Source organism: Tenrec ecaudatus, chromosome 16, assembly GCF_050624435.1.
Source record: "Tenrec ecaudatus isolate mTenEca1 chromosome 16, mTenEca1.hap1, whole genome shotgun sequence".
In the NCBI taxonomy this organism is placed as follows: Eukaryota; Metazoa; Chordata; class Mammalia; order Afrosoricida; family Tenrecidae; genus Tenrec; species Tenrec ecaudatus.
The window spans coordinates 73,724,014-73,796,102 of record NC_134545.1 but is presented as its reverse complement, the minus strand read 5'-3'; the positions used below and the strand labels follow the sequence as shown (position 1 = coordinate 73,796,102).

At 40.5% G+C, this 72,089-nt stretch overlaps 1 protein-coding gene and 1 pseudogene across 1 annotated transcript in view; one reads left to right on the top strand and one right to left on the bottom strand.

The window, feature by feature from the left end:
- Positions 1–19,743: 19,743 nt before the first annotated feature.
- LOC142428627 (lipase member K-like) lies at positions 19,744–41,382 on the bottom strand (annotated as a pseudogene).
- Positions 41,383–66,107: 24,725 nt separating this feature from the next.
- Positions 66,108–72,089, top strand: part of LOC142428804 (nucleoporin NDC1-like) — an 8,105-nt gene continuing 2,123 nt past the window's right edge. Inside the window, 1 exon segment of the mRNA XM_075533653.1 lies at positions 66,108–66,250. Within this exon segment, the coding sequence (XP_075389768.1) occupies positions 66,136–66,250 (115 nt within the window). The 5' untranslated portion in view covers positions 66,108–66,135.

The window sequence follows — 72,089 nt, the reverse complement described above, 5'->3', positions numbered from 1 at the left end:
ATAATAGATTAGAAAGAAATAAAACTGTCTTAATTAAAGGTGGGCTGACTATCTATTGCTACAAAAGTGGTCAAGCCGTGGCACACAAGTGCACACTAGCCTTTGAATTGCTTCAGAATAGTCCTTGTGCTATGGATGACTTTTACATTTTTAAGGTTGTACAACATTTTTTTTTCAAAAGAGATAATGTGTCATTACACCTGAAAATTTTGCTCTCTGTGTTTGTACACAACCCCTTTACAAAAAGTGAGCTATTTGCCACCCCAGCTTATGTAGGAACTGGAATCTTTAAGAAACTCAAAAAGTGAGAGAAACAAGATTTCAGAATATAAAGTCAATATTGAAAAATTCAAAATCAATTATACATATACTTATATTCAAGCATTCAAAAATCAATTGTGCTTATACATACAGGAAATGCACTGTCAGAAATTAAGTGTAAAAATCAAAATTATTTAAAATAACCATAATATATGAAATAACTAGGGAAGTATCTGACAAAAATGTAAAAGACTTGCACAATTAAAAGCATAAAACCTTAATGAGAGAATAAAGATATCTAAAGTAAGTGGAGTAATATACTGCATTTGTGCATTAGAACATTCACTATTTTTTAAGATGCCAAACAAAATATTTTAAATATACCGCTTAGACTTAAATGTGATCCAGGCAACTATAAAATTCATTAAGGAAAATGTTTTTGTTTTTTTTAAATTATGATCTTGAATTGTTCCAGGTCCCATCGCCCTGGTTGCTGCTCACAGCTACCCTGTGTACAACAGAAGGAGACACTTCCTGGTCCTGCCCCACCCTCACTGTCGTTCCTGTGTTTGAGCTCATTGTCACAGCCACTGTGCCAATCCATCTCATCAAAGGCCTTCCTTTTTCACTTCCCTCTACTTTACCAACTATGATGGCCCTGTCAAGGGACTGGCCTCTCCCAATAACATGTCCACATTACATGAGACCAAGTCTCACCATCCTTGTCTCTGAGAAGCACTCTGGCTATATTTCTTAAACGTTTTATTATGGGCTCATACAACTCTTATCACAAACCATACATACATCAAACTGTGTAAAGCACATCTGTACATTCATTCATTGCCCTCATCCTTTTCAAAGCATTTGCTCTCCACTTAAGCCCTTTGCATCAGGTCCTCTTTTTCCCCCCTCTCTCCCCGTTCCCCCCTCCCTCATGAGCCCTTAATAATGTATAAATTATTATTTTGTCATATCTTTCCCTGTCTGACATCTCCCTTCACCCCCTTTTCAGTTGTCCGTCCCCCAGGAAGGAGGTCACATGTAGATCCTTGTAATCCGTTCCCTCTTTCCAACCCACTCTCCCACTACCCTCTACCCTCTACCCCCTCAGTATCGCCACTCACACCCCTGGTCCTGAAGGGATCATTCGCCTGTGCCTCCAGCTCCTATCTGCACCAGTGTAAAACCTCTGCTCTATCCAGACTTGCAAGGTAGAATTGGGATCATGATAGTGGGGGAGTGGGGGGAGGGAGCATTTAGGAAATAGAGGAAAGCTGCATTCTTCATCGGTGCTACATCATCACACCCTGACTGATCCATCTCCTCCCCTAGACCCCTCTGCAAGAGGATCTCCAGTGGCTGTCAAATGGGCTTTGTGTCTCCACTCTGCACTTCCCCCTTCATTCACTATGGTAAGATTTTTTTGCTGTTGTTCTGATGATGCCTTATACCTGTTCCCTTCGACACCTCATGATCACACAGCCTGGTGTACTTTTTCGATGTGGGCTTTGTTGCTTCTGAGCTAGATGGCCACTTTTTTTACCTTCAAGCCTTTAAGACCTCAGATGCTATCTCTTTTGATAGCCGGGCACCATCAGTTTTCTTTACCACATTTGCTTATGCACACGTTTGTCCTCAGTGATTGTATCATGGAGGTGTGCACCCAATGATATGATTCTTGTTCTTTGATACCTGATAACTGATCCCTTCAACACCTCATGATCACACAGGCTGGTGTGTTCTTCCATGTGGGCTTTATTGCTTCTGAGCTGGATGGCTGCTTGTTTATCTTTGAGCCTTTAAGACCCAAGATGCTATATCTTTTGATAGCCGGGCACCATCAGCATTCTTCATCACATTTGCTTATTCACCAGCTTTGTCTTCAGCGGTTGTGTTGGGAGGGTGAGCATCATAGAATCAAAATTTAATAGAAGAAAGTATTCTTGCATTGAGGGAGTACTTGAGTGGAGGCCCAATGTCCTTCTGCAACCTTAATACTAAACCTATAAATATAGGCATATAGATCTATTTCCCCATCCTCATATATATATATTTGAATATGTACATGCCTTTGACTAGACCTCTACAAATGCCCTTTGCCTCCTAGTTCTTTCATCTATTTCCCTTGACTTTCCTTCTGTCCCACTATCATGCTCTGTCCCCACCTGGATTTCAGCAATACCTCTTCATTACATTACCCTTGATCATGCTCTACCAGGCCTGCCCCATGCACCTCATCACCAATTTGGATCCCTTGTTGTTCCCTTGTCCCTGGGTTTGTTAACACCACTTCCTAACCCCCCACCTCCCCCCATCCCATGTCCGCCCGGAACTGTCGGTCTAGTTGTTTTTCCTCCAGCTTGTTTAGCCTATTTTATTTAGACAGACCTGTGGAGATAATAACATGCACAAAAGCAAGACAAGATAATTTTTGTTGTTGTTGTTGTTGCTATTTTGGCAGTCCATGATACTGTCAATATTCTTCATCAGCACCTTAAGTAGAATGCATCAATTTCTTTTTTAAAAAATAAATCATTTCACTGGGGCTCATACAACTCTTGTCACAATCCATACATACATCAATTGAGTAAAGCACCCTTATATATTCGTTGCCCTCATCATTCTCAAAATTTTCCTTCCACTTGGGTTCAGCTAATTTTCCTTTTTTCCCTCCCCCTCCCTTCCCACTCCCCCTTCCTTCACTAACCCTTAATAACTTATAAATTCTTACTCTATCCTATCTTACACTGCCCAGTTTCTCCCCTCACCAACTTTCCTGTTGCCCATCCCCCAGAGAGAAGGTTACATGTAGATCCCCAAGATCGGTTCCTCCTTTCTGTACCCCCTTTCCTCCTGGTGTCGCCACTCTCACCGCTGTTCCTGAGGGGTTCATCCGTCCTATATTCCCTGTGTTTCCAGATGCCTACTGCAACCGCTGTGCATCCTCTGCTCTAACCAGGTCCACAAGATAGAATTGGGATCATGATAATTGGGGGTGGGGGTGGGGGGAGGAAGCATTCAAGAACTAGAGGAAGGTTTTGAGTTTCATTTTTGCTACACTGAACCCCGAGTGACCCATCTCCTCCCCACTACCCCTCTGCAAAGGATGTCCAGATGTCTACAGATGGGCACTGGGTCCCCATCACGCACTCCCCTCATTCACGGTGATATGATTTTTTCCCCTGCCTTTGTTGTTTGAAACTTGGTCCCCTCGGCCCATCATGATCATACATGTTGGTGTGCTGCTTCCATGTGGGCTTTGTTGCTTCTGGTCTAGATGGCCTCTTGTTTACTTTCAAGCCTTTAAGTCCCCAGACGCTATCTCTCAAGAGCCGGGCACCATCAGCCTTCTTCACCACACTTACTTATGCACAAATTCATCTTCAGCATTTATATGGGGAAGGTGATCACACAATGATGGTTTTTGTTCTTTGGTGTCTGCTACCTTGTACCTTCAACATCCTGTATTCACTTAGGCTGTGTGCTTCTTCTCTGTGGGCTTTGTTGCTTCTGAGCTAGATGGCCGCTTGTTTGCCTTCAAGCCTTTAAGACCCAGATACTATATCTTTTTAATAGTCGGGCACCATCAGCTTTCTTCACCACGTTTGCTGATGCACACGTCTGTCTTCAGTTATCATGTCAGGAAGGTGAGCAAGGTGCTATTGTATTGAGGGAGTGTGCATGAGGAGGCCCAATGTCCACCTGCTACCCTACTACTGAACCTATAAATATATGCATATAGGTCTATTTCCCCCATAATCATAAATATATTTACATATGCACATGTTTGTATTTAGGCTTCTATGTATGCCCTTTGCTTCCTACTCCTTTCTTCTATTTCCTTTATGCTTTCCTCCTGTCCCACTACCATGTTAAGCCTTCATTCTGGTTTCAGTAATTCCTCTGTTACCTTGCCCTTGGCCAATCCCTACCAGTCCTCCCATCCCGTCCCTGGCAGTGGTTTTGAACCACTCGCTTTTCCCTTGTCCCTGTGTTAGCCAACACCTCCTCCCTTCCCCTACCTCCCACTCTCTCATGTCCCTCCGGGACTGTTGGTCCCGTTATTTTCTTCTCACATTGTTTGTCCAGCCTATCTTATCTAGGTGGACCTGCAGATATAGTAATATGTGCATACAAATGCAAATGACTTTGACAGCACCCAAGTGGCACATAGGAATATGGCATCAACAGCAGCAACACCGACACGCTGATAAGCAGAAAAGCCACCAACATACAAAATTTAAAAGAGAAAAAACAAAACAAAAAGACAGCAAAAAGAAAAATTCTATTAGGAGTTCGAGGTCTGCTTTTTGGCCTTTGGGAGTGTTTTCCGGATGAATCTGGTGGGGTGCCACGTTCTGGCCCCAAAGTTCATCCTTTACACTCCCTTGGGATCTCCTTGCTCTGTTTCCTCAGCTGCTCCATTGCACGCCCCCAGTGTTTGCTTCAGTATGGTGGGGTCAGCTCAGTTGCACATCCCCCACTGTGTCTCAGGTGCTGTCCTGTGTAGGGCCATGGGTCAGTGCAGGATGTCGCATCTCGCCATGGGGCCGGTTGTATTGTCCTCTCTGTACAATGGACCCTTTGAACCGGGCTATCGTCCTCTGAGCTTGGTGGGCCCAGGTGTCCTACGCTCCATTCTTCCTCCTTCCTTTGCTTCAGTTTCCTTCTGGGTGTGGTGTGATAGGTCACTTCCTTTCCCACACTAGATGATCTATTTTCATTTTCTGTGGTAGTCCCTTCGATTGTGGGGGTCGTGCTAATTTTGGTTGGGGTTAGCATATGGTCCAGTCTCTTTGTGTATTCCTCCATACTTTACGTTGCCCTCCTAATTTGGTGTGTCATGGTGGGGTCCGTATGCATGTTCCAGTTCTGTGGGGACACAACCAATACTCTCCCCTGGGTGGGTTAATGCCCTGTCCCACCCCCCCCCATATAATCCACTCGGTTTCTCCCCATCCCGGTTCTCCCTCCCCCTGCCCCACTTCCCCTTTTTTATGCTGGGCTCTCATGGACCTCCCTAGGTGTGGCCTGCCCTCCCTCCAACGATCTATGCTTCCACCTATTTATTGTGAGATAGATGTTTATTCTTCTATTCCTGGCATGCTGGTTGTATTTACCTCAGGGGAATCATGTTATACCTGTCCTTTTGAGTCTGGCTTACCTTGCTTAACATAATTCCTTCCAGCTCTTCCCACGAAATAATGTGTTTCATGTGCTCGTCCGTGCTTTTCAGTGCTGCATAGTACTCCATTGTGTGTATGTGCCAACGTTTACTAATCCACTCATCTATCGATGGAATCTTAGGCTGTTTCCAAGTCTTTGTGATTGTGAATTGTGCCACAATAAACATTGGAGTGCATATGACTGGTCGTGTTTTATTTGCTGCTTCCACTGGCTGGGTCATAAGGTATATCAATTTCCATGTCTTTAAGTATCGCCAGATTGCTTTCCACAGTGGCTGTATAAATCTACACGACCCCCAGCAGTGGAGGAGGGTTCATACTTCACCACAGCCCCTCCAACACTTGTTGCTCTCTGATTTGCTGATTTGGGCTAGCCTCAAGGGTGTTAGATGGTATCTCATGGTTGTTTTGATTTGCATTTCTTTTATGGCTAAGAACTTCAAACACTTTCTCATATACTAATTGGCCATATGGGTCTCCTCCCTAGTAAAATTCTTTTCAGTTCTTTAGCCCACTTCCTTAGGGGGTTAACTGTTTTCCTCTTTTTGCTGGTCATGATGGTGTTGTAGATTTTAGTAATGAGCCCTTTGTCCAATGTGTTATTACTAAAACTCATCTCCAAGTTTGTGGGTTGTCTTGTCACCCTCTGGGTGAAGTCTTTCGAGGTGCACAGGTGCTTTATTCTTATTAGATCCCATTTGTCAATTTCTGGTTCACCGTGTGTGTACCCTGCCCTTTTGAAGTGAGCCTATGAGCTCCCTGGGCCAGTGCTCTCAGGTTAATCCCAATTCCCTCCTTGATGGTTTGGGGTTTAACTTCTAGGTCTGTGATCCACCTTGAGTTTATTCTTGTGCATGGGGTGAGGTAAACGTCTTATTTCATCTTTCTATATGTGAATATCCATTGTTTCCAGCACCACTTGTTAAAAAAGGGCATCCGCTTCCCACTTGATGTTTTTGGGACCCTTGTCAGAGATCAGTTGTCTATATGCTGGTGATTTTACTTTGGGGCTTTCTATTCTTTTCCACTGGTCTGAGTGTCTGTTGTTGTGCCAGTACCATGCTGTTTTGACCACTATAAATGGGTAATAGGCATTAAAATCTGGTAGGGCAAGGCCTCCAATTGTGTCCTTCTTCTTGAGGAGTTCTCTGATAATTATGAGTTTCTTTCCTCTCCATATGAAATTGGTAGTCGGTTTTTCCAATTTTTTGAAGAAGGTTGATGGTATTTGAATTGGCATAGCACTGAACTTGTAAAGTGCTTTAGGTAAGACTGTCATCTTTACTATGTTGAACCTTCCACTCCATGCACAGGGAAGGTTCTTCCATTTGTGGAGGTCGCTTTTGGTTTCCTGTAATAGGGTTTTAAAGTTTTCCTTATATAGGTCTTTCGTATTTTTTGTTGAATATATTCCTAGGTATTTCGGTTTGTTCTTAGCTACTGTGAAGGGTACTTCCCTCTTAATCCCCTCTTCCATGGCCCTGTCCGATGTGTATAGAAAACCTACCAACTTCTGTTTATTGATCTTGTATCCTGCTACTCTTCCATATTCCTCTATCGCTGTAAGTACTTCAGCTGTGGAGCTTTTGGGGTTTTCACTGTACAGGATCATGTTGTCTGCAAATAGCGATAGTTTCGCCTCCTCCTCTCCCATTTGGATCCCTTTGATGTCTTTCTGCTGTCTTATGTTGTTAGCCAGAACCTCCAAAACGATATTGAATAGAAGTTGGTACAGGGGTCATCCTTGTCTTGTACCCTTTTTCAGTGGTATTGTTCTGGTCTTTTCTCCATTGACTATGATGTTGGTCATTGATCTTTCATAGATAGCTTGTATAAGCTTGAGGAACTTACCTTCCAATCCTATCTTCATGAGTGTTTTGATTAGGAATAGGTACTGGATGTTGTCAAATGCTTTTTCTGCATCTATGGATATTATCATATGGTTTTTATCCTTTTTCTTCTTGATGTGATGTATGATATTGATGGATTTTCAGATTTTAAAACATCCCTGAATCCCTGGGAAGAATCCTACCTGGTCGTGGTGGATGATATGTTTTATATACCTTTGTATTCTATTGGCCACTATTTTAAGGATTTTTGCATCAATGTTCATTAGAGATATTGGTCTATAATTCTCTATACTTGTGGGGTCTTTGCCCTATTTGGGTATCAAAGTAATGCTGGCTTCATAACATGAGTTTGGGAGTTTGCCGTCCTCTTTTATGGTATGGAATACTTTGTGGAGGATTGGTGTCAACTCTTCCCTGAAGGCTTCGTAGAATACTGCTGTGAATCCATCTGGGTTCTTTTTCCTTGGTAGGTTTTTGATAACCCTCTCTATTTCTTCCTTTGCTATGGGTTTGTTGAGGTTCTTGATCTCTGCCTGAGATAATCTAGGGAGAGACTGTTTTTCTGAATATTTATCCATGTCTTCCAGGTTTCTGAATTCATTAGAAAACAAACCTTCATAGTACTTTGTGATTATCCTTTTTATCTTATTGGGGTCTGTTGTTATTGCCCCTGATTCATCCCTCATCCTGGCTATTGGTGTTTGCTCCTTTCTATCTTTGGTAAGCTTTGGTAATTTTGTTATTTCTTTCGTAGAAACAGCTTTTAGCTGCATTTATCTTTTACATTGTTCTCTTGTCTTCCAACTGGTTTAACTCCACCCTACTTTTTTATTATTTCTTTTCACACGCTATTTATTGGAGGGGTTGTTCTGCTGACTCTGTTCTAGTTGTTGGAAGTTTTGTGTTAACATATCTTTCATACACCTTTCTTCTTTTTCATGTATGCATTTAATGATATCAACCTACCTCTGATAACTGCCTTTTCAGTGTCCCATAAGTTTTGATACGTTGTATGCTCATTCTCATTAGTTTCTAGAAACTTCCTAGTATCCTCTCTGATCTGGGCCTGTACCCATTCATGTCGCAGGAGATCATTGTTCATTCTCCAATTGTTTGCCTTTGCTTTTCTGGACGTCTTCTTATTAATCTCCAGCTTTATGGCATGGTGATCTGGGAAAGATGTTTGCATAATATCTCTGTGTTTGAATTTACTCAGGCTAGACTTGTGTCCCAGCAGGTATGTGGTCTATTCTTGAAAAAGATCCATGTGGATTTGAAAAGAATGTGAAACCCTTTGCTTTGGGATGGAAAGCTCTATAGATGGCTATCAGACCCTGTTGCCTAATTAGATTGTTTAGCTCTCTGGCCTCTTCGCTGAGCTTCTTTCCCAGTGATCTGTCTTTCTCTGATGGTGGAGTGTTAAAGTCACCCACTATGATTGTTGATTCCGTGATTTCTTCTGTCATCTTTTTAATAGTTTGTTTGACAAAATTCACCGCACCATTATTAGGAGCGTAAATACTCAATATGCTAAGTGCTTCCTGGTTTACTGAACCTTTGAGCATTATGTAGGGTCCCTCCTTGTCACGTTTTATGGTTTGGATCATGAGGTCCATTTTGTTGGAGATTAAGATAGCCACTCCTGCCTTTTTGGAGTTACCATTCGTTAGTAAACTTTCAGCCAACCCTTTATTCTTAGTATATTCTTGTCTGTATGCTTAAGATGTGTCTCTTGCAGGCAACAGATTGATGGATTATGTTTTCTAAGCCAGGCCTCCAGCCTCTTTCTTTTAAGGTACTAATTGAGTCCATTGGAATTCAGAGTTATTATCACTACCTCTGGATTCATAGTTGCCCTACCCTGTTTTGTGTTTGGGTCTTTACCTATCTCCCTTCATATCAGTGTGCTGAGTATGAGTGGAGAGTTTCTATCATGTCATCTTTTCCATCTGAGACTCTGTTGTCCTGGTAATTGTTGCTGGCATGTTGGCTTCTCGATGGAGATGGGCTATATGTTGGTCTCCTGTTTGTTCTTGGTGGAGGTGGATCCTCTGGCCATAGTGAGTCAGCCAGTATCTTCCGCAGGGTTGGGTGACTTGCAGAATATTCTCTGAGTCTTTCCTTGTCCTGGAAGACCCTTATCTCACCATCTATCTTAATGGATTCACCATCTATCTTAATGGATAACTTGGCAGGGTACAGGATTCTGGGTGAGGCATATTTTTTCTTTTAGCTTTTGGAAGATGTTGCTCCATTCTCTCCTCCTCCTGATGATATCTGTTGATAGGTCTGAGCATATTCTTACCTGCACTCCAATGTATGTGACTGTCTTCCTTTCTCTTGCTGCTCATAAAATTTTCGTTTTCCTCCAAGTTAGATATTTTTACTATTATATATCTTGGCGTGTTCTTCTTGGGATTTTGAAAAGCTGGCATCCTTTCTGCTACCTATATGACTGTCGGGTTCTCCCTTGTTAGGATGGGAAAACTTTCTTCCAGAACTGCCTTTGCTATCTTGGCTGTCAACTTGTGTGTTGTGTTGTGCTCTGGTATACTGATTATTCAAATGTTATTTCTCTTCATAACATTTGTCATTGATCTCAGGCTGTCTTCTGTTTCTTCAATGTTCTTATCTGTCTTTCTCACTTGCTTAGGTCTGTTTGAGTGTCCTCGAGATCACTGATACGGTTCTCTGCCTCCTAAAGCCTAATCGTAGCTTCTGTGACCTTGTGTGTGGCTTCTGCTACCTCCTCTGTTAGCTCCTGCAGTTTCCTTTGGTGGGTAGTTTTAATCATCTCTATTGTGGACATCATCCCCTCTCTTGTGCATTTCATCTCCTCTATCATTGCATCCTTATTCTGGGTTGCTTCCCTTTGCTCCTGTATTACTGCAAGCAGACATCTGAAGATTTCCTTCTGTGGCTGATCTATATCTGTTTCTTCTATGAGAGACGTTAGGTCTGTTACTATGTCTCGTCTCTCTGGGGTTTTTTGTTGGGAGTGATGTGGTCTGTTGATTTTTCCTTGATTCTTTCATAGGTCCCATGCTTCTGGGAGGCCAGGGTAACCTTATCTGTATTACTGTTAAGGATTCTTTCAGGCGACTGCCTATGTCCTAATATAAGGTTGGGTCAGACTGCTATATGGGCTGAGTTCCCCAATGGCTTAGTGACCCGCAGTGGTGAGATGTTTCAACACTAGAGTGGGGGGCTTGAGCCTCTGTGTGTGCCCCCAGGCTGCTTTGAACTTTTTTGACAGCAGCCCTTTTTAGCAGCCCTTTTTTTGTTTAGTAATAAAAAATAATTTAATAGGTTAAAAATTAAAAAATAATTTTTAACAAAATTTTGGGCAGAAGATGAAAAATAGAAAAAGGAAGAAGGAGAATTTATAAAAGAGGAGAGAAAAACAGTGATAATAGTAGAAGTGTAAGGAGAAGAAAAAAAGAGATAGAAGGAAAACCTATAGAAAAGGGCCAGAAGAGAAGTATTAGTAATAATGAAAAAGGAGGAAGAAAGGAGAGAGAAAAGGCAACACTGAAAGTAAAAAAAATTAAAGAGAAAAACCAGCACGAGATAAAAGATGTATACATGTATACATCTAAATTTTCCCCGTTCTTTTCCCTCGAACGTGGAGGTGGGGTAGGCCTTGCTGTCACAGGATGTGGTGCTGATCTCGTCTCCGGAGCTGGGCTATGTGAGGGGGGAAATGCTCTTCTGATCAGCAGGTCCTCCCAAGTCCCTGCAACCCTCTAGAGTTGAGCCTGTGGGCGGAGGCTACACAAGCAGAAGCAGCTCCCCAAGGGCGGGCCTGCTGAACCTGCTGGAAAGTGCTAGGGCTGCTACTGATGCTGAGAGAGGCACAGGCCACAGAAACCGCCTCCTATGCCGGCTGGGAAGGGCTGGGACTGGGTTAGACGCGGCACTGGGGACCCCACAAGGCCCATCGGTGGTGAGAGCTGGCTGGAGTACACAGATGGCTCCAGCAGGGACTGCAAAGCCGTGTCTCAGGTTCCCCAGCAGGCGGGGACGTTTATTGCTTATTTCGCCAGCCCTGTGTGTGGTGCAGGCAGGCTCTGCAGCGACGTGGTCTGACGGGAAACTGCGGGCAGTGGCGCTTGTCCTACACTCAGGTTCAGAGCTCAGAGCCCCCAGCTGCTGGAATCCCCGCAGCAATGGGGGGACAATGCCACCCCCGCAGGAGTGCAGAGCTCTGTCACTCATGCTCCCAGTAGGCAGGGGCACCTACTCTTGCACCTGGCACAGTCCATGCTGTGAGGGGGGCCCTCAGCAGGCAGACTCAGTGCCGGGGCCAGAGGTCTCTCAGGCCAGCCTACAGTGTCTCCAACGGAAACGCAATGTCGGGGTTAGCAGCAGCTGGGCTATGGCTCTCAGCGGCAGGAAGTACTCAGCACAGCTTCTGGGCCAGGAGTGGAGCGGGCGCTAAGTTGACAGGGGTGGGCGGTTGGGCAAACGGAGTCCTGGTGGAAATGCAGCGGTGGGGATGGATGGTTCCCTGTGGGGGTCGCCAGGCAGCCCGCAGGTCAATTACCTGGGCATTGGATGAATAGAGAGAGGGACGTGGGCCCAAGGGCATATCACTGCCACGTGAGGAGAAGAGAACCGCGGGAAAGGGAAGCTTGTCCCCTAGTGGGGTCCCATGAGTGGGTAGCTGCTGTAGGGGGTCCTGTGACCACTGTGCATGTCTTGGCAGGCAGGAAAGTGACTCTGGGCTTGGGGTCCCTGTCTGGGCATGGAATAGGGCTGAAGCCAGTTGCAGCCATGATGGCGGCAGCCTAGTGACCGGAGATGTCCCACAAATTGGATCCTGTATCGCCCAGGCCTCTGCTCAGGACAAATGCATGGGGTGGGGCTGGGTTGATGTCCCAGGGGGATATTTCACTCACCAGACTCCTACCACTCCACTACCTGGACACCAAACCCGCTTTATTCGGAAGATCTCTCAGATTATGCGGGTCCCCTGGTTGACCATCACATCAATTTCTTTTTGGTCTTCTTTATTCAGTGTCCAATGCTTTCAGTGTCCATATATTTACACCTACATGTGAGGTAATAGATAATTCCACGACTTAGGTTAAGGTGTATTTTAGCCCTCAAAGTAACTTCCTTGCTTTTCAACATTTTAAAGATATCTTGTGCAGCAGATTTACCCAATGCAATGCTGCTTCTCTAAGTAATGATTGTGGAACCAAGACAAAATCCTTGACAATTTCAATCCTTCCTTAATTTATCACGATGCGGTCTATTGGATCAGTTGTGAGGATTTTGCTATTCTTTCTATTGAGTTTTAATCCAGACAGTAGGCAGCAGTCCATACTAAAAGCTGCAAAGTTTGCTTAGATACAGCAATAATATAATATTCTATGAAAAGTAATATTGATGAATTTTACTCTCTCAAACATAATTCTGCTTCTTGAAAGCAGTCCAGAAAAGGAAAACTAAGTTGCAGATTGGGGAAAATATTTGCCCAACTGTTTGCACACAATAAATCTATCATAAAGCTCCTTAGAAGCAAGAATGTAATACATGCTATAAGCAGGGACGTGTTTCTGGAAAAGTACATCGTGCTGGGGAAAGTAGAGGGATAGAGAAACTGAAGATTTGCAGTGCAGTGGATTGATACACTAATTGCAACAATGCAACAACAATGCTTGCAAGAATGGAACAAGACGGGGAAATTTATTGTTCTGTTGTTGCTACGAATCAGAACCAACCCCATAAATAAGAAAAACAACAATAACACACTTATTCCAGAATGTTTAAAAAGCTCTGAAAACTTAGTGATAAGAAAACAATCAACTTATTAGGGAAAAAGGCAAAATTATTAGTAAAGGCATTCCATTCAAGATGTGCATGTGCGAAAAATGACATGACAAGATTCACAGAATTATTAATTATTGTTGTTGGGTGCCATCAAGTTGATTCCAACTCATGTACAACAAAATGAAACATTGCCCCGTTCTGTGCCATCCTTACAATTGTTGCTCTGCTGTAGCCCATTGTTACAACCCCTGCGTCAATCCATCTTGTCAAGGATCTTCCTTTTTTTCCCATTGCTCTAATACTTTACCAAGCATGATATCCTTTACCAGGAAGTGATCTCACCTGATAACATGTTTAAAATATGTGAGACAAGGTCTTGCCATTCTCCACTGTAAGGAATATTATAGCTGTTATTCTTTCCTTTCTATTTTATTAGGGCCTATTACAACTCTTGTTACAAACCATACACCAATTGTATCTGACATTTTCATACATATATTCCATTGTTCTTTTCTAGACATTTAATTTCCATTGGGTCCTTGGCATCAGCTCCTCTTCTCCCCACAACCCTCGTGGCTCCCTGATAGATTGTAGATTGTTAACTATTTTCAAATCTCACAATGTCTCCCTTCCCCTCTGGTTTCTGGTGTTCTTCCCCCTAGCTAGGGTTGTGTGGTTGTGTGCCATTCATTGCAATCGGTGCCCCACTCCTTCCCCCTACCCTTTTGGTATCTCTATTCCCATTCCTGTTCCTCGGTTCCATGTGCTGTGAGTTTTATCTCTTGCCTATATCTATGTACATGTTCCCATCTAGTCTAGGTTGGGAGGAAGCACTGAGGTCGTGATAGCAGGAGGTGAGGAGGCTTCCAGGGAACAAAGGTAGATTGAACATGAGATTGTATCTCATGTTTGTTTTAATTTGCAATTATCTTATGGCTAATGAATGGGAATAATTTCTCATGTGTTTGTTGACCATCCGGGTCTCCTCCCTAGTAAAAATTCTTTTCAGTTATTTTGCCCACTCCATAAGGGGTTAAATGTTTTCCTCTTTTTGCAGGCCATGAAGGTGTTGTAGATTTTAGTAATAAGCCCTTCGATGTGTCATTACTAAAATCCTCTCCCAGTCTGTGGGTTGCCTTATTACCTTTGGTGAAGTTTTTCAAGGCGCACAGGTATTTTATTCTTATTAAATCCCATTTGTCTGGGTGCATAAGCAAATATAGTGAAGAAAGCTGATGGTGCCCGACTCTCAAAAGGTATAGCGCCTGGAGCTTTAAAGGCTCGAAGATAAACAAGCGGCCATCTAGCTCAGAAGCAACAAAGCCCACATGGAAGAAGCACACCAGCCTGTGCGATCACGTGGTGTCAAAGGGATCAGGTATAAGGCATCATCAGAAAAAAAAAATCTTACCATAGTGAATGAGTGCAGAGCGGAGACCCAAAGCCCATTTGTAGGTCACTGGATATCCTGTTGCAGAGGGGTCTAGGGGAGGAGATGAGTCAGTCAAGGTACAATGTAGCAATGATGAAAAAATACAACTTTCAAAAAAAAGAGAGAAATACAACTTTCCTATAGTTCCTAAATGCTTCCCGCCCCCCCCCTACCCCCCGACTATCATGATCCAAATTCTACCTTGCAAGTCTGGTTAGACCAGAGGATGTACACTGGTACAGGAAGGAACTGGAAACACAGGGAATCCAGGGAGGATGATCCCTTCAGGACCAGTGGTATGAGTGGCAATACTGGGAGGGTAGAGGGAGAGTGGGTTGGAAAGAGGGAACCAATTACAACAGTCAACATGTGACCTCCTTCCTGGGGGGTGGACAACAGAAAAGTGGGTGAAGGGAGACGTCAGACAGGGCAAGATATGACAAAATAATAATTTATAAATTATCAAGGCTTCATGAGGGAGGGGAGAGCAGGGAGGGTGGGTAAATACAAGGAGCTGATGCCAGGGGCTTAAGTGGAGAGCAAATGTTTTGAGAATGATGAGGGCAATGAATGTACAGATGTGCTTTACACAACTGATATATGCATGGGTTGTGATAAGAGTTGTATGAGCCCCTAATAAAATTATTTTCAAAATAAATTAATAAAATAAATTCCATTTGTTGATTTTCAGTTCACCTGTGTGTGTACCCTTCCCTGTTGCAGTGAGCCTATGGATTCCCTGGGCCAATGATCTTAGGTTTGTAATGATTCCTTCCTTGATGGTTCTATTGTTTGTGATTTTCCTACTGGGTCTGTGATCCACCTTGAGTTTGTTCATGTGCATGGGGTGAGGTAAACACCTTATTTCATGTTTCTACATGTGGATATCCATTGTTTCCAGCACCACTTGTTAAAAAGGACATCTTTTTCCCACTTGATGTTTTTGGGACCCTTATTGAAGATCAGTTGTCTATATGCTGATGGTTTTACTTCTGGGCTTTCTATTCTTTTCCCTTGGTCTGAGTATCTGTCACGCCTCTCTTCTTTTTTCATATATGCATTTATTGATATCAAGCTTCCTCTGATAACTGCCTTCACACTATCCCATAAGTTTTGCTAAGTTGTATTCTCTTTCTCATTAGTTTCTAGAAACTTCCTAACATCCTCTCTAATCTGGGCCTGTGCCCATTCATATCGCATATCGTTGTTCATCCTCCAATTGATTGCTCTTGTTATTCTGGTCATGCTGTTATTAATCTGCTTTATGGCATGGTGATCCAAAAAAGACATCTGAATAATCTCTATGTGTTTGAATTTACTCAGGCTTGACTAGTGTCCCAGCATGTGGTCTGTCCCTGAAAATGAGTCATGTGGACTTGAGAAGAATATGAATTTTTTGTGTTTGGATAGAAAACTATAAATGTCTAGTAGGCCCAGTTCCTAAATTCCATTGTTTAGCTCTCTAGCCTTTTTCCTGAACTTTATTCCAAGTGATCTTTCTTTCTCTGGTAGTGGAGTATTAAAGTCACCTACTATAATTGTTGAATCCATGATTTCTTTTTTCATCTTTTTAATAGATTGATAAAATTTATCGCTCCATTGTTGGGCACATAAATATTAAATATGCTAACTGGTTTCTCGTTACTGATCCTTTGAGCATTATATAGTGCCCCTCCTTGTATCTTTTTATAGTTTGAACCTTGAGGTCCATTGTGTCGGAGATTAGAATTGCCGCCCCTGCTTTTATTAAGTTGCCATTTGTCTGGTATACTTTCCGCCACTATTCTTAATTCATTATTTTTTTCTGTGCACTTCCAAGATGTGTCTCTTGTAGACAACAGATTGTTGGGTTATGTTTTCTTAACCAGACCCCAAGATTTTTTCTTTTAATGTATGAATTGAGGCCATTGGATTTCAGATATTTTATCATAGTCTGTGGATTTATTGCTGTCATATGTCTTGTATTTTGGGTGTTTTCCTATCTTCTTTGATATCAGTGTCCTGTGTTTGTTTTGGGGGCTTCTTCCTTGTCTTATTTTCCCTCTAGGCCCTGTTATCTTGGTAATTGTTGTTGGCACGTTGCCTTCTGGATGGAGTTGGGATATATGGTGGACTCCTACTTGTTCTTGGTGGAGGTTGATCCTCTGACCATAGTAAGCCAGCCAGTATTTTCTGCAGGGTTGGGTGTCTTGAAGCAAATTCTTTGAGTCTTTCCTTGTCCTAGAAGTCCCTTATCTCCCCATCTACCTGAATGGATAATTTGGCAGGGTAAAGGATTCTTGAGGAGACTTTTTTTTCTTTTAGCTTTTGGAAGATGTTGCTTCACTCTCCTTTTCATGATGTCTTCTGATACTTCTGAGCATATTCTTACCTGAGCTCCTTTGTATGTGACTATAGAGATGGGTCTGACTGCCATGTAGACAGAGTTCCTCAATGTTTCAGTGGTCAACAGTGGTGAAGTTTCAGTGACTAGAGTGGGAGCTGGAGCCTATCTGTTTGCCCCTGGGCTGCTTTGACCTGGTTTGTCAGGCACGCGTAGCAGCCATTTTTCTTGTTTAATTAAATTTTTTTTTCTTTTCCCTCCAATTTTTAAAGATGCCTAATAGAAGGCAAAGGTGGAGTGGTCCCAGGCAACAATGGGGGTGGATTGCCCCCAGTCACAAGTTACCTATCCAGCTACAAATAGACTGCAGGTCAGTTACTAGGGCCCTTGGTGAAATGAAGGAGAGACCTGAGTCGGGGACGGATCGCTGCCACATGGGTAGAGGGGAACTGCAGGAAAGGGAAGCTCTCTCCTAGTGGAGTACCACGAGTGGGAAACTGCTTCAGGGGGTCCTGGCACAGCTGCATGTGTCTTGGCACGGCAGCCAAGCAACTCCTGGCGTGGAGTCCCAGCCTGGGGATGGAGTGGGTCAATGACTGATCATGGCAGTAGTGGCGACATGTGCACTGGGGTCGTTCTGCCTGATGAGCCAAGATTTCCCAAGGATAAGATCCCAGATATCAGGGGCTCCTGCTCAGGATGGATGTGTGTGAGGGGTGTGGGTGGGGTTGTATTGTCCCAGGGGTCTCTCACTCACCAGAATCCTTCCACTAGGCCACCTGGACACTAGACCCACTTGCACAAAAGGGCCCTCAATATGTGCCACTCACCTGGGCTCCATCTTGTGGCTGTACTTCTTCCAAGCCTAATTTGTTTGTTCTTCTGGAAGTCCATGGTACTTTCAATATTCGTTGCCAGCACCTTAATTCAAATACATCATTCTTCTTCAGTCTTCCTTCTTTGATCTCCAACATCCACATTTACATGAGGCAATTGAAAATACCCTGGCTTCACTGATAACTTTGCTCTTAAATACTTTAAAGGTCTTGTGAATCAGATTTGCCCAATGTAAAACATTACTTGAATTCATGGTTGCTGCTTCCATGAGTGTGGATTCTGGATCCAAGCAAAATGAAATTTTGGATAACTTCAATCCTTTCTCCAGTTATCAAGATGGTTGTTATGATTAAGGTTTTCTTTACATTGAGCTGAAATCCATATAGAAGGGTGAAGACCTTCATCTTAAACAGAAAACACTTCAAATCCTATTGCTTTCAGCAAATAAAGTTGGGTCATCTGCACATTCCAGGTTGTTATGAAGCCTTCCTCCAATCCCAGTGCCACATTCGTCTTTAAATACCTCAGCTTCTCAGATTATTTACTCAGCTGATGAAAGCATAGAAGCTTGATGCACAATTTCCTCATTGTAAACCACGCAGTAATCATTTTTCTGTTCCAATAACTGCTTTTTGATCCACATGCAGGTTCAACATGAAGCAATGAAGTGGTCTGGAATTTCCCATATTCTCAATATTATCCATAGTTTGTTATTATCCACACATTTGAATACCTCAGCATAGACAAAAAAACACAAGCAACCATTTTTTTTCTGGAATACTCTGCTTTCAGGATTTTCAGCATCACTTCATCTGTCAATTTGTCATACTGTGGAAGCTTTCAGGTTGCTGTGATGCTGGAAGCTATGTTAATAGTATTTGAAACACCACTAGGATCAGCCAAAGGGAACAGATTTCAGCTAAGCTTATAGACAAAGGACAGACTACAATAAAAAATTAGTCACCAAAAACCTTATGAACAGCAGCAGAATATTAATCGTTAGGAAAATGCAACTAAACTACAATGATATAAAGCTACATACTGGAATCTTCTAGAAGAAACAAACTGAAAATATCAGTAACTGACTGAAAATAGAGAGAGACAAATAGTAAGGATGGAAGGTTTACAAAGGTGAGCTTTGGTGGATGATGGATAAGTTCATTGTCATGATTATGGTGCTTATTTCTTTTTTTTAACACTTTATTAGGGGCTCATACAACTCTTATCACAATCCATGCATATACATACATCACGTGTATAAAACACATCTGTACATTCTTTGCCCTAATCAATCATTTTTTTCTTTTCTTTTTTTACATTTTATTAGGGGCTCATACAACTCTTATCACAATCCACACATATACATACATCAATTGTATAAAGCACATCCATACATTCTTTGCCCTAATCACTCTCAAAGCATTTGCTCTCCACTTAAGCCCTCTGCATCAGGTCCTCTTTTTCCCCCTTCCTCCCCGCTTCCCCCTCCCTCATGAGCCCTTGATAATCCACAGATTGTTATTTTGTCATATCTTTCCCTATCCGGAGTCTCCCTTCCCCACCTTCTCTGCCGTCCATCTCCCAGGGAGGAGGTCACATGTGGATCCTTGTAATCAGTTCCCCCTTTCCAACACCCTCATGCTCCACTCTCCCTTATGGTGCTTATTTCAAAGAGAAACTCATACATAAAAATTTATTAAATAAAGTACTAGAATACTTTTATAACTGAGAAAATATGGACTTGAATTGAAGGAGGCAAGTTCAGAGATATTTGGGAAGTGAACAAAGTCAATTAAATTTGGTTCACATATTGTGTCTGGCCAAAAGAAATGCAGATAGCGTGCTAAAAGTCCTTAAAAAGGAATGCGAATGACATGGTTGAAGAAAATATTTATTTTTGATAGATTTCAAGAAGTGGAAAAAATTTTATTACATTTATGTGGTCTATTGTAAAGAGAAGAAAACGTGATTGCTCTAAAAACTTTTCTCTAGAAAAATGAGAATTATTTTTATTCTTAAGGGGAATTCTTTAGAAAATAAATAATTTCATTGTAAATATCCCAAGCAGCTCAATATCTAAAGATGATTGTATGAAGGCAGTGTCTTGACATAGATGAGGTTAGAGATTTCTGGTAGGAGAGAGTTGATATCCACAGGGTCAGCCATGTTATCCTTTAGACCATCCCACACTGCAGTCCTCACTTTCAGGTCCTTCACGCTGTACTGGGGAGGAATGGGCTAGAGGAAACAACAAGGGAAGAGAATATGAACACTTAATTCCTTACTAAAAGCAGGAGCAGATGATGAGAAAGACATGTTTGTTTAGACTGAGTGACCCCTTGCTGAAACACAGAGGAAAATACTATTTCTAGCTTAAAATCACATTTACTGAATTCACAACCTATTTCCACTTAGAAGGTGAACAGAGACGGCAACAAAATGTCAAATAATTTTAGAATAAATATTTAATGGAAAATTTTCCCTTAAGAAGTAGAACTCACCGCTTACAGTGTTTCATGTTCTCCACAGGATTTCCAAAGTCATAAGCTCGAAGTATATTCCTAACTTCTTTAAGTGCCTTCAATTAAAGTGAAGTTAATTAAAACCAAAAGCACAGATTTTTTTAAAAAGTTTCTAACTTGCTTTAGGTTGACATACCAAAAAAATCACTCTATATATTCCAAATTAGGAAATTCAAACTTATAACTCCAAAGAAGGAATAAAATAATTTGGAAGAATAAAATATTTTCTTCTCATTTTATTCTTACTGATTTTCCAAATTAAAGAAATAATTCTACTAGAGCTCTCTTTTTTATTTTATCATTTTTAAAACCGAAACCAAAAATATGCCACTGAGTGGCACAGTAGTTAAGTGCTCAGCTGCTAACCAAAAGGTTAACAATTAGAACCTAGTAGGTGTTTAGTGGGAGAAAGATGTGGCAGTCTGTTTCCATAAAGATAAAACCTTGGAAATTTTATGGGACAGTTCTGTATGTTCTGTATGGTAGAATCAAATTGATGGCAATGAGTACAATTTTATCTAGTAAGATTATTTTTGATCTCTAGGATCTTAGTTAAACCAATTCACTGTTCAGGTGTCAGTTTGGTTGAAACACATCTGAGAATGAATGAAGTTTTTTCAGAAGCCCACCTTGCTTCTCTGGTGCTGATCTTGTGTAAATTAGCTTAAGATGTAAATGCTACCCTGTACAAAATACTTAGGCTCATCAAACACTTTTGTAGATCCCTTGTATTATTTTGTGGCATCTCAGACTATACATTGTTTAAGCACAAGGTAATTAGGGCATATATTTATATGCTCATATTTATATTTGTCTTCATACATCACAATTCTCTTATAGGTGTTCTCTTTTAATCCTCATTATGAGTAAATGAGGTAGGTGCTGTCATTTTCTCCATTCATGGTGAGAAAAGAAAGGCAGGGACCTTTAATAAGATTTTCTTGGTCTCAGAACTAGTAAACTATGCAGGTAGTGAGTGTCACCACTAAGGTTACTGTAATCCAGGTAACTGATAGTGTCACCTGGTGCGATCATGGACCTCCTCCCCTCATAGTTAACAATGGAGAATTCTTAGTAATATTTACTATCAATTTTAATAATGTGATAATATGTAATAAATATGGTTGTAAATTCCTTCAATATATTTCATATGAATATTAACAATAAAATAAGATTCTACATGAAGTAGTGGGTTCTGCATTCGGCTCCTTACAGCAAGGTTTGAGGCTCAAATCCACCAGCCACTTCTTGGGATAAAGGTAAGGTTGTCTGCTCTTGTAAAAATGTATAGCCTCTGAAACTCAACAGGGTAATTCTACTTTATCTTTAGTGTTGCTGTTAGTCAACATCCACTCAATAGCAGTTGATAAACAATAAAATAATTTTGTAAATTCTTTATACATTGAATTACATTTTTAGTAACTGAGTGGAAGCCTTTTAAATTGTTTTCCTTCTTTTTATTTAAATATGACTTCTTTCTCAGAAGAGTTGTTGAGATGTGGTTTTTGTTTTTAGGTACCTTCAAATTGGTTCTGACACATAGTGACGCTGTGTACCACAGAACAAAACATTGCCTGATCCTGTTCCATGCTCAAGATGGTTACTTTGATTAATATTTTTGATCCCATAATTGAAACCACTGTTTCAATCATCTTGTTTTGAAGATCTTCCTCTTTTCCGTTGCCCCTGCACTTTACCAAGCATGCTGACTGTCCTTTTTTCAGAGACTGCTTTCTCCTGGTAACATGTCCACTGTCCGTCAGACAATATCTCACCATCCTTGCATCTAAGGAGCATACTGGCTTAACTTCTTCCAAGACAGATCTGCTTGTTCTTTGGCAGCCATGGTACTTTCAATATTCATTGCAAACACTATCATTCAATAGAATTTATTTTTTGTTTGACTTTCTATATTCAATGTCTAACTTAATGGGATTGAAAATACTGTGGATTGGATAAGGGGCACCTTAATCATCAAAGTAGCATCCTTGATTTTTCACAAGTCAAAGAGGTCTTGTTCAGTAGATTTACCCAATGCAATGTCGTTAAGAGTTCTTGACTGCTGCTTCCATGAGCATTCCTTAAGGATTCAAGCAAGATGAAAGCTTTGACAATCTTGATCTTTTCTCTGTTTATCATGATATTCCGTACAGTTCAGTTGTGAGGATTTTGGTCTTCTGTTCATTGAATTGTAATCAATACTGAAGGCTGTAATCCCTCGATAGTCATCAGCAAGGAAGTCTTCACGTGTTTCTCAATTTTAGAAAGCAAGGTTGTGGCATCTTCATATGGAAGGTTGATAATAAGCCTTTCCTGATGCACATTCTTCTTCACGTCAGCTGCCTTCTCTGCTTATTTGCTCAGTAATTGAGATAGGTTCACATATACTAATTAGCACAACATTGTGGAAAAATTTCCAGAAAATTAGACAAAATTACTAATTATACAGCCACTGGCAGAAGTGCCTACAAAGACAAAACCTGCTGATTGGGAGCATCATGGAAATTGAATAATAATGACAATTCTGATTGGAACCCATTAGAAGGTACAAAAGCAAAATTAGCACAAAGTTTTATAGACTTGTTCATAAGGGATGTATGTGATCCATGCTGACCAAACTGTTTTTGTTGTCATCACTAACTACAAGGATTCTTTTTATAGAAAACACTAAATTCGGAGTCTCCAGGAAGGTGGCCACCACATAGGTAGCTCACACCCGGAGCTCGGAGGAGATTCGTGAATGGGGAGAGTTGGGGTATCAAATCTGAATGTTCGGTTCCCAAAACCACTCAGAGAATCTCTCAGACCCAGAGGTGGACCCCCAGAGGACCCAAGTTTGGCAGAATTTTCGGCAGCTGTTGCATAGGAACCAAAGCCATTGGAGCTTGCTCACTGCATTCGCCCTTCTCCCTGCTCACTCTGTCCCACACTTTGGGCTCCAAGCGGTGCATCTGCACACCAGTCGCGGGCCCCCCCCCCCCCCGACTCACCTGCCTACCTGAGGGAAGTGCCCCTAGCAAGAAACAGATAGCCCAAACCTCAACCCATCCCCTAAATATGCTCCCCTGCACTGGGACCAATACTTTCTATCAGACCACAGTGTTCACAGCTGCAAATAGACCCACAGGGTACCTAACTGTGACTGCAACACAAACCATAGTCCAAGGCAAGGGGGAATCCCCAGCAGGACAGAGGTCAAACACAACCCCACAAGACAGTTGGGTAAAGGCAACCAGCTGAACCACCAATATCAACCTCCCAAAGAGGGAGCCCAAGACTGAGACACCGGGAAAATGGAACCAATTTCCAACAAATTGACCTAAAAACAGCAAGCTGCTTCCACAGTTTCAACAAGAGAAACAAAATTCAATGCCAGAAGACCACCTGGACCTAACAGCAGTTATAGAAATGTCAGAGGGTGACCTCTCACAGAAAGGAATCTTCCTAATGCTGCTTGAAGCCATACAGGACATGAGGGAAGAATTACCGAAAAAGGATGAAATGATAGAGGAAATAAAAGCCCTGCACCAAAGGGAAATACAGGAGTTAAAGGGTGAGATAACAAAACTAATAGCAATCTCACGGACTTCACCCAGAGAATGGAGGAAGCAGAGACCCTAACCAGTGACCTAGAGGATTCGCAAGCAGAAATTAATAAACATGAGCAAAAATCTAACAAGTCCATGAGAGAAGCTGAAGAAAACCTGAGAGCTATGTCTGATGCTATGAGAAGGAACAACATCAGAATTATCGGTCTGCTGGAGGAATGCACATCAAGGAAACCAGCATCCAAAATAGTGAAGGAATGCTTGGAAGAAAACGTCCCTAACTTAATGAATGAACACCAGGCAACTATCCAGGATGCTTAAAGAACTCCAGCTAAAGTGAATCCCCAGAAGAAGTTACCAAGACATGTAGTTTTTAAACTATCCAACTTTGAGGAACAGGAGAAAATTATGAGAGAAGTTAGAGGAAAATGGGCAACCACATATTAAGACAAGCAGGTAAGAATATGCTCAGACCTGTCATCAGACACTATGAAGAAAAGGAGACAATGAATCAGCATATTCAGAAAATTGCTGGAAAATAATGCAAACCGAAGAATATTCTATCCAGCCAAATTATCTATCAAAATTGATGGAGAAGTGAGAGTCTTCCCGGACAAGGAAAGCCTCAAAGAATATGCTAAAAGGAACCCAGAACTACAAAAGATCCTCACTGACCCAGTATGGGCAGAAGAACAACACTCACCAAGCACATACAAGAGACTGCAACACAGAACAACTCCACCCAAAATAGAACTGGCTCAACGATGGAATGAAGACAAGAATGAACCACAAACGCACATATGCACAACCCACAGAATCGAAAGGGAGGTAGGAAAACACCCAACACAAGAGAGATAAAATGACATCACAGGGTCCACAGATAGATGTAATAACCCTGAATATTAATGGTTTGAACTCCGGCCTTAAGAGACAGAGGCTAATCGACTTGTTTGGAAAATACAAACCCTCTATCAGCTGCCTACAGGAGACACATCTCAACATTACAGAAAAAACAGGCTGAGTATCAAGAGATAGAGACAACACCAGGCAAACACTAATTCAAAAAAGCAGGGGTTGCAATCCTATATTGATCTCAAAGTGCAAACCATAAAATAAGATAAGGATGGACACTATATAATGCTCAAGGGAGCATTACATAAAGAACCAATAACCATTCTAAACATTTACTCGCCAAACAAGCATCCAGCAGAATATGTCAAGCAAACACTGCAAAGGATGAAAAAAGAAATCACAGCCTCAACAATTATAGTAGGTGACTTCAATACAACGCTCTCTGAGAAAGATAGATCATTCAGAAAGAAACTCAACAAGGAGACTAAAGATCTAAACACTACAATTAGACAACTTGACCTGATAGATATGTACAGAGTTCACCACCCAAACAAAAGAGGAATTCACATTCTATTCAAGTGCACATGGTACATTTACAAAAACAGATCACATGCTAGGGCATAAGTCAAATCTACATAAATTCAAGCACATGGATATCATACAGACCTCTCTCTCTGACCACTGTGCCATAAGATTGGAAATAAAGAAAAGGAAGATAAAGAAATCAAGGGAAAGTATTGGAGAATGAATAACTCTCTATTGCAAAAGGAGAGCATACTGGCTCAGATCAGAGATGAAATTAGGAAATTTCTAGAAACCAACAAGAATGAAGACATGGTATACCAAAACGTATGGGACACAGCAAAGGCAGTCATCAGAGGAAGTCTCATAGCATTACATGCACACATAAAGAAGGCGGACAGACTTATGATTGATACACTGGCGCAAAATTTACAGCCACTAGAGCAAAGTCAGCAAGAAAATCCAACTAACAGAAAAAGAAAAGAAATAATAAGAATTAGATATGCGATTCAGGAGAGAGAAAACTATGGACAAATCAATGCTGCTAAAAGTTGGTTTTTCAAACAGATATGTAGAATCAGCAAAGCTCTTCTGAATTTGACCAAAGAAAGGAAGGAACACATTTCAATAGCAAGGATAAGGGATGAAAGAGGGAATATTACAAGGGACCAAAGTGAAATCAAAAGAATAGTTGCACAGTATGAAGGACTGTACCAAAGAATTCAAAAACTTGGAAGACATGGATGTATTCTTGGAAAAACAATCCCTCCCTAGATTATCTTCAATGGCCATCAAGAACCTCAACAGACCTATATAAATTGAAGAAATAGACAAGGCTATCAAAGAATTACCAACCAAGAAGACACCGGGACCAGACGGATTCACTGGTGAATTCTATAAAGCATTCAGGGATGAACTGACACCAATCCTACACAAACTCTTTCAAACCATAGAAAAAGATGGAAAACTCCCAAATTCCTTCTGTGAAGCTAGTATAATTCTGACACCTAAACCGGGCAATTTCCTAATGAATATTGATGCAAAAATCCTTAACAAAATATTAGCCAAGAGAATACAAAAATATATAAAACAAATAATTCACCATGACCAAGTGGGATTTATACCAGAGGTGCTGGGATGGTTCAACATACAAAAGACCATTAGTATTATTCGTCACATTGAAACGAAGAAATATAAGAATGACATGATAATATCAATAGATTCAGAAAAAGCATTTGACAACATCCAACACCGATTCATGTTTAAGACACTCATGAAGATAGGAATGGAAGGAAAATTCCTCAATATAATACAAGTGATATATGAAAAACCAACAGCCAATGTGATAGTCAACGGAGAAAAGATGAGATCAATTCTTCTGAAAAAGGGGACTAGACAAGGATGACCCTTTCCCCACTCTTATTCAAAATCGTGCTAGAGGTCCTAGCTAACAATATAAGGCAAAGAAAGGACATCAAAGGTATTCGTTTGGGGAAGGAAGAAGTGAAACTATCGTTATTCGTAGATGATATGATTTTACATATGGAAAATCCTAAAAGTTCCACAAGAGGAGTACTGGAAGCAATAGAGGAATATGGCAGAGTAGCAGGATACAAGATCAACAAACAGAAGTCTATTGCACTACTATATACATCGGACAAGGACAGAAGAGGGATCTAAAAGGGTGTATACTTCACAATAGCCAAACACAAATTGAAATATCTAGGGATATACCTGACTCAAAAACAAAAGATCTGTATGAGGAAAACTACAAAACACTATTAAAAGAAATCATGGATGACCTCAACAAATGGAAGGAGATCCCATGCTCATGGATTGTCAGACAATATTAAAAAGATGGCAATTCTACCCAAGGAACTATATAAGTTCAATGCTATCCCCATCCAAATTCCAGCAACTTTCTTCAAGGAGTATGAAAAACAGATTACCAACTTTATATGGAGAGGGAAGAAACCGAGAATTAGCAGAGAACTCCTCAAGAAGAAGGACCAAGTCGGAGGGCTTGCTTTACCCGACTTTAGCGTCTACTACATAGCTACAGTGGTCAAAGCAGTGTGGTACTGGTATAACGATAGATATTCAGGCCAATGGAAAAGGATTGAAATTCCAGAAATAAAATCATCAGCATACAGACAACTGATCTCTGATAAGGGGCCCAAAAATATCAAATGGGAAGTGGATGCCCTCTTCAATTCATGGTGCTGGAAAAAATGGATGCATAGCTGCAGAAAAATGAAGCAAGACCTTTACCTCACTCCATGCACAAGAATAAACTCAAGGTGGATCACAGACCTTGTGGTAAAACTCCAAACTATTAGGGCCATCAATGAGGGAATTGGGACAAACCTGAGACCCTTGGCACAGGGATTACATAGGCTATCAGAAACTGGGAAGGACACCAACACAGAGGAGGCACACATTGACCAATGGGACATACTAAAAATAAAACACTTATGTACATCGAAAGAATTCACCAAGAGAGTAATAAGAGAGACTACAGAATGAGAAAGCATCTTTAGCAATGACACATCAAACAAAGGCCTTATTACTAATATCTACAAGATACTGCTAAACTACAACAAGAAAAAAACCAATTGTCCACTCAGGAGGTGGACAAAGGACCTGAGCAGGAATTTCTCAAGGGCAGAAATTCTAATGGCCAATAAATATATGAGAAAATGTTCCAGATCTCTAGCCATAAGAGAAATGCAAATTAAAACAACTGTGAGACACCACTAAACACCCTTAAAGATAGCCCAATTCAAGACATCAGAAAGTGTTGGAAGGGATGCGGAGAGATAGGAACTCTTGTCCACTGCTGGTGGACCTGTAGGTATGTACAATCATTATGGAAAATGATTTGGCGATATCTAAAACAGTTGGAAATTGAGCTACCTTATGGTCCAGCAAACCCCCTACTGGGCATCTACTCACGGCCAGACATCTGTGCCCCAGTGTTCATCGTGGCACAGTTCATAATTGCAAGGAGTTGGAAACAGCCCAGATTCCCATCAACAGATGAATCGATTAAAAAACTGATATATACACACAATGGAGTATTATGCATCCCTAAGAATCAATAATAAACACATGAAACACATTGCCACAAGGGAAAAACTGGAGGAAATTATGCTAAGTGAAGTAAGCCAAGGAAGAACAAGTACTATATGAGTCTGCTGAGGCAAACTAAAAAAAAAAAAAATTCAAAAGGGGCATAGGGAAGAAGATGCTGTATACATACGTCCCTGGGGTGAGGCCCAGGTAATATGGCAGGCACCAGACTGAACTCAGGTATACCTATGGGATATGTATGGTAGCCCATTAAAAGAGAGGGTGGAAAAAGGTATGGGTAGCTGGGAGAACAGGGCACTAACCCACACACGGGGAGGGTGTTGATTGTGTTTCCACAGGGAGAGACAAGACTTCAACCCGGAACTCTAAGACAAGAACACAACACAGGATGATGTTCCTGATTGGAGCAGCCAGTCCACAGAGAGGACAACATGGCTGCCCCACTATGAGACATGATGCCCCTCACTGACCCATGGTGCTACAGGGGACAGCACCGGAGACACAGTGTGGGAATTGCACCTGACGTGATGGCACCATACCAAGGCGAAGCACTGGGGGAGTGCAGCGGAACAGCAGGGGAATGGGGAGGCGGGGTCCCCAAGGAATGCTGAAAGTGGACTTTGGGGCCAGGGCGTGGTGCCCCAACAGACTGCACTGGGAAACACTCCTAAGGGCCAATGAATGATCCTTGAACTGACTACAAGCTTTTATTTTTTTTGTTGTTCTTTGTCAGTGGTTTGTTGTTGTTTTGTTGTATACTGTTGCTTTGTTTTCCTCTATCTTGTTTTTGTGCATGTTATTATTTCCACAGGTCTGTCTAAATAAGATAGGCTGGATGAACATTCTGGAGGAAAAACAACTGGACCGACAGTACCGGAGGGACTTGGGATAGAGCGAGGTGGGGGATAAGGAAGTGGTGGTAACAAACCCAGGGACAAGGGAACAACATGCGATCCAAACTGGTGGCGAGGGAGGAGTTGCAGGCCTGGTAGGGCATGATCAAGGGTAAGGTAACGTAACGAAGAGGTATAGCTGTAACCCAGGTGGGGACGGAGCATGCTAGTGGGGCACGAGGAGGGTCAAGGGAAATGGAGGAAAGAGCTGGGAGGCGAAGGGCATTTATAGAGGTCTAGACAAATACATGTACATGCAATATATATGAGGATGGGGAAATAGATATATGTGTCTATATTTATAAGTTTAGTATTAAGGTGGTGGAAGGACCTTGGGCCTCTACTCAAGCACTCCCTCAATGCATGAATACTTTCTTTATTAAATTGGCACTCTATGGTGCTCACCCTCCCAACACAACCTGAAGCCAAAGCGGGTGAACAAGCAAATGTGGTGAAGAAAGCTGATGGTGCCCGGCTATCAAAAGTGACAGCGTCTAGGGTCTTAAAAGCTTGAAGATAAACAAGCGGCCATCTAGCTCAGAAGCAAAAAAGTCCACAGGGAAGAACACACCAGCCTGTGTGATCATGTGGTTCCGAAGGGATCCATTATGAGGCATCAAAGAACAAAAAATCATATCATTGGGTGCACCCCTCCATGCTACAATCACTGAGGACAAAAGGGTGCATAAGCAAATGTGGCGCAGAATGCTGATGGTGCCCAGATATCAAAAGAGATAGGGTCTGGGGTCTTAAAGGCTTGAAGGTGAACAAGCTCAGAAGCAACAAAGCCCACATGGAAGAAGCACACCAACCTGTGTGATCATGTGGTTCCGAAGGGATCAGATATGAGGCATCATCATCATAAAAAAAAATCTTACCATAGTGAATGAAGGGGGAAGTTCAGAGTGGAGAACCAAAGCCCATTTGTTGGCCAATGGAGATCCCCTCCCAGAGGGGTCTAGAGGATGAGATGAGTCAGTCAGGGTGCGACGTTGCACCGATGAAGAATAGAACTTTCTTCCAGTTCCTAGATGTTTCCTCCCTCCCACCCCCACACCCACCCCTCACTACCATGATCCGAATTCTACCTTGCAAGTCTGGATAGAGCAGAGGTTGTACACTGGTGCAGATAGGAGCTGGAGGCACATGGAATCCAGGGTGGATGATACCTTCAGGACCAGGGGTGTGAGGGGTGATGCTGGGAGTGTGGAGGATGAGTGATTTGGTAGGGGGGAACCTATTACAGATATCTACATGTGACCTCCTCCCTGGGGGATGAACAACAGATGAGGGGGTGATGGGAGATGCCGGATAGACAAGATATGACAAAATAATAATCTACAAATTATCAAGGGCTCATGAGGGAGGGGGGAGCGGGGAGGGAGGGGGAAAAGGAGGACTTGACACAAAGGATTTAATTGGAGAGCAAATGCATTGAAAATGATTAGGGCAAAGAATATACAGATGTGCTTTATACAATTGATATATGTATATGTATGGATTGTGATAAGAGTTGTATGAGTCCCTAATAAAATGTTTTTAAAAAAGAATGTAAGACTTAATAAAATGTATTTATTTTTATTTGTTAAAAAAAAAAAAGAATGCAACACACTGACATGAAGCAAGGAACCGATAGAGAGGCCTGAGGGGCTGGCCCCATTACCAACTAAGTGTACAGCACCACCTTCCCCCCAAGAAGAATTCACTTCAGAGGACAGCACTGACGCTACAACTTAAGAAGAGAGGAAGAGGGACTGGTCTGTTCAGAGCACACAGGAGTCAACGAGGGGGTATAGGCGGGGGGGGGGGGGGAAGAGAAATGAGTGATGCACATCCTGGCCCACCAAGCCCTGAGGACAATGTTCTTGCTCAGAAAAGCAATGCACAGAGATGACCATGGGGCTGGCCCCACAATGGGATACAGTGTTCCTCATTGACCCATAGCACCATTGGGGACAACACTAGAGACACATAGCAGGAATTGTGCCCACCATGAGCTCACCACGCCGAAGCCAGCCTCTGGCGGCATGCAAGAGAGCAGCAGGGGATGCAGAGCAATGAAGTCCCCAGGGATAGAGGCAGTGCTAGGGCATGGCACCCCATCAGAATTGACTGAAAAGCACCCATGAAGGAAAACAAATGGACCCTGAACTATTCATACGTCTATGTGTGTATGTTTATCTGTGTGTTGTTGTTGTAGGTATTGTTTTACTTTCTGTTGTTGCTTCATGGTACTCTCTTGTGATAGTCCATAGCATGTCTACCTGGAAGGGATAGGTGGAATAAACAAGCCAGAAGAGAGAACAACGGGATGACAGTTCCGGAGGGACATGGGGGTAGGGGAGGTGGGGAAAAGGAAGAGGGTATTAGCAAGCCCAGGGATAACGGAATAACAAGGGATCCAAAATTAGTGTCAAGGAGGGGTGGGAGATCTGGCAGGGCTGGATCAAGGGCAATGTAACCAAGAGGAATTCCTAAAACCCAAATAAAGGCAGAACATGATAGTGGGACAAGAAGAAAGTACAAAGAAACAGAGGAAATAACTATGAGGCAAAGGGTAATCATAGAGATTTAAATGTAGGCATACAAAGAAGTAAATATATTTATATACGATGAGGGAGAAATAGATCTATGTACATATATTTATAGCTTTAGTATTAAGGAAACAGATGGACAGTGGGGCCCTGCTCAAATACTCCCTCAACACAAGAACACTTTGTTCTAACAATTCGGCAGTCTGAGATGCTCACCTGCCTGGCACGATCGCTGAAGACAATGGGTGCACAAGCAAATGTGGTGAAGAAAGCTGATAGTGTCCAGTTACTGAAAATATAGCACCTGAAGTCTTAAAGACCTGAAGATAAACAAGCAGCCATCTAGCTGAGAGACAACAAAACCTACATGGAAGAAGCACACTGATATGTCCGGACTCGATTGCTGAGGACAAAGTGGGTGCATAAGCAAAAGTTATGAAGAAAGCTGATGGTGCCCAGCTATCAAATGATATAGCATCAGGGGTCTTAAAGGCTTGAAGATAATCAGGCAGTCATCTAGCTAAGAAACAACGAAGCTCACATGGAAGAAGCACAACAGCCTACCCCGACACAAATGCTGACTACAAAGTGAGTGCACAGGCAAATGCGTTGAAGAAAGCTGATGGTGCCTAGTTATCAAACTATATAGAATCTGGGGTCCCATAGGCTGGAAGATAAGCAAGAGGCCATCTAGCTGAGAAACAACAAAGCCCACATGGAAAATGCACACCAGCCTGTGAGATGACAAGGCGTCGAAGGGATCAGGTATCAGGCTTCAAAGACCAAAAAAAAAAAAAAAATCATAGCATTGTGAATGAGGGGGAAGTGCAGAGTGGGGACCCAGGGTCCATCTGGGGGAAATTGGACATCCCCTTGCATAAGGGCTGTGGGGAGGTGACAAGCCAGCCAGAGTGTAGTGTAGCAATGATGAAACATACAATTTCCCTCTAGTTCTTAAATGTTTGCTCCCACTCTCCACTATCATATGATCCCAATTCTACCTTACATAACCGGCTGGACTGGAAGGTGTACACTGACACAGATAGGAGCTGTAAATTCAGGGAATTGAGGACAGACGAGCCCTTTAGGGTTAGTGGTGAGAGTGGCGATATCGAGAGGGTGGAGGGAGGGTGAGGGAGAAAGGGGGAACAGATGACAAGGTCTACATATAGCCTCCTCCCTGGTGGACGGACAACAGAGAACTGGGTGAAGGAGATGTCAGATGGTGTAAGATATGATAAAATAATAATTATTTATAAATTATCAAGGGTTCAGGGGAAGGGGGAGCGGGGAGGGAGGGGAAAATGAGGAGCTGATACCAAGGGCTCAAGTAGGAAGCAGGTGATTTGCGAGAGAGTATGGCAACATATGTACGGATCTGCTGGACACAAATGATGTATGTAAAGATTGTGAAAAGAGTTGTATGAGCCCCTAATAAAATGATTTTTTTAAAGAAAATACTAAATTTATCCTGAATCACTACATAAAACTTTTATGTACAGTCATTTTGGAATTACCCCTTCTGACAGCATCGCCTGGTGTGGCCGCCACACTCTGATGCCTCTGGAGCTAGTCTTGAATTGAAATATCTGGTTTGCAAGGAATGTTCTGTAATACCAATGTCAGTAGGTTGCTATGTAAGTGGGCAGGAAAACATTCCCGATGTTCACAGACCAATACAGCACATATGGAAAAAGATGAAAGGGATCATATCTATAGCTGGGTGTTGTTTTTTTTTTTTGCATTTTGGAGGTAAAATCTGTAAGTTATTAATCTATATCTACTTTATAATAATGCAAGAGAGCCAGACTCATATGGGATAGGTAGACCTCATATGGGATCTCTGTTGGCACAAAGCATTTATTTTTCCACCTTTTGAAATTTCTCATTGGCTACTTGATATTTCTTATTTTTCAGGAGTCTCTCTTGTAGTTACATAATCTGGTGTCAATTTGAGAATTAAGAATGAAGGGTTGGAGTTAAGCCTGTCAATAAGGGGACAGTGTAATGACCACATTTGGAGGCACAGAGGAGATAAATCACTCTCTGGAAGGAGGATGTGGGCTCACTCCTTGCAAGACACTGCAGCTGACAAGAACCCTGTAATGGAGGAACCATGTGGAGACCCCTGCCAGCGCTGAGATGCTTATAATGTCACTGGATCCACAAGATTGCCCACCCGCTGGCCTGTGATTTTCCTGCATTCGATATCATTGCATGTGTTTCATGAGTCTGAGGGGACTTTATAGATTAGTATCGGACATATGGGCAGATATCAAACTTAGGGACTTGATCTGGACTGGGCTGAGATGTTTTCACAATATTCAATTGCTCTTGTATATAAAGCTCTTTCCCACACACATATGTGTGTCTATTTGTTTTTCTTGTCTACCAGGACTAGCACAGTCCCCTACCCTGACATCAGGAGACAATATCATAAAGGAACTTCGACAGTTCTGCAACAAAACTAAAACTTGTTAAAGTTCTTGAAAGACCTTACCTGCAGAAAATGGAAAATATTCTGAAGGGAGGTTCCTGCTAGGTTTTGTGACAAATACACATCAAAACGACTCTGGGAAGACATATTACCAATCATTATTTCATCTCAAGGATTTGAAACCTAATGAACTAAACAATTGGAACATGGTTCTGATACCCATGTAAAGGATGATGATGTTACTTGAATTCCTGAATTTATGCTATAATAAAATATATTTTATTATATATTATATATATTAAGACAATTACATGAGTATAAGCAGCTAATACCTTCCATTATATTTCTCTACCTTATAAGTCATACATTAAAAAGTTCATCTTAAATGACTTTAGCTTTTATGTAATATACATGAATATAATATTATTTTTATGCTTAAGGTTTCATGATACATTAAACTTTTTGCAGTTTGTATTCTTGATAATGTGACCATTATTTCGATGAATGGTTGAACTCTTAGAATGAAAGTTCACAACTTGAATTCAATTTTCAGGCAATAATCTTACCTGTATGTGTTTTCTGGAAAAATTTGAATCAGTGCTTACCTTATTTAGGCTTTTTTCCTCAAATCCAAAAAGAGCAAAGTTGATCTTGCAACAGATGACATCCAGAATATCATTATTGCACAGCGTAGTCACAGAAATTCTGTTTAAAATGGTCTGTGGGAGGATTTCTTGGTGAGGAAATATAACCTATGAAATTCAAATTGAAAAAAAATTGTTTCACCCTGTACACACACACACTCCACTGAGGCAGCAAGGCATTCAGAATACCACTGTAGTAGTTCAAGATATAATATTATAATGCCGCAATCTAAAGTTGATACTAAGAAATTATATCCTTGGTATCAGAAATTAAAGCCCAACATACATTTTAGCAAAAGATAAACTTTTTATAATGTTCTTTATGATTTATATAGCTGAATATCCCTTTCTTAGTTGACCTCCTTCTCACCTCCCAAACAACAACGACAACAACAAGAGTCTATGAGTAAAATATTGCCAATGTAATGATACCATAAATATCAAAAGAAGATAGAAGGAATTCAGAGTTGCTGTACCGAAAAGAAATAGTTGACATTCAACCACTTCAAGAGGCTCCATGGGATCAAGGACTGGTGGTTTTGAAGGAAGACGTCTAAGCGACACTGAAAGCATTAGCATAAAGCAGGACTCCAGGAATTGATGGAATACCAGTTGAAATATTTCAACAAGCTAAGGAAGCACTGGAAGCATTCACTTGTCTGGGCCAAGAAATCTGTAATTCAGGTACCTGGTCAACTGATTGGAAGATACCCATATTTGCAAGCATTCCAAAGTAATGGGACCCAACAGGATGTAGAAATTATCTAACAATATCATCAACATCACATGTAAGTAAAGTTTTGCTGAAGATCATTCAACAATGCTTATAGCAGTACATCCATCGTCCAACCCCAAAAAATAAGCTCACTGCTGACTCACACCAACCTATAAAAGAGAATAGAACTGACCCTGTGGGTTTCTGAGACTGTAACTTGTTACAAAGGTAGAAACGTCTCATCTTTCTCCTAAGGTTTTGAGCTGCTTATCTTGCACTTAACAGCCAATGCATAGCCCACTTATGCCACCAGTGTTCCTATATCCAGAAATTCAAGCTGCCAGAAATTCAAGATTCAGAAGAGGATGTGAGTTTCATTGCTACCATGAATATCATTGCTAATACCTAATGAAACTAGGATGGAAGTAGAGAATACAAGAAAGATGTTTAATTGTGTTTCATTGACTATGCAAAAGCATCTGTTTGTGTGTATCATAACAAATTATGAATAGTGCTTAGAAGAATGGGAATTCCAGAATACTTCATTGTGCTTGTGTAAAGTTGTACATGGACCAGGAGACAGCCCTACTAGCAGGACAAAGAAATACTGAATGGTTTAAAATAGGGAAAATATGTGACAGATTGTATCCATTCACCATATTTATTCAACCTGTATGTTAAGCAGAGAAGTTGATAAACTAGACTATATGGAGAAGAACATTGTATCAGCACTGGAGTAAGGTTTATTAACAGCCTGTATTATGCAGTTCCATATTTGTATCCATTCCAAAGAAAGGTGACCCAACAAAATGCTACAATTATTAAATAATATCATCAACAATACATGCAAGTAAATTTTGCTGAAAACCATACACCTGTTGCAGCAATACATTGACAAGGAGTGCCTAGAGGTTCAGATCAGATTCAGAAGAGGGTGTGGAACAAGGGACATCATTGCTGAAGTTAGATAAACCTTGACTGAACAGAGAATACCAGAAAGATGTTTATTTGTGTTTCATTAACTGTGTGAAAGCTGTGTGGATCATAACAGCTATGGATAGTCTTGAAAAGTCTAGAACATTTCAGTTTGCTCATGTAGAATTTGTACATGAAGCAAGATGGAGTTGTGCAAACAGAACAAGGAAATAGAGCCTGGTTTAAAATCAGGGAAGGTGTGCATCAGGGTTTTATGTGCTCACCATATTTATTCAATCTGTATGCTGTGCAAATAATCAGAGAAGCAGGAGTGTGTAAAGAAGAATGGATTGGAGGAAAGTTCATTAACAGCCATCATATGCAGGTAACACAAGCTGCTTGCTGAAAGTGAGACGGTCTTGAATCACTTGCTGATAAAGATCAAGGACTGCAGCCTGTAGTATAGATTATAACTCAATATAAAGAAAACAAAAATCCTCACAATGAGAGTAATAGTTAACAACATGCTAAATGAGAAAAAATTAAAGTTGTCAGGAATGTTGTCTTGGAATCACAATCAATGATCAGCCAAGAGATTAAAGGAAGCATTGTATATGATAATCTACCAAATCTATGCAAGACCTCTTTAAAGTGGAAGAAAGAAAAGATTTTACTTTGAGGACTAAGGTGTGCCTGAAACAATTCATGGCATTTTCAATGGCTTTATATGCTTGTGAAAGTTGGATGTTGAATAAGGAAGACCAAAGAAAAATTGATGTATTTGAATTACAGTGCTCTCAAAGAATATTGAAAGTACCATGGACTGCCAAAAAAAAAAACACCCACACACATTTATTTTGGAAGAAATACAGCCAGAATGCTTCTTAGATCCAAGAGTGGCGAGATTTGTCTAAAGTATTTTGTTACCATTTCATAAGAATTCAGTCCCTGCAAAAGACATCATGTTTGATAAGGTAGCGTGCCAGTGAAGAAGAGGGAGGCCTTCAATAAGATGGGTTGACACAGTGACTGCAAGAGTGGGCTCAACATAAAATATATTGTGAGATTGGCCTCAAGCTGACAGTGTTCCATTCTGTTGTTTTGAGGGTCACTATGAGTAGAAACTGACTCAATGACACCTAACCACAAGAGTGAAAGCAAAGCAGTTACTTAGGAAGTATAAAAAGAGGGATGAGATTGTATGGAATCATTAGTTTTATAAGTAATTTTTTTCTGATACCTTTGTATTCTTATAGCACAGAAACATTTTAAAAAGAGTCACTGATCAGTTTGACCAAGCATTTTATTTATGTATAAAGAAATTGAAATGAAAAATATTTCAGTTACTGTTCAATGTCCAGCGTGCACACCTGGCACTGGCACCCTGGTCTCCTGATTCAGAGTAAGAGTGTTCTTTCTGTTCCATCTTCCTTCTTTGTCAACCTTTATAATGATTTTCTCTAATTGAGCGAACTGAAAAATGGTAAAAATAGAGCTAATATGTACTCTTACCAATTTCAATGAAATAAATATCATGCTTACCTTGTATACTATTGGAGAAAGTGTTAGGGCCAGATTTGTTAAACCTCTTAGGTGTCCCAGGTAGAAGACTGGCGCTAGTGCAAAAAACGTTTTGATCTTTTGAGCCAACCCAGGAATAGAAGAAAATGCTATAAATGCTGAAACAAAGAAAAATATATGTAAGAAGTATTCTCATGCACCTTCTCACATTAATGAAAAAATACATTCAGTTTAGTTACAATAAAGCTATATTTAGAGAGACCTATTAGAGAGACCTATAAAGATTATGATTAGGATATTTCTTTATATTTTGAGTATTTTTCTAAAAATATGATTTTGTTAATATGCCAATGGATCATTAACTGGATATATTCTAGTGTGTTCAGCCAGTCCCCCACAGATGAATGTCCATGTCTCATTACATTGTTTGCAATCACACACAATTCTGAGATCAAATTCTTAACCATACATATTTAAGCATTATCTTTTTCATTCACTGGAATTTAGTCATTTGTTTGAACTGTAAGGTCCACAAATATTTTGTCCCAGTTCCCACTCTACCTAATGTTCTCCATCATAAGAGCTAGCATTCTTATCTCTGCAAGAGAAACTCAAAGAATTCTAGAAATGGACAAGGGTTTCACAGTGATGAAGAGTTGTAGATGATCAGATATCAAAGAATCTAAACATACTAGTAAGTGCGCCCTGAGAATGCCCCACATAGTGTATCTGTTCTTGTCCAGTTTTCTTTAGAATGAAGTTTATTGATGCTGGAAGGTCATATTTGGCCATTTCATCAAAACTATAGAAATTGAAATCAAAGTTAGTCAAATGCACTTTGATTTATAAGTTTAGTCTTTTGACAAGTAGGTGAATGTTTCTCATTCCAACACTATAAAAATAACATCTATAGTACATTCATCCCTTGTGAACTTGAAGTTCTGCTTTGACATAACACAGAATTAAATTCATTTTCATGTTTATAAAAATTTGACAACCTTCAAAACAAGGTATTTTACTCAATCTTTACAAAAATAGTGATAATTTTAAATAATCAATGTGACTTAATTATACATATTAAAATGTTGAACTGGTCTATGTTCTGCTTTATATATTATCAACAACAATAATAAACCAAATTGAAAAGGAGTAGATAAAAATGGAATTAAAAAAATAAAGCCTTTGTTGTACATATAACACAATACATGCAGAAAAACATCTTTCCAAGTATTTTACCTGAAGGCCCAGAATTCTTTGGAATATGGAGACAAGTTTAAGTGCTTTCGCGAAAAGGTGTTTCCTCTTCTGTTTCCCAACCACACATCATAACCAACATCTGCCAGAATGAATGCCAGGCTGTTACTGGGGAGATTAGAAATCTAGTTATAGGCAGATGTAAGTAAACAATGCTGTAAAAACACAACATGCCTTAGAGCTGAAATGTGAACAGAAGGCAATGTTAATAACAGTACCCAGGCAACATCTCTTCTAGAATACTTCTGACCCAATTTTCTTGTTTCATTGTAAGGATAATAGGTGTACAAGAGAGTTTATTGCTTACCACACATGTAACATAATAAGTAACGAAATATGGGTGAAATGATAGTTTTTATGTAATATACACATTTTTAAAAGTATTTTAATGACCAAGTCTACAAGAAGGTATTAATGCTTGAGAAACACACACTCAGGATTCATCCTGCATAAAATCAAGCTGAACAAAAAACTTAAAGGTCTATAAAACAATTATATACTCAAGACAAAAAATTCTTGGGAAAATTTGTAGAATTTTTCTTTTTAATTTCACAAACAATACTGCAACAATTTTCAAACGCTCTATACACAGTCAAAATATTGAATGATTGGCAAAATATTAAATGATGCAGGAAGCATCCAAAGAAGATGAGTAGAACACACAGACACTGCACCAAAATGAGCTAGTTCACCATTTCAGGAGTAGCGTTTGAACAAAAACCAATGATGATAAAGAAAGAATTCAAACCTGCACTGAATGCATTAGCCAAAAATAAGGTTCCGAGAATTGATAGAATATTATTTGAAATGTTTCAACAAGTTGATGAAGCACTGGAAGCACTCACTCAACTCTGCCAGTAAATCTGAAAGATAGCTACTTGACCAACTGACTGGGAAAGATTCCGATTTCTGCCTATTTTTTTAAAAAAGTGACTCAAAAGAATGCTCAAACTACACAATAATATCACTGAGATCGCATGCAAGTAAAAGTTTCCTGAGGACAATCCAACAACAGTTGCACCAGTACATTGACAAGGAGCTGCCAGAGGTTCAGGCTAGATTCAGAAGAGGATGTGGAACAAGGATTATCATTGCTGATGTCAGACTGCTCTTGCTTGACTCAAAGCAGAGAACACCAGAAATTTGTTTAGTTGTGTTTTATTGACTATGTAAAAACATTTGACTGTACAGACTATAATAAATTATGGGTACCTTTGAGACGAATGGGAATTCCAGAACACTTCATTGTGCTCCTACAGAACTTGTACACGAATCAAGAGGCATTTGTATAAACAAAACAAGGGAATATTGCATGCTTTAAAATCAAGAAAAGTGTTCATCAAGGTTGTATCCTCTCACCATATTTGTTCGATATGTATGTTGAGCAAATAATCAGGGAAGATGGATTATATGAAGAATTTGGCATCAAGATTCGAAGAAAGCTTATTAACAACCTGTAATGTGCAAATGACACAACCTTACTTGCTGAAAGTAAGAAGGTCTTGAAACACTTGCTAATGAAGCTCAAGGACTGCAGACTTCAGTATGGACCTTAACTCAATGTAAAGAAGATCAAAATCGTCACAACTGAACCAATGGGGAACCACCTTGAAACTCACACACATATCAGCATACACACATATGTAGTGTGGATCTTTTCCCAGAATGGGGCTTTTCATCTCCTGATGGCTCAGTTTGAGCTAATGCCAGAACCCATTATACACTGCATTTTGAAGAAGACAAATATTTCCCATTATGAAGAATTTCTAGGAGCCTTACTGACTTAGAGGTTATGTGTTGGACTGTGAACTTCAGGGCTTGCAGTTCAATATTACCAGCACATCTACAGGAGAAAGACATGGTTTTCAACACCTGTAAAGAGTTACAGTCTTGGCAATTCATGGGGCAAGTCTACCCTGTTCTGTATGGGTCAGTATTAACTTGATGGCAGTGAGTGAGTAGCACTTCTAGTCACACTTACCTGAATTACTAGAGTTTATTTTGCCATGAGGAATCCTGTAGGTTCCCAAGATAAAACCATCTTCAGTTTCAACTTTTATTCTTCATATGGGTAACCCCAGTACGAAATTATGTGACTCTTAAGTGGAATAAAGAGAAAGCATTGAAGTTTTCATTTTAAAAACAATATCAAACACATTATTTTAGTATTTCACTAAAGTAACTTTTACACTTCAGTAATTATGGCTTTGTTTCTCCGCAACAGTAATTCCGTACGTTTTGTAGGGGATAACTTACAATATTCATCCAGGACTCAGGACTGACAGGTTTAACATGTTCACTGGAATCATATGCCATTCCATATGCATGGTTCAAACATATCAGAATAAACAGTGACCACATTTCTATTTCTCCTGTAAAGTAGAAATTGTTAGAAATTATGTTTTCTCCCTACAGCTAGAGAAGTAAACCAAAGAAATATAAAAATCTAAAAATGAAAAGCAAATATGGCATGTGGTTAAGTTTTGAAGTCAAATGCTCAATTCAAACTTTAGCCTGTCATTGTCTTGCTGCATTTCAACTTTCTATTATCTCTGTTGTTGTTTTTACCACTGAAAAACAGCATGATAATAATAACTTTTAAAAATCATTTTATTGGGGGCTTGTACAACTCTTACCACAATCCATACATCCATCCATTATGTCAAGAACACTTGTTGCCATCATCGTTCTCAAAACATCTGCCTTCTGCCTGAACCCTTAATATCTGCTGCTCATTTTCTCGCTCCCTCCCCACTCCCTGCTAACCCACGAAACCCTCATCATTCATAAATTATTATTGTTTTGTCATATATTACACTGTCCGACGTCTCCCTCCGCCCCTTCTCTGCTGCCCCTCCCCCAGGGAGGAGGCCATACGCAGATTCTTGTAATCAGTTCCCCCTTTCTACCCAACATTCTCTCCACCCTCCAGGCATCGCCACTCTCACCACTGGTCCTGGAGGAGTCATCTGTCCTGGATTCCCTGTGTTTCCAGTTGCTTTCTGTGCCTATGTACATCCTCTGGTATAGCCAGATTTGTAAGGTGGAATTGGGATCATGATAGTGGCAGGGAGGAAGTATTTAAGAACTAGAGGAAAGTGATATGTTTCATCATTGCTACCCTGCACCCTGCCTGGTTCATCTCCTCCCCACAACCCTTCAGTAAGGGGTGTCTGGTTGGCTACCATTGGGCTTTAAGTCTCCACTCTGCACTCACCCACATTTTCAATGATATTATTTTTTGTTCATTTAAGCTTGATACCTGATCCCTTCAACAGCTAGTGGTCACACAGGCTGGTGTGTTTCTTCCATGTCGGCTTTGTTGCTTCTGAGTTTGATGGCCACTTGTTTATCTTAGTCCCCTTAAGACTCCAGATGCTATATCTTTTGATAGATGGGCACCATCAGCTTTCTTCACCACATATGCTTATGCACACGTTTGTCTTCATTGATCGTATCAGGGAGGTGGGCACCCATTTGATATGATTTTTAGCTCTTTGATATCAATATCTGATAACTGGTCCCTTTTGCACCTTGTGGTCAGACAAGCTAGTTTGCTTCTTCCATGTGGGCTTTGATGCTTCTCAGCTAGCCTTTAAGACTATAGACGCTATATCTTTTTTAGCCGGGCACCATTAGCTTTCTTCGCCACATTTGCTTTTGCACACATTTGTCTTCAGTGGTCGTATCAGGAAGGTGGACACCCACTGATATTATTTTTAGTTCTTTGATGTCTGATAACTGGTCCCTTCTACACCTTGTGGTCAGTCAAGCTAGTGTGCTTCTTCCATGCAGGCTTTGATGCTTCTCAGCTAGATGGTCTCCTGTTTATCTTCAAGCCTTTAAGACCCCAGACGCTATATCTTTTGATAGCTGGGCACTGTCAGCTTTCTTCACCACATTTGCTTATGCACACAATTTTCTTCAGAAATCGTGTCGGGAAGGTGTGTATCCTGGAATTCCAATTTAATAGAACAAGTGTTCTTGCATTGAGTAAGTGCATGAGTGGAGGCCCAATGACAATCTGTTGCCCCAGTACTAAACCTATAAATATATGCACATAGATCTGTTTCCCTACACTCATATAAATATATTTCCATATGTACATTTGTAAAGATAATAATAACTTTTTAAAAGATTTTTATAGTCTCAGAATACTTATACAGAAAATGACAGTGGACAGTTCCTGATATACTGTAGGACATACAATTAATATTTTTGTTCAAAAGGCAAAATTGTTTCCTCTAATCATCCATATTTGATTGTTAGAAAACAAATTCAAATTTTAAATTCAGTCACTCCTTTGTCAAGAAAACAAAGCAAGGAGCTCTTGAAACCTCTTTTCTAGTCCAATCAGTTGTAAATTATAACAAGTTAAAATATTTTACAGTTCCTCCTCAAGGAAACAAATAAACAAAACAAAATGAAAAAAACAACTGACTGCCATCGAGTTGATGCTGACTCATAGCGACCCTATAGGACATGGTAGAATGGCTCCGGTGGGTTTCCTAGACTGTAACGGTTCATGGGAATACAAAGCCTCTTCATTCTCCAGAGGATGGGCTGGTGTTTTTGAACTGCTGACCAGGAGCTTAGCAATCCAGCATGTAACCACTGTGCCTCTAGGGCTCCTCAAGAGAAATTAAAACGTATGTTCACAGAAAGCTCATAAACAAATGTTCATTGGGGCTTATATTTAGAATTACCAAACACATGACCCAATCTAAATATTCACCAGAAAGTGAATTTAAACAGCTGGTATATTCACACAGAAGAACATTAGTTAACACTAAGGAGGGATGAGTGTTTGATTTAAGCTACCGCATGGATGATTCCCAAATGAAATCTATCACAGCTACACACTAACATTATTTACTGTATGTTGAATCCTAGTATGTCTTAAGATCACTTGACTAGTATTTTCCAGACTTACGTCTGCCATTGTTTGTTTTGGGCCCTATTGCAGGTTATTTTGATTAAATGTCATCATTTTAATCATACAAGCTCTGCCAGAAATATTGAGAATGTATAGGATTTAATTTTGTTTAAAAACAATTCTAGAAAAGCAAACTAATATATAGTGAAAAAAGAGCTATGTGTGCATTTTTGTGGCAGGGAATGGGGGTGGGAAAGTGGTAGGAAGAAATGATAAGGAGAAGGTTGTCGTGGGTGCTGATGACTGTAATACACAGCATGGTTGAACCAAGATCACAGAATGAGCTGCGACCCACAAGGTCTGCAGCTTGAGTCCACCAGTAGCTTTACAGGCAAAAGATGGGGGTTTCTATTCCTGTCAACAGTCTCAGAAACCCCACAGAGGTAGTTCTACGTTGTCCTATAGGGTCGCTAGGAGTCAGAATAAACTCAATGATGAGTCTGGTCTTTGGATACCTCAACAACGATGATATAAATAATGGGAAAAATAAAATTCCTAGATTCAAAAGTGAAATAAAAGAGCTACTAGAGCTTGTTTGTGATTTAGGTTAGGATGAGGTTATAGATATAATTAAATTATTTTTAGGAAAATCAGTGGTTAACTAAATCTCTTGATCTGTTTAAGATCATCTTTTTTAAATAGGGAATTACCCCTGATTCCATCACACCAAGGCAAAACACTAAGGACATGCAACAGAACAGCAAGGGGAACAGAGCAATGAAGTCCCCAGGGAGGTTTTGGCCATTCATCAGTCTTGACCATAAAACACTCCTAAAGGCCATCAAACAGGCCTTGAACTAACTACAAGCTTTTCTATTTTGTTGTGTTTTGTTTTGTCATTGACTTTTTGTTGTTGTTGCTTTGTTTTCTTTTGTTCCTTAGTTTTGCTCTGTCTTGTTTTTGTGTGTGTTATTATCTCCCCAGGTCTGTCTGAGTAAGATAGGCTCGATGAACAATCTGGAGGAGAAAACAATGAAACCGACATTTCTGGTGGACATGGGAGAAGGGGTGGTAGGGGGTGGGGGTGGGGAAAGGAAGTGGTGTTAACTAACCCAGGGACAAGGAAACAACAAGTCATCCAAATCGGTTGTGAGGAGGGTGTATGAGGCCTGGTAGGAGATGATCAAGGGTAATGTAATTGAGAGGAATTACTGTAACGCAAATGATGCCTGAGCATGATAGTGGGACACGATGAGAGGAAAAGGAATAGAGGAAAGAACCAGGAGGCAAAGCACATTTATAGAGATCTAAATAAAGGTATGTGCATATGTAAATATATTTATAGATGAGGATGGGGCAATAGATTTATGTGCATATATTTATAGGTTTAGTATTGAGGTAGCAGATGAACATTGGACCCCACCTCAAGTACTCCCCCAATGCAAGAATACTTTATTCAATTAAACTGGCATTCCATGACACAATCACTGAAGACAAAGTAGGAGCACAAGCAAATGTGGTGAAGAAAGCTAATGGTGCCCGGCTATCAAAAAATATAGCGTCTAGGGTCTTAAAGGCTTGAAGGTAAAGAAGCAGTCATCTAACTCAGAAGCAGCAAAGCCCACATGGAACAAGCACACCAGCCTGTGTGATCACGAGGTGCTAACGGGATGAGATCAAAGAACATCAAAGAACAAAAAATCCTATCATTGTGAATGAAGGGGAGTGCAGAGTGTAGACTCAAAGGCCATCTGTAGGCAACTGGATATCCCCTTACAGAAGGGTCACTGGGAGGAGACCAGCCAGTCAGGGTGCAGTGTAGCAACGATGAAACATACAACTTTCCTAAGTTCCTAAATGTTTTCTACCCACCCATTATCATGATCCCAATTCTACCTTTCAAATCTGGCTAGCCTAGAGGATGTACACAGGTACAGATAGGAACTGGAAACACAATTAATCCAGGATGGATGATCCTTTCGGGACCAGTGGGGAGAATGGCTATACTGGGAGGGTGGAAGGAGGGCAGGGGAGAGAAGGGGAACCGATTATAAGAATCTACATATAACCACCTCCCTGGGGGACGGACAACAGAAAAGTGGGTAAAGTGAGACGTCACACAGTGTCAGATATGACAAAATAATAATTTATAAATTGTCAAGGCTTCATGAGGAAGTGGGGAGAGGGGATCGAGGGGGAAAATGAGGAGCTGATGCCAAAGGTTGACGTGGAGAGCAAATGTTTTGAAAATGAAGAGGGTAATGAATGTACAAATGTGCTTTATACAATTAATATATGCATGGATTCTGATAAGAGTTGTAGTAGCCCCAATAAAATGATAAAAAGGAGATTGCAATTTATTATTATTAGATAAACAGTAGAATAGATGCACATAAAACAAATTTTATAACAGAAGTCATTGCAAAAGAAAATAGAAAGAAATATATGGGGAAAATAATATGAGAATAGCATTCTAATTATTAAAAATAGTGTTTCATTTTAATCAGATTAAACCCTTATTTCAGATTTCAGAGACATAAGGCCATATACTTGTTATACATAACTTAGAAGACACGAGGATATAATCTTAAACCAGTGTGACCCAAAAAAGCTACAAATAAATTTTCATTGGGGGAGTATTGAAATAAGGCTAAGCTTGTCTTCAGAAACACTGTAATTTAAAGTAAATTAAAAATTTTTAAGAAAAAAAGGAGCTCTCTTGGCAGAGTTGTTACACACTTGGCAGCTACCTACAAGATCACTGGTTTGAACCCTTCACCCTCTTAAAGGGAGAGAGTTGTAGCAGTCTGCTTCCTTACAGGTTTGCAGCCCTGAGTACCTATTGGGAGTTCTCCTCTGTCCTACAGGGTTGTGGTGAGTACAACTTCATAGGATGGTAAGAGTATTTGGGGTTAAAACATAAACACAAAAATAAATGAAATTTCCCTCCCCCATCCAAAGTACTCCATCAGTAGAAATATTCTGATAAGTGATTTTACAAAGAAACAGAAAAAAGTAACTACACAGCAATAATTAAATAATTATAATAAATATTGTTTTAAGGCCAATAAGGCCTAGGCATACTAATAATGGTATGTTGAATTTAAAATCTATTTTATTAGAGATCCACTGCTAACAATTGGAAATGTATTACCTTTTCCTTAATTATGTAAATACTATTAAATTCCTTTGACAGCAAAAAAATAAATTAATAAATACCTGAAACAAGACCTCAAGAAGATATAATTTCTTCAACATTCACATTCTCACTATAGATAAAGATCTAAGTCTTAAAACTTTTGTGTGGTTTTTGCAAAATTTACATAGAAATGTGACAGAAGTAATTTAATTTTTAGTAAGGGAAAGGTACATTCATTCATAGCTGTTACCAGATGATGAGTCAATTCTGACTCATTAGGACACCATGTATCTGTGTCATAGGTTTTAAGAGACTGTGACCTTTTGACACAGATAACCAAGTTTGCCTTCTGAAATGCCCCAGGTGAGTTTGTTCCATCCAATTTACAACTAGTAGCTTAGCACTCCATTGTTTGTAGCATTCAGGTCCCCAGTTTACTTTAATACAAGAATTCTTTTAAATTACTTATTTCTCATAACACCTCATGGCCCAAAGAGAAAACTAAATACATTGAAGGAGAAATAATAGGTGAATAGGTGTAAAGGGAAATAAATAGGATCATTAAACCACAGAGATATTTCAGTTTCTATCATCTTGAGGAGTGATTGATCATTCATCATTAATCAGAAACAGCCAGGTAATTTGGTAAAAGGTTGAAACTGATCTAACCAACGCAAGCCATTGCCCATTCACTGTATTCATTTTTCAAACAAACAAACAAAAAACTTTTATTGGGGGCTCTTTAATCTCTTATCACAATCCATACATTCCTCCAATGTGTCAAACCCATTTGCACATATGCCATGTGAGCATACACATACACACACACACACAAACCAATAAATATTTAGCATACATGTTTAATTAATTGCCCAACTATGTCACTTGTTTTGCTTTTGTTTAAAGAAATGATTTGACAAAAAAATCTATTTAAATATACTTACCTAATGAAATGTCTGGAGATGTCACTTAAACCTGAGCTGAGTTTTCACTCTTCAGTAAATAGGAATTCCTTTATATTCACTTAACACATTTAAAGGGGAGAAATTCTGTGGGGAAGAGAAGAGATATGGCTAAGATAATGGGCAACAGAGAAAAGGGTGCTGGAGCCCCTGATCTCAAGTTAAAACAGCTCTGGAATATAGAGCTGTCCGACTCAAGGATCCCTAAATACCAATAAGAAGGAACACACCTTGTATTTAACCCTATTATACAACAATAGACAGGAAATGCATAAAAGTCTCAAAAGAAATCTGTATGTGGCCCATGAATAATTCTTGAGTTCATCTTGAGATTCCTTCCTTCTTGTAAACTCTTATCACAGATAGAATCTTGGTGAAAGACTTCTATTTCTTCATTTTTTACCACACTAAGTCCCTTATCTCATTGTACTGTGGTAGGTGCTCATTTGACCTCTCCTGCATCCAGTTCCTTACCAGATCATTTTTCTGTGCCTCCAGCAGATAAGCAACTACAAAATAGGTGAGAAGGAGAACTCCAGTTCATTCAATGATTCATGCTGAACACTGACATTGTGAACCTTGTGCTCTGCTGCTAGATTTAATGTCTTTAAGACCACAATTTGGCATTTAGTGACTTCCTTGAAGTCTTTGATAAACTCAACTCCATAAGAAAGTACAAACATATGTGTTAGCCTATATCTGCATAATTTTTCTTTGCAACCACTAGCCCGTTCTATCATATTATTGAGTTACTTATTTCTTTAATTTAACATCTGCCCCAATTTCTAGCACACGTTTCCCAAAGGTGGCAAAACTGCCTCAACAGGAAGGCCCTGGGAAACCCAGTGGACTGCAAAGCACATGCCTCACTTGATCTTGAATTATGGTATAGAAGTTTTTAATTAGCACTTGAAAATTCCAACTTTGAGTCATTCTTCTGTGAAGATAACAAAGGAGTCATGTCGTTATTTCTACTCCAATAATTTACAGATAATAACGATTTTAAACATTTTAAATTACCATGTCATGTTTGAAAGTAATGAAATATCATCATCATCAACACCAAAGACATATGTGGTTCATTCCAGGCATTTAAGGTTAATTCATTGTTCTAAAACTAATGAATATACTTCACAAAATGAACAGACTAAAGAAGAAGAGGTTTTTTAAAAATGATGATCTCAAGAGATGATGATCATTCAGTCACTCACACACTGCCATCAAGGCAATGCTGACTCATAGTGACCCCCTCTGGGTTTCAGGGACTGTGCCTGTTTATGGGTAGAAAGCCCAGTCTGTCTCCCAGGAGCTACTGGTGGTTTTGAAATGCCAACCACGCAATCACATGACAGCACGCCACCACTACACCACCAGGCTGCCACAATAGATGATGATAAAGTGTTTCAATTAAAAGATCCATTTATTATAAAACCTTCCAAAATACTAGAAATAATAGAAACATATAGCCACTTGTAAAAAGCCATGAATAAAACAACCTTTAGCAAGCACCATAGCCCATATTAAAAGTTGAGTATCTTTCTGCCAAGATTTGGAACAAGACAAGATGCCAACTCTATAGCCTTCAGGTGCAAAAGGAAAACAAAAACGGTCTCTGTTTGCAAGTGACATCATTATCTCTGTAGATAATTTCAAAGATAATGCTCCAAACGCATTTTAGAATTAACATGTGACTTCAGCAAGATCGCAGGACACAATATCAATATGATGGTAACAAGTGTGGCTTTATATTCTAGCAATAAGCCACTGCAGCTCAAATGAAGTATATTTACAATCGTATTAGAAAAATGAAGCACGTAAGTATGACTTTGCATTTAAAGTTAAAAATCTTATGCTGAAAACAATGAAAGCCAATGGAAACTTTAGGAAAATAACTTTTTAAAAAGGCAAATTCAATCATGATCACAGAGAAATATTGCATGGTCACTATATTGTAAAGATAAACCTTAGCTGCAAGTTGACCTATAGATTCAGCACAATCCCAGTAAAAATCATGCAGTGTTTTCTTTAGAACCTATCAACAAGCCGATTCTAAAGTTTTTATAGAAATGCACGTAAATTAGAGAGTCAAAACTACTGTGATAAAGAAGAAAACATTTGGTGAAGTCATAAAACCTGACTTGGGACCATACACTAAAGCTAGCAAAATCAGCACAGTGTAACATTGATGCAAAGATAAACAAAGATATAAATGGAAAATAAAGGAGGCCAGCACTAGATCTACATATTCATAGAGAACAAGTGTGAAGACATTTTAATGGAGAAAGAATCGTCTTTTCTAGAAATGTTGAAACACGAGTGTGCCTATATTTAAAACAATGTACTTTAACCCCTACTTACATTTTATACAAATGCACCATCAATCTAAATGTAGAACCTAAACTTATAAAACTTCCAGGCATAAAATTGAGACGAACTAGGTGTCCTTTTATGGGTTAATGTTTGAAAGAAATTGTGGCATATGCACACTTACCATGTAAAAAGGGGGATGAAATATTGATACACACAACCTGAATGACTCTCCACAGAATGGTCCAAAAAGAAAAGAAAAATGATGTATTGTATGATTCTGTATGTTATCATTGTTAGTTATTAGGGAGTTGATTGTGACTTATGTGTAGGTTACTAACTGCAAAGTCTGTAGTTCACACCCACCAGCCACTCCCTGGGAGAAAGTTGAGGCGGTGTGCTCCTGTAAAGATTTGTAGTCTGGAAATTTTACCTAGAGCAACTCAGTGGAATCAATGTAATGGCCATGGGTTTGGTTGAGTTGGTCCATGTGTTTAGGTGGCAACTAGTCCACAGGAGGTTCCAAATTGTGACCTGTTGGTAGTAAAGGATCAGGTCTTCCCAGGTGCTTCAGGGTGGATGAGACATTTCTCCTAGTAATCCAGAGTTTAATCGTGTGAGGCACTTGTGGATTCACTTTGTAAAGTCATCTTGAAATAATAAAATAGACACTGAGAAATAGAACCTTGTACAGAGAGGACGGTAGGCCCCAAATCAGAGTGAGACATGATGTCCCCTGGATATGATGTCCGTGGCAGAGGACAATATTTGGGAGTGAGCCGGGTCTGAACTCTGCACAGCGGGGCTAACCAAAGAGGGAACATCACAGATCAGCAATGGGAGCAAAGTCAAGCCACAAAGGCCCCGAGGAGCCCCCAAAATAGACTTCAGGCTAGGAGGGGCTGTTCCCAGAGATAGTCACAAAGGCCAGCACACAGACTGGAAGTATGTATGCTTTCTCATTAGTATTTTTTCCCTCTTTTTAGGCAATCTCTTGTTTTATTGTTGTTTTTTCTCCTCTATTGTTGGTTTGCCTACCTATATGAGATAGGTATAGGAAGAAAGTCCAAGGAGAAAGCAATGAGACTGACAGTCCTGGAGGAACTTGGCGGGAGGAGAAGGCAGGGGGAAGGAAATAGTGAGCAAACAACACCACAGACAGGGGAGCAAGTAGGAAATTAAAATCCTTAACGAGGAGGACATAGAGATCCTGGAGGTGTTGGAACAACATAAAGGTAGCTGAGAGGAATCACTAAGAGGCAGAAGAAGGTTGAGTGTAATGGTGGAATAGGAGGAAGGTAAAAGGAAAAAGATCAAGGAAGCAAAACTATGGATAGAGGTATAAATATAGGTGTGTACATATGTAAATATATCAATTTATAAAATAGAGGTATTGGCCTCTGTTTATACATATATTTATTATGATATATTTATATAGCAATATATTGAGGTAGTGGACAGATTTTGGGTCTCTGCTCAAGCCGTCCCTATGTTTAAGAATACTTTGTTCTAACAAATTAGAATTCTGTGATGTTCACTCTCCTGGTACAATCGCTGAAGACAAAATGGGTGTGCAAGTAAATGTGGTAAAAAAAACTGATGGTGCCACGCTTTCAAAAGATATAGTGTCCGAGGTCTTAAGGGCTTAAAGTTAAACAAACAGCCATCTAGCAGAGAAGCAACAAGACCACATGGAAGAAGCATATCAGCCTGTGCAATTAATTATGAGGTGTCAACAGAATCAAGAAACAGGCTCCAGAAAACCCATAAGAAATAAACAATCAAACACACATTCATATTGCTGAGAACAAAGGGGGTCAGTGAAGAGACCCCCCAAACCCATTTGTAGACAATGGAACATCCCCTCACAGAACGGTCACAAGGAAGGAATGAGTCAACCTGGGCATAGAATAGCACCTATGAAACACACAATATTCCCCTGGTTCTACACCCCCACTATCATAACCCCAGGCCTTTCAGTTATGGCTAGACCACAGCATGTACACTGGTGCAGATAAAAGCTACTGGCACACAGAATCCAGATCAGATAAATGCCTGTGGAACAGAAAATGTAGTAATACCAGGAAGGTAAAGGGAAAGTGAGGTGAAGAGTGGAGGAAGAGGCAACCGATAGTGATGATTGACACTTAACCACCGGCACCGCACCCAGGGGCATGAACAAAAGAAACAGTGGGAGGGGTGGAAACAGCATTCAGTGTTAAGATGTGAAAAAAAATTAATAATTTATCAAGGGGTCACATGTAGGGAGGGGGAAGGATGCAAAAAGAGGAACTGATAGCAATGGCTCAAATAGAAAGTAAATGTTTATAAAATAATGATGGCAACATATGTACAAATATGCTTGATACAATTGATGTATGGCTGCGTATAACAGCTACATGATCCCCCAATAAAATGATCTCTAAAAAGAAGAAAAAAATGAAAAGAAAATTGGAGCCGTGGGAGTAAAATGGAGAAGTGCTTCTCCAGTAGAAAGACTAGCTATGCCCTGCAAATATTCCAAAAACCAAATCCAAGCCCACAGACTTACACTGAGTCTCTAGGACAGAATGGAACCTGCAGGCTCTATGTTTTATGGGAGCAGACCATAGCATCTTTTCCCATAGGGCAGTTGATAAGTTCAGACCCATCAGTCCAATGCTTTAGGCACAGTATCATTAGGATTCTTCGCTGAAAGTATTAGAAGCTGCAAACCTGGGTCAGTTCTACTTGGTTTTGCAGGAAAACCCATGAGCCAGCTTGTTCACTGCCATCAGTATATCACCAAAATCATATTCCAAGTTCGAAAAACACCTGAAATGAAGTCAGCCTTAGTTTTCTATTGAGAAAAGCCCCCAAGGGGATGGCTTAGCCAACAGGACTACAGTGTCTCACAGTTTAGGAAGCTACAAGTCTGAATTCAGAGCCAAGGCTGCAGGGGAAGACTTTTCTCTGTGTCTGCTCTAGGTGTCGGCCCTTATCAGCAATCATAGTCAGGTCTAGGAGTTCCCCAGCACTTGAATAGAGGATTGCACCCCTCCGGGATCTTCCTTGATGGTAAGAGGTCCCTCTTTCTCTGCTTCTTTCATTCTCCTTTTATCCTTTGGAAGCTAAAAGGAGATGCAGGCCTCACCCCAGGGAAACAACTCTTCTGTAGGGTCAGGGTTGTGACCTGATTAAGGGCCTCCTATCCCTTCTTAATCCTCTTAACATGGTTGTTTTGACTGGTCACATGGAGGATACTTGCATCATTACAATTGCCACATAAACCATCAAGCCACAGAGAATCATTGCCCAGCCAAGTGGCATACAGTTTATCACTATACAACAAACTTTATGGCGCTGCCTTCTTATTCAGTTATTCTGCAAGTTCTTTGACACATGGCCTAAATTTCTAGCCTGTAAGGTTGTGGTGCTGTCAATGAGTAGAGCTAGGTACTAGGATATAAAATCAAGGCTCAAAAGGTCAGTTACTTCTACCTGCAGGCCAGGACCAATCAGAATTTGAAATGGCAAAATCAAGACAATTTTCTGTAGCAAATATTTATGGATTTCTATGACGAAATAAGTGAAAAGTGAAAGACGTGGACACTAAAATGAATAAAACCCTGGTGAGATAATAGGCAAGCTCTCTAAAAATGGAAACATATCATGTATTCATGTTCAAAGATTCAGTGATATTTGTAAATAAAAACATTTGTGGGATCATTTTTCTCAGCACTCTACCTGCTGATTCAAAAAGCATATAAAAATGCAATGAATCACAAGTCAGAGGAGTAACATTAGTGACTTTCAAGTATTATTATACAGTAATAGAAATCAAAAGAGTGTCATATTGAAGTCAAGAGAGTGTCATATTGAAGTCACAAATTCATTAATGGAACAGAACACACAATACAGAAATAGGCACACATATAAATGAGAAACAGATTTTTGAAAAGACATTCAAAGAATGAACAGAATTCAAAGACAATACAGTAGAAAATGGTATATTTTCCAGATGGAATTAGACTAATCTATATACAAACAAATAACATAGATCTCAATGTCAACACATATGAACTATTTTAAGTGAAAACGTAAGCCGAAATTTAATTCCTAGAACTATAAAATTTATTCGATACACCATTGTGATATTATGTTACTCACAGATTACTTAGATACAACAGTAAAAATATATTTCCATGTCCACCTGGAATGTCTGCTAAGCCAGTTTGGAAAACGTCTTGATTTTTCTTAAAGAATCAAACATCTCTCTACCATATGATCCAGAAATTTCACTTCTAGGTTTTTTCCCCAAAAGGAATGAAAGGATAAATACATAAAAATAATTCTATAAGGGTAGCAAACATGATGGTATAACATGGAAAACGGAATCTATATCATTACATTGTAAATGTAGAAGTTGTACAGAGAAACATTTTCACGTGTATATTTTCGCCACAATTCTTTTAAGGATAAGATTAAGATAACTACCAGCCCAATCAACTAGGAGAGGCCCGTGATGATGCCCATCCCACAGAATGTGGAAATTTTTGAACAGGCAAATAATCTAAAATTGATGTAAATAATGAAAATAATCTACAATTGTTGTACAAGTACATCAGCAAAAAACTACCCAAATTTAAAACTAGGTTTAGTAGAGGAAATGAAATGAGGGATACCATTACTTATCACAGATAGACCTTGACTGAAAGCAAAGACTATCAAGCAATTGTGTCATTGCTTATGAAAAAGCATTTGACTGTGTGGATCTTAGAGAATGACAAACAACATCGTGATGAATAAGAATTTTAGAACATCTAATGGTGCTCATGCAGAGCTTTTACATAGACCAAGAGGCAGTTTTTGAAACAGAATGAGGGGATACTGAATGAGGGGATGGTTTAAAATCAGGAAAATGTGGTCAGGGTTTCACCCTTTCACCATATTGTTCCATCTGGATGTTGGTCAAATAATCCCAGAGGTTGGACAATAAGAGGAAGAATGAGGCCTCAATATCGGAGGAAGTCTCAATAACTGCTAGTAATATGCAAATGCGCTAGATTGAATTGAATATACCCTAGATTGCCAAAAGAATAAACAAACCGAGCTTGGAATAAATACAATCCGAAAGCTCTTTTAAACAGATTATTATTGCACAAAGCTGTGAAGTCTTGTCGCATTTTATTAGTCAATTGAAATAAAGTAGACACTTAAAGCAAAAAATATATAAAGAGGGGTTTTATTATCTCTTCTAATTGAAAAGTTATGTGGTCTCTAAATTGGGGCCCCATAGGACTCATAGAGTCTCTCTGAATTGGAATCAACTGGATGGCAGTGAATTTTAAGTTGTGGGTACTTTATCCCTTCTAGCTTCCCTTCTAGCTTTATCCCTTCTAGCTTCCAGAATTCTGACCCCTTCCTATGCCTTCCTGCCCCCAACCCTTCCTGTCTATATATGGAGGTCCGGTTAGTGAACCACAGTCTCATAGATATTCTGCAGATGAACCTCTTGGTTGACAAATAGGCTCTGGTTGAATACTGGGTCACAGTGTACCAAGCGGGAGGCCTAGAGTGAGTTAGAGAAAAGGGGTGTTGGTCTCCAGGTTTCACTCCTGACTCTAATTTTTATTTCTTTGATTTTTAAAGGAGAGAAGAGGCAGAGTCTCATCTTCTGTAGCTTGCTACAACTGCTCTGATATGTTCAGGGGCTCTTGGTCTTGAGAACCTAAGAATAGACTCAGGGCCACAAAATGATAACAGAAAGCAGTTTACTCGGAAAGGAAAGAAAAACACACAACTCAGCAGGTGGAATTCTAGTGAGTTGAACCAGAATGGACTGTCTCTAGGGTTTTGTATCAGGTGTGTGGTACTTGACCTGTCTGTATCTCCAAGTTCTGAACAAACCAAACATGAAATAGCTTCCACTTGTCAGGTTGAAGCATAAACCCGGTCATGCTCTCCCTATGACTGAGTCTTGTCTGACCAAGGACAGGGGGAGAATCCTACAATGTTCAGCAAGAATCTTAGATTTGATGGCCTTGGAGTTTAGAATTAGCCTAAGGGTCTGATGCCTGCAGAGTTAAGTTGAGATTGACCTAAATTGTAGAGATCACCCTTCCAGGTATCCTGACACTCCCAGTGCTTCCCGATATTGTGCCTCTTTCCTTCCCTCTGCTTGTTGGTTCTCTCTCTGATTTCTCTCTCTCAGCTTCTTCAAGCTGAAAAAGAATGATATCATGTACGTTCACTGAACTTCTCACTGGGGTAGTTCTCAGAGAGTAGGTTTAAACCCTTGTGTTGTCATTTTCAGGAAGGAGATACTTCTACGCATACTAGAGACAAACTTTCTGAGAAAGTTTCAATAAGCAAAGAGCTTGTGTAAAAGGTAGGAATGTGTGATTAATAAAGGTGTAGAGAAGAAATCATAACTGCTGCAATATTAATACACTTATGCATATAGATTCCTCTATTGTGATGCGATCCAGGAATTGCCTGTCAGTTGGTCGTAATCTGGTGGATTATATGTTGCTGTGATGGATTATGTTGCTGGTGGATTATGTGTTGAAGTTCTGCCACTAGTGTTTCAAAAACCAGCAGGATCACCCAAAGTGAACAGACTTCAGCAGAGCTTCCAGGCTAAGCACAGACTAGGAAGAAGGAAGAAGCTGTCCACTTCTGAGGAATTGGCCACTGAAGACCTCATGAAATGGAGAAGGTCATCGTCAGATAATATGTGAAGGCACTCTAAATATGACAAAGGAAGAGCTGCCTTATCACAGTAGATTCGACCATAAAGACCCAGGTGGAGTAAGCATCCAGGACCTTCATTTGCTGGTGTTGTGGGATTCAAAATGGAAAGAAAGAGTTGCAAATATCTCTTAACAACTGGAACTTGGAACAAGATGGATTGACACTACACTCCCTGTGTCCTTGGGACATATTCTGGTCATCTTTGTAGTTCTGAGGTTAGATGTATATGTTTATGTGTAAAGTGCTCAAGATCACATTGGGATAGTATCAAGGGTTAGGATGGAGTTGGGGTTTTGACTACAGGTCACATACATTCAAAGAACAAATGTCAAGTACTAACATGTTCCCCCTCTTGATTAGAGTGAGGATTTCAAAAGAATAAGCAACCTAGATTTGGTCGAGATGCTAAATGGCAGCAATTGTGTCTATGCTTGAACCCACTGTTGCAGACACTGTGTCACTCCATCTACTTAAGGGCTTTCCCCTCTTCTGCTGCCCCGACTACTTCAGCAAACATGATGGCATTCTGTAGGGACATGTCTCTTCTGAAACTTTATCCTAAGTATGTAAGACAGAGTCTTGCTGTCTGGCCATATTACTTCCAAGACAGATTTGCTTGTTCTTTTATTAATCCAGGTTTCTGTCAATACTGTCCTCCAGCACCACAATTCACCAGCATTGACTTTCCTTTGGTCTTGCTTATTAAGTGTGCAACTTTCACCTGCATATGTAAAATAATATGGCTTTTCTTGGGCTGACCTTATTTCTCAAAGTAACGTCCTTGATTTTCAATACTCTGAACAGGGCTTGTGGAGTAGACTTACCCAACGTAGGTTGTCTATTGATATCATGACTGCTCTTCCATGAGCATTGAGCGTGGCTCCAAAAAAGACAAAAATCCTTGACAACTCCAACCTTTTCTCCACCGATCAAGGTGTTCCCTACTGGTGCAGGTGTGAGGATTTTTGTTTTCTTTTCCTGAGTCATAATCCATACCGAAGGTTGCAATCCATGATTTCCATCAGCAAGTGCTTTAACTCCTCCTTGTTTTCAACAAGCAAGGTTGTGTCATCTGCTTATAACAGGTTGTTAATAAGCCTTCCTCTAATCCTGAAACCACATTCTCCTTCATATAATCCAGCTTCTCTGATGACTTGTTCAGCATAGAGATTGAATAAGTATAGTGAGAGGGTAGAACTCTGACACACACCTTTGCTGATTTCAAACCATGCAGTATTCCCTTGCTCTTGTCTCACAACTGCTTCTCAATTCATGTACAAGCTCCCCATGAACACAATGAAGTGTGTGGAGACTCCAGCCAGCACTGGGATGCTTATGCCACTGGATCCACAAGACTTCCCAACCATTGGCCTGTGATCATCGTACATTTGGCATCATTACATGTGTTGTGTGAGTCTGAAGGGGACTTTATAGACTAGTATTGGCCGTATCGGCTAATATCAGACTTATAGACTTGATCTGGACTGGGCGGGAATGCTTTCTCAATATTCAATTGCTCTTATATATAAACCTCTTTCTTATACACACATGAGTGTCTATAAATTTTGTTTCTCTAGTCTGCCCAGACTAACACAAACATAGAAACAGTTAAATAAAAAAGTTCAGTCATTTTAAGGTAGGTTTTTTCCCCTTACTTATATAATCTACGTTCTTTGAGACTCTTCTTTTAATATCCTCCTTCTTGCCCCCATTCCACCTTGGGAACAGGGTTGCAAGTTAAAGAAAGCCTCCCATCCTACTTAGACCCCAGAAAACAAATTAAGTCACGAGTTAACCTAGAGTGAATCTTCAAGGTGACAGATCTTCACAAACCATCTGATAAGATGACTTTGGGCACCAAGGGTCATTTCTCAATGGAGTGCAAAGTTGAGTCTGTCCACTCAGATCTGGTGGCAAAGGAACCTGTTCCCACTCCCTTTCCTGTGATTCCCACAACACATAGTAGGGCTAATGGTAGGTGCCCAGTGAAGAAGTCTCTTTGGGCAAGAAAGGATCAGACAGTCCCTCCAAGAGGATTGATCTCTGAGCCCCAGCAGGCTAGATGGCCTGTAGCTTGAGAAGGCCCTGTATGCAGTGCTGATGGGGTGGCTGCCTGAGCTGCTCCTGCCAGAACATTGACCCCGCAGGAACAACAAATATTTAGCAGGTGCTGTGAACTCTTAAGCATTTAAGGGTTTTTTCTCTTTTAGTAAAGTAAACAAAATTAATACTACCCTTTTGCAAATGGTTTTCCTTTCTATATACAAAATCTTGTCAGTTCCTTTTTCACATGTTCATACTGCGTGATTCTGGGTGATACTGAGATTTTGAAAAAAATGCGCATTATTTTCTGTACAGATGAAATTGGAGGATTTGAGAAACATATTTCAGGAGAAAAAAAAGGTCTAAACTTGAATTAAAGACCAACATCATGATGGCATGGGATAGAGTAGAAATTGCTTTGAGATTCCAAAGCTCTATGGGAGCATACTTCCTATCAATGGCTGTCTGGCTTGAACTGATTGACATCTTGGTCAAGAGTGCAACGCTTGGTTGACGTGCCACTCATTATCTTTTTTGGGGGGAATTGGGGGTTTGGAAAGTTAAAAAAACTTTTCTTAATCATTACTTTGAGGACTAAGTTGTGCCTTGGGTTAGGCACAACTTAGTCCTCAAAGTAGCATTCTGCTTTTTCAACATTGGAAAAAAATATCATGCAGCAGATACATCCTTTGACCTCTTGACTCCTGATTCCAAGAGCATTGATTGTAGATCCAAGCAATATTAAATCCTCAACAAGTCCATTCCTTTATCCATTTGTCACGAGGCAAATTATTGGTACAGTTGTGAGGATTTTGTTCTTCGTTGCATAGTGTTGAAATCCATCCAGGAGACTACAATGCTTGATCTTCGTCAGCAAGTACGTCAAGTCCTCTTGATTTTCAGCAAGAAAGTTAGCATGACCTGCATGTGGGAGGTGGTTAATAAGCCTCCCTCACATCCTAATGCCACAACCTTCTTCATATAATCTGGCTTTACTGATGATTTACTCACCATGCAGATTAAATAAGTATGATGAGAGGACACAACTCTGAATTACACCTTTCCTGATTTTAAACTATGCAGTATTTGCTTGTTCTGTTAATACAGTTGTCTCATTATTCATGTACAGGTTCCACATGAGCACAAGGAAATGTTCTGAAATTCCCATTTTTTCTCATGGTATCCATAGCTTTTTATGATCCACACGGCTGAATGCTTTGACTTAGTCAATAAAACACCAGTAAACATCTTTCTGGTATTTTCTGCTTTCAGCCAATTTTCCTCTGTCTTCAGTAATGATATACATTCTTCAAGTCCCTCTTCTCAATCCGCCCTTAACCTCTGGCCACTCCCTGTAAATATAATACTGGAACCATTGTTCGATGATTTTTGACAAAATTTTACTTGCATGTGATATTATTGTTGTCTAAGTTGAGCACACTTTTGAGTTATCTTTCTCTGGAATAGATTTCTTCCAGTCAGCTGGCTAAGTAGCTGGTTCCAAATTTCTTGGCCTAGAGGAGTAAGTGCTTCTAGTTTTTCATCAGGTTTTTGAAACATTTCAATTGTAATTCCTTCAATTCCTGGAGCCTTGCTTTTGGTTAATACTTTCAGTGGAGTTTCGCCTACTTCCTATAATACCATTGATTTTTACTCTTATGCTCCCTCCTTTGGCTGACATGTCCAATATAAATTTGGGTAAAGTGACTCTGTATGTTCTTTCCATCATTCAATATTTTGCCCAAGGATCTCATGGTTTTGCAGCTCAACCTGATCTGTGTAACAGAATAAAATTGACCGACACAGTCTGCTAGGCTGCAAATATTTATAGAACCAACAGTTTCACCTTTCTCTAAGGAGCCCCTGGTAACTTCAAAGTGTCAACTTTTGTTAGAAATAAAGCATGTAACCATTGTTCCACCAGATCCCCTCATCGAGACGTGGAAATTAAAAATCTTTAGACAATGAAATAAAACCCTCAAAGAAATTGATCCCTGCTGGTGACAACAAAAATGTTATAGTCCTTGAGTAAGGCCTGACTCTTTGGGAATTTATATATAACAGAGTGGAAATGTGCTCTATTGGATTTTCATGGCTGAGTTTCAGAGGCACATTCCTAGACCTTTTTTCTCAGCTGGATCTAGGTTGTGCACTTTAACGTTTCATCTTTCTTTTATTTCCATGCACTTAGTTATTTGCACTACCTGGACTTGTCAGTTGTTGGTCATACTGAAGATGAATTGCTGGGAAAATTCAGAAGGGAGAGGAAGAGGGGTGTGAAATGCCAGCCCCCCCATAACTAATTGCGGTTCAACAAGGACAATCTTATTGTTAATATACATAAAGGTTATAATGAAGTCCTAGAGGGCATGAGAGATAAAAGAGAGATTGAAATAATGGAGTCAGACACATTTCTTGATAGCATGCTCACCTCAGTGCTGCTTGGTCATACACTTGGAGAGAAGGAGAGGGTAAGCAGGACAGGGGGAAAGGTAGAAGGGGATCAAGGACAGCGGAGAGGAGAGGGATCTGATGAGAGGCCAAGAGCAGAGTCTGAGAAAGATCTTTATTGCTGACCAAGGCCTACATATCTTTGAGGGGAGCATGCAATCCCCCTAATTAGAGGTAGTCATATGTCACAGACAGGGGTTGTAGTATAGGTAATAGAGCAATGGGAGGGACAATTTAGCGATATAATAGGAAGAGGAGGGATTGGGGGTATACATGTGACAAGAAGGGTGGATCCTGGATTCAGGATCCCAGCCTCACTTTGGATCTCACTGAGCTGGTTTGACCAGTGTAAACCCCACTTACAGGAACCAAGCTAATGGTCACAAGCCTTTAGGGAGAAGTAGCCCATTGTCCTTAACAGCAGGGAGCAGGGCCTATCTGTGGTGGGATCAGACAGTTGTCTGGCAACTGACTGCCTTCAGGGAGGATCTCTTTAAGCATGTGATCTCCCACCATATGCTGCCAAAAAGCCTCCAATGTTTGGCATGTCTTTTGGAGAGACAAAGCTAGGGAAAAATCTCTTAATATTCCCACAGAAGAGGGCAAATCTTATTAAGGCAGAAGAGAGAAGTCAAATGATTTTTTTTCTCCTCTTCAGACTCTGTCTGGTGAAATACACTCAAATTGGGACATCCTTTTCTTGTTTTGTGTAGGTGATAACCATGAGTTGGAATCAACTGCACAGAGACTATCAACAGCAAAACCAACAGTATTTGTCTTCTGCAAACTCCACAATTTTACTATAATTGTGTGACACAACCATTTGTCATCAGTACTTCATGTAAGAAAGAAAGATAGGTTGTCACAAACCTGAGCAAAAATAATGCAGAGGAATACTGATACTGTGGTTATGAGGAAAAGAAATAAGACAAAGGAATTCACAATGAGTACCATTTTATAAGTACTCTCCCGGATGGAAAATTTCTCCTGCCTTCAACTTTTTTGATTCCCTAGAATAATTGTCGAAATTGTGTTTCCTCAGAGTTTTGACATATGGTTTCTCAACTGTGTGTTTAGGTGGGTGAATATACGTTTGTGGAAGCACTTCTGGACAGACAAACACAAACAACCAAGTACGTTTTGGGGAATGTGAATTCTAGAATTTTTGAGAATATTCCCATTGCAGGTATTTATTCTTAGCCAAAATAATGGAAACCTCGAAGTGGCTTGAAATAATTTCTCAGTGTTAGAGGAATGTTTTATTAAGATTACACTGACATCCATAGGAAATAAAACAGAGATTCTAAAGACAGCTGTGGCTAGAATAGTTGTTTGTTTATTTACGATAACTCAGGGGATATCTGACGTGATATAGATGGACCAAATAAAAGAATAATGAAGGAATGGATACAGTGGAGTTATTTAGAAGATAGCATCTATGGTTTTGGTTGATAGATGGGATTTGGCAAAAGAGAAACTTTATTTTTAAGATTTGAAAGAAGTCTAAAACTCATACAAGCAGCATGACTGAGGAAAATAATGATTTTTTCAATTGATCTTTGTCAAGGAATGAAAAAGAATATTTTAAAAATCGTGTAGAAATCTCCTGTAAAAGAGAAGAAATCTACATGATTTCTTTCACAGGTAGAAACTTTTTGTTTTTTAAAGAAAAGGATTTTATTGAGGAAAAGGACTCCCTGACAGATTCTGCAACCCAACAACTGTAGGTTAGGGAGGTTAGGGAAGTTCTTCTTGTGCTGGTATGGCAAGATATGTGTGTGTGTGTGTGTATGAGTATATATATATATATATATATATATATATATATATATATATATATGTGAGTATAAAGGCATATGGGCCAGTAAGGGGATGAGAGATTCTTTGTACTGTGGCTGCAAGTTTCGGGTCAGGAGATGACCTGTCAGTAAATCATGTTGTTCTCAGAAAAGTTGCTTCCTGGAATGCTAAGGAGAGGAGGCTGTTTTCTGCCTCTGGAGGTAAGCTTTGTGAAATGCTGGAGGCAGCTGATTTGAAGTTCAGCAGGTCATTTGTCTTCTTGAGAGGCTGGTGCAAAGGACTGCCTGGTCCAGACCCAGCCCAAATATCCCAAACTCTTAATAATAGTGATGAACTGCATAGTGATATATCTTTAACTACTTTCTGATGAAGTCGGGTGATGAGGGAGGTGAAAATTAAGACCTGGGAAGTCAGGGACTGGTTGGCAACACAGTATAAGCGTGAAGTAAAAGCTGGTTGAAAGTCAGGTTGAGATGGCTTTCTTCTGTTCCTCAGCCCTGTTTGGTGGTCCACCTGGAAATGAGACACTGGAGAGCAGGAGGGAGGGGGGAGGACAAGGGAATACAAACAAGGGAACTAGCTAGGACTAGAGGAGAGAAGACAGGAAGAGCTGAGGGCAAAGACAGAAACTCTTACTAATAAAACCCTGAGTTATTTTTTTTATCCTTACAGGGTATTCTTTATTATATCAATGATTTCATAGTAAATATCCCATGCCGCTTTAGTACTAAAGATAAAATCCATATGCTTATATGAAGGCAGTGTCTTGACATAGATGAAGTTAGAGATTTGCAGGAGGAGAAAGTTGACATCCACAGGGAAAGCCACATTGTCCTTTAGACCATGTCACAGTGCAGTCCTCACTTTCAGGTTCTTCACCTGTACTCGGGAGGAATGGGCTAGATGGAAACAACTGGGGGAACAAATGTTACATTTAGCCACACTTCACAAGCTGCCCAGAACTGAGATGAGCGTATCTTCTTTGAGATGATGTTTCTCATCTGAAGCCCCACCTCCCAACAGGAGAGAACTCTAGTGACTCCACAAGGGCAGCTTCCAGCCAGGTCTGATGAAGCCACTCAAGCCTGGTTAGTCAGGACATTACACAGCTGAACTCACAGTACACTTTCACGTAGAAATCAACACAATGTGAAAGACTTTTAGCCTAAATACTTGTTGGAACGTTTTTGTATCCTTTAAAGCATGAATATTCTTTTTACCCCTCATGAAACAGTTACCTGATTGTAGCATTCTATCTTCTGAACAAGGTTTCCAAAGTCATAAACTTGAACTACTTTTCTGACTTGTTTAGTGGTCTTTAATTAAAGAAAAAATTAAAAGCAAAACACTCTAGATTTCCAACACACTGAAGTTGACATAGTAAAACAACTGTGGCAGATAAATTTTATGTACACATACACTTGAGTGGAGGTAGGTGTGGAATCTAAACTATTCAACAGATCACAGACTGATGATGCCTTCTTGGGAGTGTGACCTTTCCATAAGCTGAACACTGATAACTTCTATCCCTGGGCATTCACCTTCCTCCCAACTGGCATTTCCTAATGTGGGTCCCTGGCCCTGGAAGAGAACATCTGAGCTGTTGGTGTCCTGCCATATTCCCACAGGCAGATCCTCATAACTCTGCACTCTCTGACCTATAAATTCCAAGCTTCCCTCTGTTATCTTCCTGTGCCATCAGTCTACAGCTATGTGTCTAAAGAGGGCCCCATCTAGAATCAGACCCAAGGACTTGAGTTAAACCCAAATCATATTAAACTATAGGACAGGGTGAAATTGACTCTGTAAGTGTAGAAGAAATATATATATATATTTCCATATATATATGGAGTAGAAAGTCCAGTCTTTCTCATTTTGGAGCAGATGGTGGTTTCAAACTGTTAACCTAGTGGATAACACTGCAACATGTAATCAATATGTCACCAGGCCTCCACACACACACATGTATATTTACACATGTATATAAATTAATGTACCTAAATACTAATCTAGATATGTATGTGTTATAATAATGGAGATGGAGTAGTCCAGATCCACTATGGGGCTAACATTTATACTGAAATTAGACACTTATTTTCTACCCTTCAATTCTGCTCATTGGTACAGCTGCCTCCTCCCCTACCCTCACCACCAGGCCATTGTACTACTATAGGGCATTTGAGAACTACACAACCCAATAAAAAGATTTTTAAAGCTCATGAAAATCCATACCTGTAGCACATGCAAAAGATTTTGAAGAGAGATCCCTGCTGGCAAAAGGGAAAATTATATACATCAATTCGACTCTGGAAAGAAATATTAGCAGTTATTATTTCATCTCAAAAAATAGTGCCTGCCCATTCTATGTTTGGAATCACAATCCTTCAGAGAGGACACCACACCAATGCTGCCTATTTATCTTTCACCCTCAGGGTGGCTAATGGTTTAGAACTTCCGTCTCTGAAGATCCTGGACCAATGTGAACCACACACAACCAGGACTCCTATGACTTTTCTCCAAAACAACAACAAAAACAACTCACTGACTTTGATTCAATGCTGACTCACAGTTCACCATCTGTGGGTTTCCCACACTGTTATAATTTTGGAGTAAAGGTTCAAATATTAAAAAGCATTTCAGGCCCCTTTGAACCGTGGTGGTGGGCGGGCGCACAGGCTGCTGTGCGCCTCAGAGTAGGGCTCACCATGCCCATGGCCGCAGCTGCGAGTCGACCTTGCGCCGGCGGAGCACGGGACATCCTGTGGCGCGTTTTAGGCTGGAGAATAGTTTCTAGTATTGTTTGGTCAGTGCTGTGTCTACCTGTGGGAAGCCGCAGCTCTTGCGATGTGGGAAGCTGCAGCTCTCGCGATGTGGGAAGCCGCAGCTCTCGCCGCCATTACAAGATGGCGCCGGGCAGTCAGGGCGGTGGCCCAGTTAAGTGGTAAACAACCACTTAGCGCATGCGCGCTGCTGAGATGATGTAGTCATAACTCCACCCTGGAGTATGCAAAATAGGGTTCTGGCAAACGCACCAATCAATGCATGGCATGTCCCCACAGAGCATATATAAGCAGCAGCAGTTTGAGGCTTTGGGGTCTTCTATCCGCTACAGCAATTGAACCCACAATAAAACGCCTGTGGAAGAATCCTGTTGTAACGCATCTTTTCTTGCTGGCAGACCTGGCGCGCGATACAATTGGTGCCGAAACCCGGGCATTTACGACCACCTTAGGCACGAACGGAGACCCCCTGTCATCAGGGAGGATTCAGAACCACACGGCGTGGGTTGTAGAGGTAAGTTCTGAGAGACATGAGCCTGAACGATTGCTAAAGCCGCGAACTGGTGTCTGCGCTCTAACACTTCCGCTTTCGGTTTCAAGGGCGGACAGCTTGCCGCTTTTTATTTTGCACATAAATCGGGTGTAGATAAACCCGTGTGAACCTGTGTGTTAAATCCTTATATACATAAGTAGGGAATATGGGGAACGCAGCAATAAAGACCATGGTTACAGCGCTTGATGCTTTATTAAGGAAGAGAGGATTGAAAATTTCAGAGCCGACGCTGTGTAAGTTTGTAAAAAATGTGGATGAGATAGCACCGTGGTTTGTATCTACAGGCTCTCTAACTCTCGCGAGCTGGAACAAACTGGGATGGGACGTAGACCGAGCTGCAAAAGAAGGGCAATTGAAACCGGGAACTAGACCCATCTGGAAGTTAATAAAAACATGTATTGAGGATAAAGAGTGTAGACAGCCATTACAACAGGGACAGCAGGCTTTGGAGGACGTTCAGGAAAGCATGTCAGAAACAGAACGGGACGAGTCTAAAGAGACTCGGAAAAGGCAGCACAGAGTTGCCAAAAAGGAAGAAACTGCGCAGGTAGAATTAAGGGAGGAAGCTGATCAGCAAAAGAAAAACTGTACCTGCCATTCGGAGCCTTTATATCCGTGGCGAGAACTAGAACTCTTGGAACTATCAGAGGAGGAGGAGGAGCAGTTAGAGGAGGTAGCTGCTCGCTATGAGGAGGGTCGGTATGACGCACTACAAGCGACCGAAGGAGGGCAGTATAGTGCTCTACGGAAGATAACTGTGAGCCCGTCAGCACCACCACCTTATAAGGAAGACAAGCAGAAAGGGTGTGGCTACTCCTTCTGCCCACCCAATACCCGTAGAGCAATTCAACAAATGTATCCAGTATCTGAAGACCAGAACAACGCTCGTTATCATACACCCGTAGAACATAAGCAAGTAAAGGACTTAGCTGAAGCGGTAAGAGCTTATGGTGTAAGTCCAAATTATACTCAATCTTTAATTGAAAGGCTTACAGGTCATGCTATGACTCCTGCCGATTGGACATTTGTAACAAAAGCAGTATTGACTACAGGACAGTATTTGGAATGGAAGTCTTTATGGCAGGATTTATTAACAGCCCAGGCTAGGGAAAATGTTGCAGCAGGGCAGCCAACATGGGATTTTGAAATGCTTTCAGGTCAAGGAAGATGGGTTAATAATCAAACAGCATATCCATTGCAAGTATATCAGCAAATAAATTCTGCTGCAAGCAAGGCATGGAGAACTTTGCCTAATAAAGGAGAGTTAGGGGCAATTTAACAAAAATTGTACAGGGACCTACCGAACCTTTTTCAGATTTTGTGGCACGAATGTTGGAGGCAGCAGGAAAAATTTTTGGAGATCAAGATACAGCCATGCCTCTCATTGAGCAATTAGTTTTTGAGCAGTGTACTAAAGAATGTAGAACAGTTATAACGCCCTGGAAGTCCAAAGGACTGCAGGCATGGATGAAGGCTTGTAGGGAAGTTGGTGGTCCTTTGTCAAATGCAGGACTGGCTGCTGCAGTATTGGCAGCCCAAAAAGGAGGCCCATTAAAATGTTTTCAGTGTGTAAGCAAGTTTCTACACTGTGCGCCACTACGGATGAGTGGGCAATTTTTAAATGCAGTTTTAATGGACTAATAGACAACCATTATCCTAAACATTCCTTGTTGCCCTTTGTGACTGCTCATCCAGTAATTTTTCCCCGTGTCACTGTTAACAACCCCATTAAGGAAGCTTTAGACATTTATACAGAAGGCTCTAAAACAGGCAAAGGATGTTATGTAATAAATGATCAAGTGACTACATTACAATTTTTAGCTGATGCACCCCAATTAGTAGAATGTTTGGTGGTCTTAGAAGTTTTTAAGAAATTCACGGAACCAATTAACATCATATCTGACTCCCATTACGTAGTCAACGCAGTATCTAAGCTGGAAATTGCTGGCTGCATTAAGCAATCTAGCAAGGTGGCAGACATCTTGACTCAAATTAGAAAATGTATTTTGCAACGAAAACACCTATTTTATATTCAGCATATACGCGCTCATAGCTTGCTTCTGGGACCTATGGTGAAAGGTAATGATTTGGCTGATCAAGCTACAAGAGCTTTCCCTGTGTTAACTAAATCCCACTTTGAATTTGCTAAAGATTTTCATGAGCTGTATCATGTGCCTGCTTCCACCCTACGCATTAAGTTTCCAATTACTCGCACAGAGGCTCGCACTATTGTGTTGCAGTGCGCCAAGTGTGCAGAATTCATTTCCAAACCCTCGGTTGGGATAAACCCTCGAGGCATCCGTCCTCTCGACATCTGGCAAATGGACGTTACCCACGTATCTGCTTTTGGAAAGTTGCAGTACGTGCATGTGTCAGTGGACACCAGTTCTGGCATTGTACATGCAACACCCCTAATGGGGGAAAAATCCAGCCAAGTAATTCAACATTGTTTAGAAGCTTGGAGTGCATGGGGCAAGCCCATCATGTTAAAAACAGATAATGGGCCTGCATACACTTCCACCAAGTTCCGACAGTTTTGCTTGCAAATGCAAGTGAAGCACTTCATGGGTTTGCCGTACAATTCCCCAAGGGCAGGGAATTGTGGAACGTTGTCATCGCACTCTAAAGCAATATTTATCAAAGCAAAAGGGGGGAATAGAGACCGTAACGGTCACTACCCCTAGAATGGCTTTATCTCTAACCCTTTTCACCCTAAATTTTTAAAATTTGGATGAGAAAGGCCAATCAGCTGCGGATAGACATGGACAATGGCCAAAGCCACCAAAGGAAATGGCCCGATGGAAAAATGTCCTAGACAACAAATGGTATGGCCCGGACCCTATCTTAATCAGGTCCCGGGGAGCAATTTGTATCTTTCCACAGGAAGAAGAAAACCCCATATGGGTGCCAGAAAGACTGGTGAGAGTGATTAAGAAAGTGAATGACCATGAAAACAGGAAGAATGAAGAAGATGGGGATCAACCTAACAATGCTGCTGATGCTGATGGTAATATGGACCCCAATAGTTAAAGGAGTTTCTTTATGGGCTATAGCTAAAACATGGCCTGTGCCTATTCCTATACACTCGAATGCGTCAATATTACCCTTATTTTTGTCAACGCAATGTGATTTGGGAATACCATGTATTACACCCAGAGGGGAGCCTCCTAAAGTATATAATGCAAGTAATTTTACATTGGCATATATTTTATGTTTTACTACCATTAATACTAGTGCACCTTGTATACATGTAAGAAATGGGTCTTTAGTCAATTGGGTGGATCCTTCTGGAGACTCTACAGTTAATAATATTATATCCACCCTTATGAAAGTTGCACAAGGTGTCACAGGTGGAAATGGTACCTCTAAGAAAAGAAAAGCGATAAATATTACAACACTCATGATGATTCGTGAGGGAGCCAGGCTCTCTGGGCCTATTAATGAATCAGTAGCGTCACCTAATGTGACCAGACGTGCCATATTACCTAGTTGCTCACCTGAAAAAGGTTTTCCGCCTTCTTTTACTCAATGTCAGTCTCCAAATTATCGGAACAAACCTATTATACCAGGCTTTGATATGACTCCGGCTCTAGGTAAAGCAAAATGGAATAGTAGCACTAACACCACTGGTCCTGATAATACTTGGCCGTGGTATGAATGGATACTGTATAATCAGCGTGGAACATCTACAATAGTAACTCCTTTTGCAAAAATGTTTGGAATTAATGATACTTTGTACAATGTCACAGGTATATACAATACCACTACAAAGAGGTTGAGTGTAAAAACTATGGTTAATATGTCTAGAGTACAATTTAAGCCGTCACCTGTTTGTGTTCAGCCCCCATTTTTCTTTTTAATAACATTCAACATTAGTTAAGAAAATAAAAGTTTTTGGGAAGTTTCATGTAATAGTTCTAGCAGTCAGTGTTGGCTTGCTGAATGTTGGAATGGCTCTGTGCCATTTGCTTTGATAGTAAAAATTCCCGCTATGATACCCATACCCGTTGAAGCAGATCCTAATGCCTTTCCTATTGCCACACTTTATAGAAGAAAAAGAGATTTTGGCATTACCGCAGCAATTATCACAGCCATTATGGTTTCAGCTGCGGCAGCGGTTACAGCAGGATTGGCTATGTCTAATCAAGTAATGACAGCAAATGTCATTAATAATATTACGCAATCTACATCAGAAGCGTTATCCACAGCTCAGAAAATGGATGCTCGATTGATATCTGGAATACTGCTAGTGAATCAGAGAGTTGATTTACTACAACAGCAAGTGGACACTCTTACGAGCATGGTGCAATTAAGTTGTATTTCTTCTACACCTAATTTGTGCATAACACCTTTAAAATTCTTGAATGAGTCTTCTTTTAGCAGCAAGAACATATCCCAGTACCTTACTGGACAATGGACAGCTGAACTGGAAGAACTTCAAGAACAACTTCGGATGCAAATCACGACCCTTAATGGCACACGAATGAAAACTATAACTGTTGGAGATTTTACTTCTTGGCTTTCTACTGCTTTTTCCTACTTTAAAGAGTGGGTGGGAGTATTTACATTTGCTGCAATTATATGCTGTGGAGGAATGTTGTTGCTATGGTTGCTCTGCAAGCTTAAGGCCCAGCAAAAACGTGACAAAGTCATCATTACGCGGGCATTATTAGCGATTGAGCGCGGTGGTTCCCATGATCTTTGGCTTTCTTTGTTAAAAGAAAATTAACCCCCATAAGTTGTCAGCAATTGCACCCCAAGGGAATTGTCCCATTGCACTGGGAAGAGTGACAGAAATTGGATCTTGGTCAGCCCTTGCACCATGTGGAGCTTTGCTCATTGCATGCATTAGGGTGACCAGATTTGGGTTTTTATATCCATCTTGATCTCCTGGAGCTGCTGGAGGCTCTGGGATGGATCGATGGATTAGTATCCATCTTGATCTCCTGGGGCTGCTGGAAGCTCCGGGATTGATCGATGGATTAGGCCTAAAATAAATAAATGAGGAGATGTGGGAAGCCGCAGCTCTCACAATGTGGGAAGCTGCAGCTCTCGCCGCCATTACAAGATGGCGCCGGGCAGTCAGGGCGGTGGCCCAGTTAAGTGGTAAACAACCACTTAGCGCATGCGCGCTGCTGAGATGACGTAGTCATAACTCCACCCTGGAGTATGCAAAATAGGGTTCTGGCAAACGCACCAATCAATGCATGGCACGTCCCCACAGAGCATATATAAGCAGCAGCAGTTTGAGGCTTCGGGGTCTTCTATCCGCTACAGCAATTGAACCCACAATAAAACGCCTGTGGAAGAATCCTGTTGTAACGCG